At 36.8% G+C, this 72,089-nt stretch overlaps 2 protein-coding genes and 2 pseudogenes across 4 annotated transcripts; 3 read left to right on the top strand and 1 right to left on the bottom strand.

Annotated features, from left to right (window-relative positions):
* The first annotated feature begins 22,792 nt into the window (after positions 1-22,792).
* LOC107935329 (disease resistance protein RPP8) lies at positions 22,793-26,214 on the top strand. The gene is made up of 2 exons (XM_016867901.2): positions 22,793-25,767; positions 26,039-26,214. The coding sequence occupies exons 1-2, from the start codon at positions 23,012-23,014 to the stop codon at positions 26,046-26,048; spliced, it is 2,766 nt and encodes a 921-aa protein (XP_016723390.2). The 5' UTR covers positions 22,793-23,011; the 3' UTR covers positions 26,049-26,214.
* A 324-nt stretch (positions 26,215-26,538) lies between these two features.
* On the bottom strand, positions 26,539-39,562 carry LOC107935297 (protein NEDD1-like; annotated as a pseudogene).
* Positions 39,563-39,851: 289 nt separating this feature from the next.
* LOC107935323 (disease resistance protein RPP8-like) lies at positions 39,852-44,106 on the top strand (annotated as a pseudogene).
* Positions 44,107-50,381: 6,275 nt separating this feature from the next.
* Positions 50,382-68,479, top strand: LOC107935326 (disease resistance protein RPP8). 3 transcript variants are annotated; one of them, XM_041103739.1, is made up of 3 exons: positions 50,382-52,544; positions 67,233-68,047; positions 68,326-68,479. In XM_041103739.1, the coding sequence occupies exons 1-2, from the start codon at positions 50,587-50,589 to the stop codon at positions 68,029-68,031; spliced, it is 2,757 nt and encodes a 918-aa protein (XP_040959673.1). In that variant the 5' UTR covers positions 50,382-50,586; the 3' UTR covers positions 68,032-68,047; positions 68,326-68,479. The 3 variants fall into 3 exon arrangements, with proteins under 3 accessions (XP_040959673.1, XP_016723385.2, XP_040959672.1); XM_016867896.2 differs by lacking the exon at positions 50,382-52,544 and having other exon boundaries at positions 65,060-68,047; XM_041103738.1 differs by lacking the exon at positions 50,382-52,544 and having other exon boundaries at positions 65,060-68,052; positions 68,326-68,451.
* Positions 68,480-72,089: the final 3,610 nt, after the last annotated feature.

Genomic DNA, 72,089 nt, shown 5'->3' with positions numbered 1-72,089 from the left:
GAAACCATACTTTGAAGATTTAAGGGGATATTTGGCTATTTAGTCGAACGAGAAATCGAAACCCAGCACGTTAGGGCACGTTTTCTCGATTTTCCAAACGCGAAATATTGCCTTATTTAGAAAAATTTTCCTTTTGATGCTTGGTATTAATGCTTGACAAAAACAATAACGAATACGACGAGGTGAGCAAGGCAAAGTGAGTAACAATAATACAATAGGCAAAATGAAATGACGAGGCGATTACATAAACAAAGCATACAAATAAATAAATAGAACTAACATTTTAGAAAAAGCACAAGTGTACATGGATAAATAAACAAACACCAAATAACAATGATGACAATAAATACAATTATGTAAATATATATATATGCATATATAATTTAAAGCCATAAAATAAGAAATATATATAAATTACAGAATATGAAAACATAGATAAGTATGTACATATATATAAAATCGGTAAGTATTATAAAAAATGTAAATGTGTATTTATATATTTACAAATCGTGATAATATAAAATATATGTATGTGAATTATAAAATATGTGAAATATACAAAAAGCATTTTTAAGAGTATAAAGAATATATAAGTATGTATATGATGTAAAATATGCATAAATATATGTAAGTATATAAGAATTATGAAATGTGAAAAATATATTTAAGTATGTATAAGTACGTATATATACATATTATAAATATATAAATATATAACAAAGCATAAACTAATAATAATAATAATAATAACATTGGAATATAAAAGAAACGAACATAAAATTAATAAAATATTAAAATAAAGTGAAATGAAAAATATTAAATACGAAAAAAATATATGTATACACGTACGTAATAAAAATATACACTAGTACATAATTATAATAATAGTAATACTAATAATACTAATAATATAAAAATAAACGAAAAAAGGACTAAAATTGAATTAAAAACAAAGTTGTGGGGCCAATTTGAAATGAAAACAAAGAAAAGGGACTTAATTGTACGCGCGTGAAACGTTGGGGGACCGAAACAACAATTATTCCTTTCCATTAAAACGTAGCACATTGGCGGGGACTAAATCGAAAAGCGCGAGAAATTATAGGGCCAAATTAAAAACCATAAGAAACTTAATTGTGAAGCATCAGAAAAGCGGAAGGACTGCGCGCATAAATATCCCATTCAAACGAAAACACGCGGATCCTCTAGTGGGTCGGGTCGGATGGGTCGGGCATGGCCAAAACGACGTCGTTTTGGGGCTTAAGTGTAGCCCCCAAAACGACGTCGTTTTGGAGGGCTATATAAGGCCTAAACAAACCAAAAAAATCATTTGGGGAGAGGGAAAGAAAAAAAAGAAGAGAGAGGGAAGAGAGAAGGAAGAGAGAAGGGAGGGGGGAAGGAAAATCCGGCCAGGGGGGCCGGTCACTGGACGGCCACCGGAGGCTCGCCGGCGCCGGCGCCGGCCACCACGTGGTAAAAAATTTATTTTTTTGTTTTTTTTATTTGTTGTATATTTTTATGTTAAATAGATAGAAAATAAAGAAATATATGTATATGTATGTAAAAATCGAAAGGAACAAAGAAAAAAAATACAGCCTTTTGTTTTTTCTTTTTGTTTTTAACAATCACTGCTATCTGTTTATTGAAGACTGTAAATTTCTCTTTAGTTTTTACAAAGTAGAAAAGAAGAAGAAAGAAAAAAAAAGCCCCCTGTACAATTTTTGATTCGGGTTTTTATAACCCATTTTCATCTAATTTCCTATTGTTTCTGTTTTGTCTCTTTGCATGGGATGGGCACGATGGAGGTGACAGAGGCATGGGGTGCAGACGGTGATGGGCATGCGTGGAGGCTGGCTCGGAGCAGAGGCGTGCGAGGTTGAATGGTTGCACACATGGGGCAACGGCGCAAGTGGGCAAGTGGGGGGGTTTGCTGGTATGGGCCCGGGCAGATTTTGGGCTTTACAGCTGCCCCTCTTTGCTCGTTGTCGTGTAACGAAAACAGAGCAAAGACCAAGGAAGACCAAATTTGCCCGGGCTTGCCGAGCCTTGGTTTCTTTTGGTGCTTTTCTTCTTCAAGTAGCCTCGTTCTGTTCTGCTGTGTCTCGTTGCTTCAATCCACTTCACTGCGCTCCAGAGAAACATGACTTAAATCTATTTTGCTGCAACTCCATGGGGATGAGATTTGTTGTTTTCTTTGTCTGCTCCACTACTGCTTAGGGAGATAAGATTTGTGCTCTTCACTCTATTCCACTGTTGAATGCAGGGAGATAGAGTTATTGGCTTCAATGTACTCCACTGTAGTCAGGGAGGTAAAATCCGCCATCTTCGATCTACTCCACCACCAGTATGGGAAGACAAGATCTGTATCTTGGATCCACTTCCTATCAATATAGGAAGATAGGACCTGCTCTCTTTGATCTACTTCACGCCAATACATGAAGACAAGATCTGCTTTCTGCGATCTACTTCGCCACCAATATGGGAAGATAAGATCTGCATCTTCGATCCACTTCATACCAATATAGGAAGATAGGATCTGCTACCTTCGATCTACTTCACGCCAATACATGAAGACAAGATCTGCTTTCTGCGATCTACTTCGCCACCAATATGGGAAGACAAGATCTGCATCTTCGATCCACTTCCTACCAATATAGGAAGATAGGATCTGCTACCTTCGATCTACTTCACGCCAATACATGAAGACAAGATCTGTTTTCTGTGATCTACTTCGCCACCAATATGGGAAGACAAGATCTGCATCTTCGATCCACTTCCTACCAATATAGGAAGATAGGATCTGCTACCTTCGATCTTCTTCACGCCAATACATGAAGACAAGATCTGCTTTCTGCGATCTACTTCGCCACCAATATGGGAAGACAAGATCTGAATCTTCGATCTTCTTCACGCCAATACATGAAGACAAGATCTACTTTCTTCGATCTACTTCGCCTCCAATATGGGAAGACAAGATCTGAATCTTCGATCTTCTTCACGCCAATACATGAAGACAAGATCTGCTTTCTTCGATCTACTTCGCCACCAATATGGGAAGACAAGATCTGTATCTTCGATCCACTTCCTACCAATATAGGAAGATAGGATCTGCTACCTTCGATCTTCTTCACGCCAATACATGAAGACAAGATCTGCTTTCTGCGATCTACTTCGCCACCAATATGGGAAGACAAGATCTGAATCTTCGATCTTCTTCACACCAATACATGAAGACAATATCTGCTTTCTTCGATCTACTTCACCACCAATATGGGAAGACAAGATCTGTATCTTCGATCCACTTCCTACCAATATAGGAAGATAGGATCTGCTACCTTCGATCTTCTTCACGCCAATACATGAAGACAAGATCTGCTTTCTGCGATCTACTTCGCCACCAATATGGGAAGACAAGATCTGAATCTTCGATCTTCTTCACGCCAATACATGAAGACAAGATCTGCTTTCTTCGATCTACTTCGCCACCAATATGGGAAGACTAGATCTGCATCTTCGATCCACTTCCTACCAATATAGGAAGATAGGATCTATTTACGCCTAGTGTTTAGGATGACATGATCAGAATGAATCAAATGCTCCTAACTAGATGTGTATGTATTATATTTGTAGAATGTCATGAGAATGATCCATTTTTATTGCTTAGGTTGTCATTCCTCATTGTTCATCAAGGTTCTATCACTGATGCCTTTTTGTTCAGCCAGTACCTTTGACAGAAAACCTAAAGAAATAGATGCAATTTAGACTATTCTTCCTCCAATGCTTCTAACCCTTAAGTTTGGTCAGCTCTAAACAATAGTCCTGTTTCAGGTCCTCGTGTTATTTAGAAACTTTCAGAGTAATATGCAGAACTCCTTCTGCATGTGTATTGTCAATCCATTAATCGTTATTTCAAAGAAAAATGCTTGAAAGATTATCAAAATGGACAAAATAAAATTTTGCTGAGAGCAAAGCTCGAAATGAATAAATCAATCAAGATAGCAAATTTTGCTGAGATATGATGAAAAAGATTATCACAATGAATAAGATGGAATTTTGTTGAGAGCAGAGCTCTAAATGAACAAATAGCAAATTTTGCTAAGATGTAAATAAGATAAAAACAGGTGCCCCAGATATCGCAGCATGAGCTTCTCTGCACAAACTCTGTGTTTAGAAATCCTAAAAGACTTTGTTGATGCCCAAAGATGTAGCATCTCTCCTTCTTGTTAATTCGGAGAAGACAAAACTACTCTATGCCTCACCTTTGATCGAAAATTTGAATTGCCCATTCCTGGGTTTTCAATTCAAAGCCCCTTTGGTCTCAAGGTGCCCTTTGCGGGTTTTCGCCTTGGCCTCTCCTTTTTTTTTTTTTTTTAGGCAAATTACCTCTTCACTGAATCCGAATTCACAGGATTGGGCAAGCTTTTGCCATCCATCCCAGTTAAAATTAATGCCCCTCCTGAAAAGGCCTTTTTTACTACATAAGGTCTCTCCCAGTTTGGCATCCACTTTCCTCTGAAGTCCTTTTGTATGGGAAGGATCTTCTTCAGTACCAAGTCCCCTTCATGGAAGTTTCTAGGACGAACTTTCTTATTGTAAGCTCGCATCATTCGTTTCTGGTACATTTGACCATGACAGATAGCTCTTAACCTCCTCTCTTCAATCAAGTTCAGCTGATCATATCGGGATTGGACCCATTCTGCTTCGTCTAACTTTAGTTCTGAAAAAACTCGGAGAGAGGGAATTTCAACCTCAATTGGTAGCACTGCCTCCATTCCATAAACCAAAGAGAATGGTGTTGCCCCGGTAGAAGTCCTGACGGACGTTCGATAAGCATAGAGGGCGAATGGCAACTTCTCGTGCCAATCTCTATAGGTCTCAGTCATTTTCCCCACAATCTTTTTGATATTTTTATTGGCTGCCTCCACCGCACCATTCATCTTCGGACGATATGGCGATGAGTTGTGGTGCTTGATCTTGAATTGATTACAAACTTCTGCTATCGTGCTATTATTCAAATTTAATGCGTTGTCTGATATGATCCTTTCAGGCATTCCATACCGACATATGATTTCCTTCTTTAAAAACTTGCTGACAGCTGTCTTTGTGACGTTGGCGTAAGAAGTAGCCTCTACCCACTTAGTAAAGTAGTCAATCACTATAAAAATGAAACGATGTCCGTTTGAAGCCTTTGGCGATATCGGCCCAATGACGTCCATGCCCCACATGGAGAAAGGCCATGGGGAAGTCATGACGTGAAGAGGTGATGGAGGCACATGAATTTTGTCTCCGTAAATCTGGCATTTATGGCACTTCTTAGCATACTTGATGCAGTCTCCTTCCATGGTAGACCAATAATATCCGAATCTCATGATCTGTCTGGCCATTGTGAAACCGTTAGCGTGTGTTCCACAAATACCATCATGGACTTCTTCCAAGATTTGCTTGGCCTCCACAGCGTCTACACATCTTAACAGCACCTGATCTTTTCCTCTTTTGTACAGGATTTCTCCATCTAAGACGTAACCACTGGCCAGCCTCCTCAACATTCTCTTGTCATTCTCAGTTGCTTGGTTTGGGTATTCACAATTTTTCACGTATCGCAATGTCCTAATACCAAGGGTTGTCGTCCTTTTCTTCTTCCTCGTCAATATTACAACAGTGGGCTGGAGCATCATAAATGCTCATTTGGATAGGCTTCACATCTTCTGGTCTATTTACTTTGATCATGGAAGCCAATGTAGCTAAAGCGTCGGCCATCTGATTCTCGTCTCGTGGGAGATAACAAAAAGTGATGTCGTCAAACTCCTCAATCAATTCTAGGACTATCCTTCGGTAACTAATCAACTTAGGGTCTCTTGTTTCCCATTCGCCTTTGAGCTGATAAATTACCAATGCCGAATCCCCATATACCTCAAGTACCTTAATTTTGCATTCCATAGCCGCGCGGATTCCCATGATACATGCTTCATATTCCGCCATGTTATTTGTGCAATCAAAATCTAGTTTACTGGTGAAAGGATAATGATCACCGTTTGGAGATACCAAGACTGCCCCAATCCCGTTGCCCATGGCATTTGAGGCTCCGTCAAAATTTAATTTCCAAGTATTGCCTTCTTGTGTGCTCGCTTCAGTAGTTGCCACATACATCAGATCCTCATTTGGGAAGTCAAAGTTCAAAGGCTCATAATCGTCCGGGGCTCTACTTGCTAGAAAATCTGCTATCGCGCTCCCTTTTACAGCCTTTTGATTCACATAGGTTATGTCAAATTCAGATAGTAGAATTTGCCATCGGGTCATCCTTCCGTTTAGAGCAGTTGACTCCATCATGTATTTCAGAGGGTCTAACTTTGAGATTAACCAAGTCGTATGGTACAACATGTATTGTCTCAATCTCCGCGTAGTCCAAACCAATGTGCAACATAATTTTTCAATTGGCGAATATCTCGTTTCGCATTCAGTGAACTTCTTACTGAGATAATAGATCGCTCTTTCTTTTCGTCCTGACTCATCATGTTGGCCGAGCACGCACCCCATGGAATTCTCAAATACTGCCAAGTATAGTATCAGTGGTTTGTCAGGGCAAGGTGGCATCAGTACTGGGGCGTTGGACAAGTAATGTTTAACTCTTTCGAAAGTTTTCTGGCACTCCTCATCCCATACACCTGGATTGTGTTTCCTAAGAAGACGAAATATGGGGTCACATTTCTCAGTTAATTGTGAAATGAATCGAGCGATGTAATTTAGTCTTCCTAGAAAACCCCGAACTTCTTTTTGAGTACTTGGCGGAGGTAATTCTTGTATGGCCTTAACTTTGTCTGGGTCAATTTCAATTCTCTTTTCGCTGACTAAGAATCCTAGCAATTTTCTTGATCTAGCCCCGAAAGTACACTTGGCTGGGTTAAGTTTTAGCTGGAACTTCCTTAACCTCAGAAACAGTTTTCTTAGAACTTGCACGTGTTCCCTTTCTGTTCTGGATTTTGCGATCATGTCATCAACATAAACTTCTATCTCTTTATGCATCATATCATGGAATAATGCTACCATGGCTCTCTGATACGTTGCTCCCGCATTTTTCAATCCAAAAGGTATCACTTTATAACAAAACGTCCCCCACATCGTTATGAATGTGGTCTTCTCCCTATCTTCAGAAAGCATCTTAATTTGGTTGTACCCGGAGAAACCATCCATGAAAGAGAACAGTGAGTATCCGGCCGTGTTGTCTACCAAGGTATCGATATGAGGCAGTGGGAAATTATCTTTTGGGCTGGCTTTGTTCAAGTCTCTGTAGTCCACACACATTCGCACCTTCCCATCTTTCTTAGGAACAGGGACTATATTGGCTACCCATTCTGAGTACTTGACCACCTGTAAGAAACCAGCATCAAATTGCTTCCTAACTTCTTCCTTTATTTTTAGCAAGACATCAGGCCTCATCCTTCGGAGCTTTTGTTGGACTGGTTTGCATTCTTCCTTTATAGGCAATCGGTGCACCACGATATCAGTACTTAAACCTGGCATATCTTGGTAGGACCATGCGAAGACATCTTTAAACTCTTGAAGCAACTTAACAAGGTCTCGCCTTGTTTCCTTGGCAATGCAAGCGCCAACTTTTACCTCTCTGCCCTCTTCTAAGATCACAACTTCTACTGATTCCTTATAGGGTAGAATTTGTTTTTCTTCTTCTTCCATCATTCTTAACAAATCCGGAGATAAAACGCTGTCTTGGTCACCCTCAAAATCTTGAGGATCATCTATACTCATGTCTTGCTCAAATAGAGACTCTGAATTAGTAACAGCGTCGCTCATCTCGTTGATATCTGAAGACCTGTTATTGGAACAAATGGAGGCCCAAATAAAAGAATCTAAGAATACTTGTATGCATAGTATGATTATAAAGGGGATGAAAAGAATGAAAGAATATTTGCTCAAGATGAAACTGAATGATAAGTTTTCACTGAAATTAGATTTTGGACATGTGCCTTTTACAAAAGATTCTTATCACCCCCAGGCTTAGGGCAACAAGTGTTCTGAATATTACTCTGAATTAGTTCTAAATGTTACAGGGATCTCTTCTGCAGTCCAGTTATTCAGAACACTTCCAGGTTCGTAAGGACGAATGCCCGATAAATTCCTTTCCACCCTTTCTTCCGCGGATATGGCATTGATGTCCAACATCTCAATCCTTCCTTTTGTAACCTCATCATTCTCTTCAGGGTGGACAATTCCCCCTGAAACAAAAGTCTTAGATATATGGGGAAAGGTTATCGATCCCCATTTGACTTCTATCCCGCCCAAATGTGCTCTTCTCTTTTCTTGCTTTTTCTCCATCTCTTTCCTCCTTTCCCTCGCATTAGGCTTATATCCCAAACCATAACGGTCCTGTTTGTTAACTAGGATCGGTACTCCGACCCTTCCCTGGAGGTATTTTCCCAATCCTCTTCCAGGCAATGCTCCCTTTCCCATCGTTAGCTGTAAGCTCATTGACGTAGCTTTGGATATCTTAGGCTCTGGGATTTTACTCATCTCGATGACAAATGTGGCATTTACGAATTCCAATGACCGGAATGAACATTCTATCGCTTCACTATCAGCCTCTATGTATGGCATATCATCGGTGACTGATGCAATGATGTCTTCTTCTGCACCTATAGTCACCAATCGACCCTCTATCACCAATTTTAACTTTTGGTGAGGTGACGATGGTACAACTCCTGCAGAATGGATCCAAGGCCTCCCCAATAGGCAATTGTAAGATGGTTTAATATCCATTACCAAAAAGTCCACCTCGTATGTATTTGGACCAATCAATAGAGGTATCTCGATTCTTCCCATCACTTTTCTCTCAGTGCCATCAAATGCTCTCACTATATTTTGGCATGATTTCATGTGAGAACTATCCACAGGTAGCCTGTTTAATGTGGACAGGGGTAAAACATTCAGGGCCGATCCATTGTCAACGAGTACCGCCAGTAGTATACACCCCTTGCAACGGGCAGTGATGTGCAAGGCCTTGGTAGATCCCATACCGCCTGGCGGGATCTCATCATCGTTGAAGAAGATGAAGTTATCGGCATTTATATTGTTAACCAGGCGATCCAATTTGTTCATTGAGATATCTTTAGCGACATAAGTCTCATTTAGCACTTTTACCAACGCATTACGATGTATCTCTGAACTTAGAAGTAACTCGAGCACTGAGATGCGAGCGGGTTGCTTATGCAATTGTTCCACCACGCTATACTCGCTATGCTTCAAGAATTTTAGGAATTCTCTAGCCTCATTTTCAGTCACCGGTGTGTTAATATGCGGTTCAATTCCGGTCGTCTTCGTTTTATCTTGTTCAACCGCCAAGGCTTTTCCTTTTATAGGCTCCCTTTTTGTATTTCCCAGGTCGTAACGTTTTCCACTACGCGTATAGAAGCCTGCGTCATTACCTTCTTCTGAAGCATTTATCGGGTTCTCCTCTCCCGTGATCATCACATTGCAGTCGTAATTCCAAGGAACCTTTTTGCTATCCTTGTAAGGAAAAGCTACAGGTTTTTGGATTATGACCCTTGGCGCCAGTTGTATTCCAGATCCTGTACTCGTTGGCCTTGAAATAATCACCACTGGGTGATTTGGGGCCTTTCCCGTAGGCCCCTCCTCCGAGGCATAAACTTCTCCATTTTCAAGTCCTTTGATCTCTTCATAAAATTCTAGCTCTTTGTTGTTCATCAGATTTTACACCATGGCCTTGAATTCAGTGCAGTTTTGAATGTCATGGTCTTCTTCAACATGAAACTCGCAGTACGTCTTCGTTCCTTCGGGCTTTTCTTTTGAATCTTGTTTGATGAGACCTCCTTCTATCATTTGTCTCCAGACCCAACTCAATGGGGTTTTTATCTCTGCAATGTCGGTTTTGATTCTCTTTTTCTCACCTTCGATTATTGCGTTTACCCCTTTATCAGCATGGTTGGGTAACGGATTCGCTGCTACGTTGGGTCCTAATGGGTTGTCAAACTTCACAATCCCCATCTTAATGAACCTTTCCACCGCCTTTTTAAACCCAGTGCAGTTCTTCTTGAGTGTCCTGGTATCCCTGCATGGTATTCACATTGGGCATTCGTGTCATACCATTTGGGATATGGAGGTTGCATGGGCTCGAGATAAAATGGAGATACTATGTGTGCATCAAATAACTTCTGATACAGTTCCCCGTATGTTATTGGAATGGGCGTGAATTGAAGTCTCTCTGTGTTAGTCCTTGTGTTGGGCCTTGTGTTGGGTTCTTGCCTTGAGGGGGCTTGGTGACTAGTGGTTATCATTTTTGGAGGGCCAACAGTAATCGGTTTTGAATGGCTCTTGCTATATGTGCTTACGTTGTTTACTTCGCCCTCTTTTTTCCTTGGGGCTGGTCTTTTGAAGTTTTCCCCCGTGTCAATCTTACCGCTCCTTACCGCGTTCTCAATCATTTCACCGGACATTACCATATCCGAGAAGCTCTTGGTAACACTCCCCAACATGTGGTTGATGAACGGGGCTTTCAAAGTGTTGATAAACAACATGGTGACCTCTTTTTCCAAAAGGGGTGGCTGGACTTGTGTTGCCACTTCTCTCCATCGTTGGGCGTACTGCCTGAAATTCTCGCTAGGCTTTTTCTCCATGTTTTGTAACGTAATTCGATCGGGTGTTATATCCGTTACATGACTGTATTGCTTCATAAAAGCTTGCGCCAAGTCTCTCCATGAACTAACTTTAGCACGACTCAGTTGGTTGTACCATTTGGCTGCAGATCCGATCAAACTATCCTGGAAGCAGTGGATTAACAGCTGATCATTGTTGACGTATCCTGTCATTCTTCGACAGAACATAGTTATATGAGCTTCAGGACAACTAGTCCCATTATATTTTTCGAATTCCGGCATTTTGAACTTAGGTGGGAGTACTAAATCAGGGACCAAACTCAGATCCTTGGCGTCAACCCCGCGATGATAGTCGATGTTCTCCATGACTCTAAATTTTCCTCTAACCATCTACATCGGTCCTCTAGTTGTTTTGGCAGGTTCATTCTTGTTTTTTCTGTTTCTGCCACGTCATCGAGGTCTGGGACCACAGGATTAGTGGGATTATCCCCGGGATTAGAACCCGAGCCCATTTGAAAATGCAATGGTACCGAGGCACCAGCCAGATATTGAGGTCTAATGGTAACCGGTACCCTCTGTGGGTACACCTCTGGTTGTGCTTGGATGTTAGTTGGGGTGAAATCTGGAGGATAAACAGGGTCATCGTGATCTTCCCCAGCATCAACTACGGGGTCTTTTCCTTTGTTATTTCCTCCAGCCAATAACTGCTTTAATTGGTTCATCACAGTGTTCTGGGATTCTAACATGTCCTGCTGGATTTTTTCCAGTCGTTCATGCATCTGATCTTGCATCTCTCGTTGCAACTGTTCCAATCTTTCCAACCTTTGATCCATTGCTTTTGTTTGGCGACGAGTACCGTAGTGATATTTGATTAGATTTTTGTTGGTTTCCAGGGTAACTGTCATAATTTAATTTTATTAGGGTCATTTTATGAGATGTAATGCAAATGTATGAGATAAATGCAAAAAGAGGCATTGATTCGAATTCAATTTCATTAGAAAACTCAACTAGAAAGCAAATTTCTTTACATAAAATAAATTACATATACGGCTTCGCCTTTAAACCCAAAGCCTTAACCTTCCTAAGAAACCAAGCTAAATCTCGACCTCGGCTTGATTCTGACTCATATTTTAAACTCAATACATCGGCCTGAACTGCTAATGTTTGCAGATGATCAGCCACTTCCCGCACTTGAGTCACAGCTTCGCCCATAACGTAATCTCTATCTCTAATCTGCCTTTGAGAATGATGGAATTGCTCTTGCCATTGATCATTACTCCTCTCAAGAAGCTCCATTCGTAGCTCAGAATTGTGTAATGCGTCCTCAAGCTCCTCTACCTTTCCTTTCAGTTCTTCGATCTTATTTAAGCTTGCTCTTAATTCGATCATGGAGTTACGACTACGGTACGAGTGAAGTGACTTTTCTAGCTCTGCCACCTTGGCCTTTAATCCTGCCTTCTCATTTCGGCACTCTAACAAACTCCTTTCCAAAGCGTTTTCTCGAGCTCGAGCATCTTAAAATTTTTTTTCCCACTGATCGGCCCTATTCTTTTCCTCATTGATCTCTTGTCGCCACTGCTCTGACGTTTTACCCAAACCGACAGTTCTAATCGACAATCGCAGCTTCTTGTAATCTGTTTTTAGACTATCCAAATCCTCTTCAGCTTTGTTCTTTCCCTTCCTTAATTTCTCGGCTTCTAGCTTGTGGATATCGATGTCTAATCCCAAATGCACTCTTTCTTCTTCTAACTGTTCTATCCTCTTTCCCAACTCAGAATTTCTTTTCTCAAAGTCTCGTTTGATGATCTCTAATTCTGACGGAACTACTTGTAGATGCTCCTCTATAGACTGAACGCAATCTTCCCTCGGCTTAGGGATGTTGTCATTGACTCTTTTACTCCACCACCCATAATATTCTGAAGTTGTCATCGCTCCTACGGTAAATCTTTTCATTCGGTGAACCTGTTTCCAAGCGTTAGATATTTCTCGAGTTTTTCTCTTGTAGTTTTCATTCTTATAAGAAAACTCACATTGAGCCAGCCCTTGTGTTGCTGGTATGAACTGTCTCGATCTATATTGTCTTAATACGAATAAAGGGGCATAACCGACAGCTCCCTAAATTCCGAGTAAAGGGACCCAGTCGAAATCCCCACATCGATACAGGATCTCGTCGGGTACCATCCAAGGAGCTTTCCATTCAACGTCATCCTCCTGAAGATTTTGGAGAATCGTCATCCACTTTTCTTCCGTGATGTCGTCTCGTCTTGGTGTAGCAACTTGTTCCTTCAATGGAGAATAGTCTTCTGAGAAGACTCGATAGGAGACATTTTCCACCTTCCAAAAGTGACTATGGAACCACACCAATAGTAGCTGCGCGCATCCGATGAACCTTCCCTCCCCTGCTCTTCGACATGCGCTTAGAGATCTGAAGGTTTCTGCTAAGATTGTCGGGATGGGCGTGACTCCTTTACTAAGCCGATCGAACAAATCAGAGACGGCCTCATCTACGTGCCCTAAAGCTCTAGGGAAAATTACCAATCCATAGATACCTAGAGCGAAGACATCCACTCTTTTCTTCACATCAGGGTGTGCTAATACTAAATCTCGCAAGCTTTTCCAAGGAACGCATTTACTGTCTCCTTTCTGTTGGATCCGGGCAGGGACCCACTATTCGCTCATCCCTGTAATACTCATCAATTTTTTTAATAATGTCGGGACACTGGCAGCTCTAGAATAGGCTTTGTCAATTTGAATCTTTGGACACCGAAGCAGGGTCATATATTCTTCCACGGTGGGAACCAAATCCACTTTTCCAAAAGTGAAACAACTGTAAGAAGGATTCCAAAACTGGGCTAGGGCTCGGAATAAATGCTTGTCCACTTTGATACCAAGTAGGTAAGGCAAGTCCCCGTAGTCACAGTAAAACATCTGCTTGGTCCCGTCGTCCCATTGATCCCATATTTCCTTCATTTCTCGAAGATCATTTTGGATTACGCTGATACGGGTGAAGTCTCATAACTCTGATACGTACCCTTCTGCAAGACTATTGCCTTTCTCTCTCCACATCGTCTCAGCCCATAATCGTACAGCTGCATTGTCTTCTACTTTATCAAGAAACCTCTTTTCCATGATAAGCTTTCTATCTATACTGAACGTGAATCGACACCTCTTTTGAAATGAAAATGCCATGCAATCACAAACAAAGCAAATTAGAGCTAGGATTTAAAGTAAACAATAATAAATAAAGCATCTATTCGGTAAGCACTAGGGTCTGGAATAGCTCTATCTCGGTGGGTTCTTATGGCTCGCTATGTGTGGTTTGGTTCTAAAGTAAGGGTACCTGAACCAGCAGATTCCTCGATCCTCACCCATTATAGGCTCATATGGACCGAGTTCAGTTCAGGGGAATACATTTCCCTATGGCCATGCGGAGATGAAAATCTCACGAAGACATAGGTACGGATGTATCCCGGAAGCGATTCACTGTCCCATGCGGAGGTGAAAACCTCACGAAGGCGTAGTTTCTCACTCCCACTTAAAAGGGTATGACCAGCGATCATGCAATGCAATGTGCAGAGGTATAAAATAAAATACAGAACACGATAAAAAAAATATAACTCAAAATAAAAGAGATGCAATGAAAGGGTCGTAAATTTAAATCAAATTTTTCACTTTCAACAAAAAGACTAGAAATAATCAACACGTGGCTTGACTCTCTTATTTTCCCCAGTGGAGTCGCCAAGCTGTTGACACCATTTTTTGATGATGAAAACGGGGTCGACTTAGATTTTGAAAATAAAACGAAAAATGGGAGTCGCCACCAATCTTTTTGATGAGGTGTGATCGGGTCACCTCGTAAAACGGTTGTTTTTAATAAACGATTTAGATTTTATTAAAACAATGATTTTTGTCTATGAAATTCAGAAAAATGGGTTCGGGAGTCAGTTACGCACGAGGAAGGATTAGCACCCTCGATGCGCCCAAAATTGGTACCTAGTTGATTAATTAGTGTCTTAGTGTCGAAAATTGAAAATTTGAAGAGTTTTAAAAAAATACGATCCTTAAAAGAAACTCTGATAACGTGAATTGAAATATAAGATTCTCTTGTTCCGAAGGAATATCACATCCAGCACGTTAGGACACGATACTCTAAACCATCGAAACCAAGATCATCTTATAGTTTAATGAAACCATACTTTGAAGATTTAAGGGATATTTGGCTATTTAGTCGAACGAGAAATCGAAACCCAGCACGTTAGGGCACGTTTTCTCGATTTTCCAAACGCGAAATATTGCCTTATTTAGAAAATTTTCCTTTTGATGCTTGGTATTAATGCTTGACAAAAACAATAACGAATACGACGAGGTGAGCAAGGCAAAGTGAGTAACAATAATACAATAGGAAAAATGAAATGACGAGGCGATTACATAAACAAAGCATACAAATAAATAAATAGAACTAACATTTTAGAAAAAGCACAAGTGTACATGGATAAATAAACAAACACCAAATAACAATGATGACAATAAATACAATTATGTAAATATATATATATATATATATATGCATATATAATTTAAAGCCATAAAATAAGAAATATATATAAATTACAGAATATGAAAACATAGATAAGTATGTACATATATATAAAATCGGTAAGTATTATAAAAAATGTAAATGTGTATTTATATATTTACAAATCGTGATAATATAAAATATATGTATGTGAATTATAAAATATGTGAAATATACAAAAAGCATTTTTAAGAGTATAAAGAATATATAAGTATGTATATGATGTAAAATATGCATAAATATATGTAAGTATATAAGAATTATGAAATGTGAAAAATATATTTAAGTATGTATAAGTACGTATATATACATATTATAAATATATAAATATATAACAAAGCATAAACTAATAATAATAATAATAATAACATTGGAATATAAAAGAAACGAACATAAAATTAATAAAATATTAAAATAAAGTGAAATGAAAAATATTAAATACGAAAAAAATATATGTGTATACACGTACGTAATAAAAATATACACTAGTACATAATTATAATAATAGTAATACTAATAATACTAATAATATAAAAATAAACGAAAAAAGGACTAAAATTGAATTAAAAACAAAGTTGTGGGGCCAATTTGAAATGAAAACAAAGAAAAGGGACTTAATTGTACGCGCGTGAAACGTTGGGGACCGAAACAACAATTATTCCTTTCCATTAAAACGCAGCACATTGGCGGGACTAAATCGAAAAGCGCGAGAAATTATAGGGCCAAATTAAAAACCATAAGAAACTTAATTGTGAAGCATCAGAAAAGCGGAAGGACTGCGCGCATAAATATCCCATTCAAACGAAAACACGCGAATCCTCTAGTGGGTCGGGTCGGATGGGTCGGGCATGGCCAAAACGACGTCGTTTTGGGGCTTAAGTGTAGCCCCCAAAACGACGTCGTTTTGGAGGGCTATATAAGGCCTAAACAAACCAAAAAAATCATTTGGGGAGAGGGAAAGAAAAAAAAGAAGAGAGAGGGAAGAGAGAAGGAAGAGAGAAGGGAGGGGGGAAGGAAAATCCGGCCAGGGGGGCCGGTCACCGGACGGCCACCGGAGGCTCGCCAGCGCCGGCGACGGCCACCGCACGCGGTGGCCTGAAAAGGTAAAAAATTTATTTTTTGTTTTTTTATTTGTTGTATATTTTTATGTTAAATAGATAGAAAATAAAGAAATATATGTATATGTATGTAAAAATCGAAAGGAACAAAGAAAAAAATACAACCTTTTGTTTTTTCTTTTTGTTTTTAACAATCACTGCTATCTGTTTATTGAAGACTGTAAATTTCTCTTTAGTGTTTACAAAGTAGAAAAGAAGAAGAAAGAAAAAAAAAGCCCCCTGTACAATTTTTGATTCGGGTTTTTATAACCCATTTTCATCTAATTTCCTATTGTTTCTGTTTTGTCTCTTTGCATGGGATGGGCACGATGGAGGTGACAGAGGCATGGGGTGCAGACGGTGATGGGCATGCGTGGAGGCTGGCGCGGAGCAGAGGCGTGCGAGGTTGAATGGTTGCGCACATGGGGCAACGGCGCAAGTGGGCAAGTGGGGGGGTTTGCTGGTATGGGCCCGGGCAGATTTTGGGCTTTACACTCCTAATCCTTTAAATTAATGTTTCTATACTTAGGTGAGCATAGGGGACAACGAGCCAAATTCGGGCAAAAAGAGCTGTTTTCAGGATCCACACAGCCTAGGCATTTCCACACGGGCTGGCCACACGCCCATGTGCCAGCCTGTGTCGATTTTGCACCCTGCTTCCCTGTTACGCAGAAAAACCTAATTTTTAGGGTTTCTGAGCATTCTAAAGTTTATAAAAACTTATTAGAAGAAGACCTAAGAGGAGATACAGAGCTAAATGAAGAAAAGACTCGAAGAACGCCAACGGATTAAACTCAAAAGTAGGATCTCTTTCAAGACTGAAGATCTCCATTCAATTTCTCTCAAAGTTTTTGGGTTTTTTTTTATGTTTTGTTGTTTTCTTAGGAGATGTTTTCCTCCCAAAGTATGAACTAAATTCCCTAGATACCTAAGGAAGATGAAACCTAAGACAGATCTTATTATTTGATGTTTCGGAAACATGATAAATATTTGTTCTTGATCTTAATTATGTGTTCTTATTTCATGTTTTAATGTTTTCAGGATATTAGTTCATGATTGATGTGCTTATTCAGTAAAGCAAAAGTCCATTTTTAAGAGTAGATCTGACATAATTGAGTGGGGTTGCATGCAATCCTAGAAATAGGACGACATAAATCTACCGGATTGGAGTCAAATCTAAAAGGGTAATCTATAGATCGAGTTAATGCGGCAATAGAGGTTTTAATTAGAAAGCGATTTCAATTAATCAACCTAGAGTCAGTTGTTTTTATTCTCGAAAGAGATATTAACATAAGTTAGGGATTTCTACGGATCAAGACAAGTGAATAAATTGTTTAATTCATATTTAGAATAATAAGTGAAGTCTAGGCGGATTCTTTCCTGGGTTATTGTCTCTCTCATCGGTTTTCTTCAAATATTTTCCTACTTTATTCTCTGTTTCGTCTTAGTAATTAGGTTAGTTAAGATTAGGTTAAAATAAATCCCTTCAATTTATTCGGCTAGATAATAAAAAGATAGTAACTACTAGTACTTTTAGTCCTCGTAGATACTATATTCCCGACTCACAATAGCTATACTACCATTCGATAGGTGCGCTTGCATTTGTCGTGATTTTAGTTAGTTCGTGACGTCATCATGGCCTTCATTGTTTGCCCGCTTACACTAATAAAAAACTTTTCTACCTCTGCTTTTCTATAGTTTAGATTTTTTATTATGAAACAACTTTAAATGTCATGTATCTACGAATCAAAATCCAAACAGTTTTCTTCTCTGTTCTTTGACATCCACTATCAGATTGACTTGATCTAATATACGTTCTTTTACTCATCGATGAGTTTTGATCCATCGTATTGTTCATCGAATTGCCACTTTAACCTCGCTAGCCGGACTTTAAAAAAAATAATTCAATTACTTAAATAAAAACTTTTGAATAGACCAGTAACTTAAATGAAAGCCTTCAAATAGTTTAATGATCATTTTATATTTTTTAAAGTTAAATGATCAAAACATATATTTATTAATAGTTTAATAACCTTGAGTGTAATTTACCCAAATAACTATCTTTTTCCTTTTGAGTTATTAGTTGGAAGAAATTAGTTGAGAGTTGGCCTACTATTGTTATTAATAATTACTTATAGTTTGGAAGATAGGAGTTGAGGGTTGTGCTAATAATGTCAGTGATAATAACTTCATCTTATTATTTGGAAGATATGAATTTGAGGGTTGGCCTACTAATGTAGTGATAATAACTTCCCCTTACCTTTTCTTCGCATGCCATTTTACTTTTGCATGCCTTACAATGTGGAAATTCAAAACATCTTTTGCTTTCAATTTGGAAATTCAATTTGGTAGAAATGAGTTTGTTTATGAGTGACATAGGTATGGTATAAAAAATAGCATAATAAAATTAATAAACGATTGGAGTAAATTATATCTAATGTCACTAAACTACTAGTAAATTTACGTTTTTCTCAATTAACGTAAAAAAGTTATACATAAAATGGTTACTAAACTATTTGAAAATTTTCATTTAAATTACTAGATTATTAAAATCAATTCTATATAGCCTTTAACGTTCACACTCCTTACACCAATAGAAAACTATTCTGCCATTGCTCTTCTATAGTTTAGGTTTCTTTTTTCATAAAACAACTTTAAATGATACATATCTACGAACCAAAATTCATATAGTTTTCTTCTCCGTTCTTCGACACAAACCTTCATATTGGCTTGATCTAATATATAATCTTCTACTAGTCAATGAATATTGATCCATCGTACCGTTCATCGAATTGTTGCTTGGACCTTGTAAGCCAGACTCTTTTTTTTTTTAACTTAATAGTCCAACGACTTAAATAAAAAACTTTTGAATAGCTAATGATTTAAATGAAAACTTTTGAATAATTAAATGATTATTTTATAAAATTTTAAAGTTAAATAACCAAAACGTAAACTTATTATATTTTAGTGACATTGAATGCAAATTACCCAAATATTTCAATTATGGGCAATGACTGTTGGGTGGAAGAAATGAATTGAGGGTAGGCCTACTAACGTGAGCGATCCTAACTTTTCTTCACATGTCATTTTACGTTATTGATTTTGTATCTCAAAGTTTTAAATTTGAAAACCATAGAATTTAATGTCTGTTTCCTACAAAATTATTGCACGCCAATCCAATGTGGAATTAATTGACATTTAATTTTATTACTAAATAAATGATAATTAAAATTGTTAGAATTTTATTTAATTAATAACTTTATTTTATATAAATAAAATTAACATAAATTTTTTAAATAAAAATAAAAAAAAATATTTTTATAATAATGTCAAATTTAAATTATAATCATCTTTTAACTGATAGTTAATTAAGTGATGATTTGATGAAGCTGGATCCGATGAGTGCATTAAAAAGCTACTTTGTTTGAGGAATCTTAGATTATAGGGTGAAGAATGCGAGGGGATTAAAATTATTTGTTCTGTAAATAGATTTACTCAACTTGATTCTCTTCATAGCGTGATCTAAAGGAATTAGAGGAGTGAGAGATAATAAAAAGACGCAATGCCACATCCAACAACTTTTTATTTTATCAATTTAATCAAATTTTTTAACAACACATTATTTTAATGATAAGGTTGAAGTCTTATAAATTTTGAAATTTTAAATTTAAGTTTTGAATCTTATTTTATGTAAATTATGTATGTATCCTCCTCAAATAAATAAATTTCCCTTCTTAAAGAAATCACCATTAAAACTCAAAATGATATCACTTGTCACGGGGCTAAGTCTTTCATCTCGCAATCCGTGCGACTTTAGGCGATCCGTTCTTCCAAACTCGCCTAAGTCAGCCTTCACTTAAGTGAGGATTCCTTAAGAACTCCTCAAACGCACCAGTTTATATAGCAGAAGCAAATAATGTCAAAAGAAGCCACAAATAACAACAGAAAGCTACAGAAAAGAACACAAACAAAGTGTTTGAGTAAATGCTCTCAAAATTTTATTACTCCTAAGAATTTAAGTTACAATGGATGGAGTCCGTACAAATGAGGGGGAGGTTCTCTATTTATAGTTGAGCTCCCCCAAAATCGACGGTCAAGATACATTTACATCGACGGACGAGATTAACCATATCCCTTGATTTTAGGGATTTACAAGATATGTCATATATCAAATCTAATCTAATCTTTACAAGATATGATTCATATCAATCTTCTAAGATTAGTTACCAAAATAGCTTAAGTTGCCATATCTTCATTATCGAGCCAACCAGGCTTCAATCTAACAGTCTTCTTCAATAGTTCTTTGAATCGGGTCAGTTCTAGTGGGCTAAATGATCCACATCTTATCGACAGACCTCAATGGGGCGCATCTTGTGCCATGGTCACGGGCTTTATTGTTTTTTTTTTCACTCATCAATTTTCACTCAAATTTTTCTTATTTTCGTTCAACATTCTTTGTACTACTGGTTTCTAAGTGGTCCTTTCATTCTTGATAAAATTTTATATTCGCTGAGTAAAAAGAATTGCCTAATATCTTCCACTTTAAGAATTGTGAAGTTTATTTATGGGTAATTTAGGTATTATATAAAAAATAACACAAAAAATAATAAATAATTGGAGTAAACTACTCCAAAGGTCACTAAACTACTAGTAAGTTTGCGTTTTGTTCAATTAACTTCAAAAAGTTACAAAATGATCACTAAGCTATTAAATATTTTTATTTAAGTTATTGAGTTGTTAAAATATTGCTATATGACTTTCATTGTTTACACCGCCTGCTCCAATAAAAAAAATTCTTTTGCCCCTACTCTTCTACAATTTAGTTTTTTTTTTCATAAAGTAACTTTAAATGTCATATATGAACTATAATCCAAATACTTTTTTTCTTCATTCTTCAACACCGATCATCATATTGATTTGATCTAATATATATTCTTTTACTCGTCGATGAGTATTGATCCATATTTATTAAAATTTTAATAAATTTTTAATAAGTTTTCTAAACGGGCCTCTTTTTTTCAAAAACTCATATTTCAGGCCTATATTTTTACCCAAACTCTCCCATTTTACGTGTGAGCTGTCGGGCCGGTTATGAATTTTGAAATTCTAAATTTAAATTATATATGAAACTCCCTCAAAATAAATAAATTTCTCCTCTTATATAAAACCTTTTTTTTTACCATTAAATTTTACAAAAAAAAAATCGTGATTGTTTTATTTTCTCAATATTTTCTCTTATTTTCGTTCAACATTCTTTGTACTGTTGTTTTCCAAGTCGTCCTTTCGTTCTGGATAAAATTTTATATTGGCCGGGCAAAAAAGAATTGGAGGACATGGGTTTAAACATTAATAAACGAGCACTATCCTTCACTTTTTGCAATTGTGAAGTTTACTGATTGGTAATTTAGGTAATGTAAAAAAACAACACATTAAAAATAATAAATAATTGGAGTAAACTACATTCAAGGTCATTAAACTACTAGTAAGTTTACGTTTTAATCGTTTAACATTAAAAAGTTACAAAATTGTTACTAAATTATTCAAAAGTTTTCTTTAAGTCATTAAGCTGTTAAAATCACTACTATATGGTCTTCATTGTTTGCCCGCTAACTCTTCTACCCCTGCTTTTCTATAGTTTAAGTTTTTTTTTTAAGAAACAACTTTAAATGTCACGTATCTACGAATCTAAATCTAAATAGTTTTGTTCTCCGTTCTTCGGCACCAAGCATCAAATTGACTTGATCTAGTAAATGTTATTCTACTCGTCAATGAGTATTGATCCATTGTACCATTCATCGAATTGTTGCTTTAACCTAACTAATCAGACGTTTTAAAAAAAAGCTAATAATCTAATGACTTAAATAAAAATTATTGAATAGATCAGTGACTAAAATAAAAATATTTAAATAGTTCAATTATCATTTTTTAACTTTTAAAATTTAATGAATTTTGTGTCCACTTGCCTTGTCTTTCTTAAAAAGATAAAAAGAAAAAAAATTGCTTTTTAATTGGAAGAAATTATTTTATAATTGTTATGAATTTTTCATTATTAAATCAACATCTATTGATATCAAAATAAATTTGATTTACTCTATATTTTTCTATAAACATTACTATTAATCAATAACAATATGTTGGTTATTATAGAAAAACTGGAATATGTTTGTGCTTTTCCATAGTTATAGCTCTGTTTAGGATGTGGTAAACAGTATCAGTTGGACGAGAAGTTATTTGCCACCCTCAATGACTATGTTCTATTCGAATTTTATGGCTTTTGATTCAAAATGATTAGTTTCAGAAAGTGATTAGGTTAAGCTTAATACAAATGGTGTAATTACGTCTAGCTCTCACTCGATTACAATTAAAGGAGTCATTAAATATGTTAATAGTAATTAATTATGTGATTAGTCGATGACATTATAAGGAAATATGAAGTGTATAAAATTGAAGCAAGATAAGGGCTACAACTAACTTAGGACAAGGGTTATCCACATGTTAAGTTTGAATATATGTTATTTTATTTAAAAAAAGTTACTTTCCATAATAATAATAATAAGTTCAGCTATTTGCTGTCCAAAGAACAGTAATTACCAACCTCACACCCAAAAACAGCTCTTCAAAACTTCTGATAAAGAGAGATACTTATCCACAAATACATAAAATATTCTACTAATACTTGCAGATCAGTTTGTGGAATCTGTTCTGGACCAGCAGGAGAAATGGAACAGGCTATTGTGTCCTTAGCTGTTGAAAGAATTTCAGATTTACTCATCCATGAAGCTGTTTTCCTCAAAGATGTGAAAGATCAAGTTGAGAGCCTAAGGGCTGAACTGAAGCGAATGCAGTGTTTCTTGAAGGACGCGGATCGCAATCTTGAACAAGATGCGCGTTTCCAGAATCGGGTGTCGGAAATCAGAAATCTTGCTTATGATGCTGAAGATGTCATCGACTCTTTTATTCTTAAAGCAGCATATCAACGAGGTTTTCATGGGATTGTCAAGAGATTCACCTCCATTTTCACCAAACCTTATCATCTGCACAAAATCGGGTTGCAGCTCAAAGCAATCATGACCAAGCTCCAAAACATTTCCGAGAATCTTCCAGCTTTTGAAATACCCGATGATGGAGAAGGCTCTAGCTCAATTTTCAAGGTGCAGCAACAGTTTAGAAGGACATACTCACATGTCGAGGAAGAGGACGTTGTTAGCTTGGAGGTTAGCACCAAGGATATCATGACCAAATTGATGACTGAAGAAGATAGACCCCACGCCGTAGTTTCCATAGTCGGCATGGGGGGCCTCGGTAAGACTACTCTTGCCAGAAAAGTATATAATCATGTTGATGTGAGACGCCATTTTGATTTCTTGGCTTGGTTTTCTATCTCTCAACAATGTAAGCCGAGAGAGGTTTTGCTTAGTGTCTTGAAGAAAGTTCTCTCTCCTTCTAACAATGATAGGGAGAAAATTGAGAAAATGGACGAGATTGAGCTGACGAGAACGCTTTTTGATGCTTTGAAAGAAAAGCGGTATTTGGTGGTCCTCGATGATATTTGGAGAAGCGAGGATTGGGATATTCTTAAACCTGCTTTTCCACGAGGAAGAAAGGGAAGCAAAATATTGTTCACAACACGCAACAGGAATGTGGCTTCACGAGCCGATTCTTGCAACACTCCCATCGAGCTCTCATTTCTTACGGATGATGAAAGTTGGAATCTTTTGTGTAAGAAAGCATTCCCACGGAGCAAAATGGGTTCTCAATGCTGCTCAGAAGAATTTGTGAAGCTTGGAAAAGAGATGGTGAAAAAATGTGGAGGCTTGCCTTTAGCAATTGTTGTGTTGGGTTGCTTGCTGGCAACAAAACAGTCCGTGGCTCAATGGGAGATGGTTCATAAAAACATCCATGGACACTTAAATGAGCTCCCACACCAAGATCGTCAATATGGTGCAGTGAACAGAATTTTGGTTTTAAGCTACAATGACTTGCCTTATCCTTTAAAACCATGCTTTTTGTATCTTAGTCATTATCCAGAAGATTGGGAGATACCTAAAAAAGAACTCATTCGATTATGGATCGCTGAAGGTTTCATTCCGAAAACCGAAGAATTCTTGATGGAGGATTTAGGTGAAAATTTCCTAGAAGAGCTTATAGATAGGAGCTTAGTTCAAGTTAGCAGGCGAGACTATACAGGAACAAATGTCGAGACATGTCGAATGCATGATCTCTTGAGAGACTTATGCACGAAGAAAGCAAGAGAGGAGAAGTTCTTGGAAATTATTCAACAACCACTGCATGAATATGATGTGACATTGGCAAAATCTATGCTACGAAGAATTTCTATTCATCCTAGTGAACGGAATTTTGTTTATTTGAAGGGAGAACATCCAAAATTACGTTCTTTGTTGTTTCCTCAAAATGTGGAACCGGTTGAATTCCACATTTCAAAATACAAAAGCTTCGAATTTTTAAGGGTGTTGACTCTTCAAAAAGGAAAATGCAGTTATGAAGAGTGGCATGTGTCAGCTGAAATTGGTAATCTCCAACATTTGAGATACTTGAAGTTATACTACAATAACAAAATGATTTTGCCGCGATCTATTGGCAGGTTGAAGAATCTGTACACTTTATACATCAAGTATTGTTATGACATTGTAATTCCAGATGGTGTGTTTAAGTTAGAACGTTTAAGGCATATTGTAATAAAATTGAATGGGACATTACCCTTATATGGATTTCGGTTGCGGCAAGGGTTCACTTCAAAAAATATTGAAACTTTGAAGTACATGGTGGTGGATGAGAAGGCGGCTGAAAATAATGCGGTGCTTAGGTGGACTAATATTCAGAGTTTAGGAATGGCATTTACCAGAGCACAATATATGAAGCCTACCCTAATCTTGCTAGCCAAATCGCAACGCCTTAGGTCAGTGTCCTTAAGTTTTTTTGATGTCTCACACCTAGACTTAGAACCCCTTTCTCAATATTATCACCTCTCCAAACTGAAATTATGGGGGCGGATAGAAGATGAGCCACATCCGAACGGTCATGTTTTGAAATTTCTTCCATCAAATATTGTCAATTTAACTTTGTGCACCTGTAGGCTGAGACAAGATCCAATGGTCGTATTAGAAAAGCTATGTCATTTGAGGATTCTCCATTTGCAACAAGCATATATTGGGAGTAAAATGGTGTGCTCTGCAAATGGATTTCCTAAACTTGATTATCTTCAAATGTCTTGGTTATTTGAGTTGGAGGAGTGGGAAATAGAAGAAGGTGCAATGCCATGCCTTCGAGAATTGAAGTTGGCCGATGGACAGAGTTTAAGGATGCTTCCAGAAGGATTGAGGTACATTACTACTCTCCAAGAATTGAATTTAATACAAACATCTTCGTCATTGAAAGAAAGGATTAAAGTGATAGATGGAAAAGAAGGAGAGGATTTCTATAAAGTGCGCCACATTCCCTTCATCCACATTGACAGGTATTTATTTCTATGAAATAATAATTTTTACGTTCTTTTTTCTTTTCTTTTTCACCCATACAGTTAGAGATTGATATAATATTGATAAAATAACAGAATAGAAGAATATATATTTAATTCCATGAAAATTATAATTAAAATATAAAAAAAGAATTTTAAATATTTTTTTTAGAAAAACTAAATTTTTAATATCATTTTATTATTTCATATTTTTAATTATTATACATAAGAGATGATGATATATCCATATCATTTTTTTTTCTTGATGTAGGTTAGCCTAATTAGCACTGGAACGCACTTTGCCGATATATCTAATTTCATTAAGTGTGTGTATGTTTTTTTTATAAGAATTAGATTGCTATATAGTATGAATTTTGAATGAAGTGATTGTTTGCTATATATCTAAGGCTCACTTTCGGCCTCCCAATTTGCTTATTTTTTTAAAAATTTATCTTGTTATTGATTGGTCATTTTCATCTATTTGATTGAATTAATGAATTTAAATCAAAGAAAGAAATACTAAGTAACTCATTAGATGTTAAATGGTTAAATTCATTATTTAAATAGTAAAACAACCCCTTTAAATTTACAACTCACTATTTTTATTAAAAAGTAGATGATACAATGTCAATCAAAACATATAACATGTATACTTTTATATGACAGAACAAAAATATGTACGATTTCTTATAACCAAATGTATAAAACGACTTATGTGGAATGATGATTAAACATTTTTATCAAGTACCCGTTTAACCAAATAAGAACAAAGTAGCGACTCAACTTTCTATTAAAGACTTGTTTTATTAAGGTTACACAAATCAAAATGTAGTAAATTCAGGGAACTCTATGTACTAAGATAATCGTGTTAAATGCTTCATTTTCAATCAACCGAGAAGCATTTATATACATGTTTCTGAAAAGTAAAAATCTTAGCCTCACATTTGTAAGCAGTTTTACTCTGATATGAGACAAGCCTACTGATGAAACATAAGTTACGGCAAGGTGATCAGAAGAGGCATTCACTAACCTCACACGATAATGTTGTTTAATCAGCGCTCAAAGCAATTGACGAAGCTGCTGATTTTCTTTCCGGAGAGACTTAACCTCTTCCATCAGTTCAGCTTGGTTCTGTAATATGGAGCTCATCACACGAGACATCTCCATCTGTTCCAATAATTTCCACAAATTAGAGCTGAGAATATGTACATGAAAGCCAAAGCAACATAAAGGAAAGGACGATAGGAAAATACCTCCTGCATGTGGAATTGTCTTAAAATTTCAATATGCAAGTTCCTCATATCTCCATGAATGAATTTCTGAAATGAATCGAGGGTTTCTTCTAGAGTTTGTTGAAATAGCTGAAGAGTAAAGTTGCTTCCTTGTTGGGGATCTTGTTGAGATGCCTTGGGGGGTAGTAATGTTCCTCCCTATTATGGTCACAATCAATGCAGTGTCATGCCCGGAAAAAAAACAATGAAATATATAGAAATTCGTAAAAATCCTTCATCCAGGATGACTTCACTACTCAAATGCATAAAAAGACCAAAGTGATTAGAGAAATTAATGTAGTGAATAGTTATTTAACCAAACCAGATATCATACATTCATTGCTGGAAGAACTCCTGATGTCGCTGCAGTCAATGAATCTGACCTCGATAAAAGGCTATTAAACAGCTCTTCTCTGGTTTCAGCTCCCGTTTTTTTTGTTTTTGGAGAAGCCACCAAATGGGATGTTCCATCACTAAAAGCAGATGTAGTACTAATTCTCTCGGCATATGTTGAAAACCTTCGAGGCGGTGCTAAAGATGCTAGTTTTGGTGAGTCAAGGCTGGCAGCTCTAGTGATGCCTTTTGAACCAAAAGATAAAGCAGACATGGAGCTCAAGGAGAAATGTCCAGGAAATCCTAGTGAAGAAGCCTCCTGATTTGAAGAGACATCTTTCGTGTGCAAATTTTCATAGCTTAGGTTAGAACTGGGCTGACTGAGCATTGAAGACTGATCTTGTCCAGCATAAATAGAGCTCGTTGTCAGACCACCGGAAGCTGGCATCCCAAAACGAGATGGCAGCTGGCGAAGGTGAGCAAATTTGTCAGATATCTTCTCATCACCCCAAGCTTCTGGAGGAGTGATGGAGGTCTCTTCACTCTTGGAAGATGGTGTAGGGGTAGATTCCAAAGCTGTAAAAGACTTCGTCACATCCTGAAAAGATAAGTGGTGTACAAACATCATTATGGGGAAAAATACTGAAAAGCCATATCGATTGCTCTCAAAAAACCAAATTAAGTATCAGAAACAGTTCGATAACTAAAGAACATAGGATATAATAGCCTGTGAATCAAGCTCAGCCAATTCATTTATTAAGAGAAATGAAAGTTGTTGGAAATGATATCCCACTGCAGATGATAGTAAGTTGTCTGCAATTGTAAATCAGAGAAATCCTCAAAACATGCAAAGCCATACTAAAACACAGTTGATCTATTGGACTTTTTAATACAAACACTTATAATGCTCCAAACATACAACATAATGCACAAAAAGACCACAGTCCCATTCTATGCAAAAATGACAACTTAGGATCAACTCATATACTTGCATGAAACTAGCAGAACATTACCATGAAGATTTAAAGTAATATCTTGTACAAAAAAAATCAAAATAAATATGTTATGCATTACTGTTATCAATAACAAAAAAGCAAAAAGCAAAAAACCTGTTGAGACATTGAACTGGACTTCCAATCAAGTATTGGGTGATCACTGGCTCCATCATCAGCAAAAGCAAACCTCCTGCTAGTGTCACGGGGCTAGACCTTTCGTCTCGCGATCCGTACGGCCTTAGGCGATTCGCTCGTCCAAACTCGCCCAAGTCAGCCTTTACTTGAATGAGGATTCCTTAAGAACTCCTCCAAGGCACCAACTCGTACAGCGGAAGCAAACTTATGCCAAAAGAAGCTTATAAAGAACAAAAGAAAGGGACGCACACAAAGTGTTTGAGTAAATGCTCTCTATTCTCTTATTCACAAAGAATAATGAAACAATAAATGGAGTGAGTACAAATGAGGGGGAGGCTCTCTATTTATACTTGAGCTCCCCCAAAACCGACGGTCAAGATACAATTACATCGACGGACGAGATTAAAGTTTACCTACCATCAAATCTCTAAGAATATAATATCATATCTTCTAAGATTCCATATCTTAGATAAGATATGTAATCTTATAAAATAATATCTTATAAGATTCCATATCATATCTAAGATCTCTAAGATTATAATATCATATCTTCTAAGATTAGTTACCATATTAGCCTAAGTTGCCATCTCTTCGCTATCGGGCCAACCAGGCTTCAATCTGACAGGCTTCTTTAGTATCTCATTGAATCGGGCCAGTTCTCGTGAGCCAAATGATCCCCATCTGAGCAATAGACCTCCATTGGATGCATTTGGTGCGATAGTCACGGGCTTTGAACTGCGGCCCGTGACATTCTCCCCCACCCATTCTCGCAACGCCCTCGTTGCGACTTCTGGATGGCACTGGCTTGATTCGTCTCGATCTTGTCTCGACGCCTTAGCCTTTCCCTTTATTTGGGACTTTTACCTCGGCTTTCGTCGCTTCTTAACTCTAGCCGTCTTACTCGTTTGTACATCTCGACGACAAGGAGTTATGTCACTCCCTTGCCCACATTCTAACTTCCCTCGAACAGAATCCTCATGATTCGCGACACTTGGCTTCGCTTTGCCCACAGTCTCTCGGCCTCCTTGCTCAAGAACTTCGAAAGGGCCCCTACGTTCTCGCCAAGTACACAAGTTAGAATGCAAAACACTATTAGAGTGTTTCGAATGTACCTTTGCATTTACTCGGGTCAACTGTCCCACATGCATCACTTCTTTTTCCTTGAAGTCCGATGCACCACCCACCTCTCCCATAGGTGGAAGCCTTGTCGATGACTCGGCCAACTCCGACGCTTCACTCGATTCGAGCCTCATTGTTCCTAGCTTCACTGTTTTCATCGCAACTTCTTCCTCTAAGTTCGATGACAAACTCACCTCTCCCTTGGGTGGAAGCCCCTCCGATGACTCTCTATGCTCGGACGTTGCCTTTCCTTTGACTACGGCTTGCTTTGGACAGTTCCGCAACTCATGCGGACCACGGCATAAGAAGCACTTTACTTGCTTCTTTTTGCTCCTCTTTGCCCTCTTGGCTTCGGCTTTTCCCTTGCTTGAACCAAGCTTCTTGGGCTCCTTGTCGCTCTATCGTTCCCCTCGATGATAGACTTCTTCGGACACTTCCGCAACCTATGCGGACCCTGACACAAGAAGTACTCTACTGGCTTCTTCTTAAGCGCGGATTTCCTTGGACATTTCTTCAACATATGTGGACCGTCGCACAGAAAGCATTTCAGCTTGTCTCTTTTCCTCTTGGGTTTCTTCTTCGCAACTCGTGGTTTCCCATTACCACCATTGTCGCCGTTGCCATTGCCATCCACACTATCTTCCTTGTGATCCATTTCACATACGCCCCTTCCATCGGACTTGGAAGACCCAAGCTTGTCGTTCCCTTGACCAAGCTTCACTATAGATTCAACTACCGTCATGGCTTCCGACAAGTTTTGGACACCTCTTTGTTCCACCTCCTGTCTGACCCACGGCTTCAATCCCTTTTGAAAAGCAAGCAATGCTTCTTCATCGGTCACATTTGCAACTTGGAGCATGAGTTCCTTGAACTCACGAACATACTCCCCCACTGTGCCCCGTTGCATTATTCCGTGCAACTTTGCCCGAGCTTCTTCCTCGGCAAACTCTGGGTAAAACTGTCCCTTCAATTCGCATTGGAACTCCTGCCACGTCCCAATCTCACCTTGCCTTTTATCTGTGGTCCTACGTCGCCACCATAAAAGCGCAATGTTAGTAAGAAACATTGAAGCAGTATTTACTTTAACCGCATCATCCACGATTCCTTTGGCACGGAAGTAGTGTTCCATCCTCCACAAGAAATTGTCCACATCGCATGCAGACCTTATCCCAGCGAACTCTCTCGGTTTCGGGACATCCTCGTTATTGAGTGCTGCACTTGACACTCCTTTCCCCACGGCTGCTTGACACAAGGCTAACTCTCCCTCGAGCTCCTCTATCCTTGTGCTCAAAGCCCTCGTCGTGGCTATTGTTTCCTCCTTTAAAGCCATCATCATGGCTTCGAGAGCATTGTTCCTCTCCGTCAGCTTCTTCCTTTGGGAATCTAGCAACTCTTGCACACTATCCCTGTGGAAAGTGAGACACTCGGTAACAAAGTCCCTTGACTGCTCCCTCAAGTCATCAATGCTTTCCCCAAGCGCATTGCTCGACTCTTTGACGTCCTCCATGGACTCTTCAAGTTTCCCCACGCGTTCCTCAACAGCCGAAAACATCTCCCTCAAAGACTTCCTCGCCCACCTTTGTTCAGACTCTTCTCTTGACATCCCAACGGTGCCTTCGAACCAACAGCTCGGATACTTCTTGGTTCGAACTCTAGCTCTGATACCACTTGTCACGGGGCTAGACCTTTCGTCTCGGGATCCGTGCAGCCTTAGGCGATTCGCTCGTCCAAACTCGCCCAAGTCAGCCTTTGCTCGAATGAGGATTCCTTAAAAACTCCTCCAAGGCACCAACTCGTACAGCGGAAGCAAACTTATGCCAAAAGAAGCTTAGAAAGAACAAAAGAAAGGGACGCACACAAAGTGTTTGAGTAAATGCTCTCTATTCTCTTATTCACAAAGAATAATGAAACAATGAATGGAGTGAGTACAAATGAGGGGGAGGCTCTCTATTTATACTTGAGCTCCCCCAAAACCGACGGTCAAGATACAATTACATCGACGGACGAGATTAAAGTTTACCTACCATCAAATCTCTAAGAATATAATATCATATCTTCTAAGATTTCATATCTTAGATAAGATATGTAATCTTATAAAATAATATCTTATAAGATTCCATATCATATCTAAGATCTCTAAGATTATAATATCATATCTTCTAAGATTAGTTACCATATTAGCCTAAGTTGCCATCTCTTCGCTATCGGGCCAACCAGGCTTCAATCTGACAGGCTTCTTTAGTATCTCATTGAATCGGGCCAGTTCTCGTGAGCCAAATGATCCCCATCTGAGCAATAGACCTCCATTGGATGTATTTGGTGCGATGGTCACGGGCTTTGAACTGCGGCCCGTGACACTAGAAGGAAACAACAGGGAGGATGGCTTCTTATCACTGGGTAGGTGCTCTTTCTTTGCACCATCATGACCATCCCACAGCTTATCCAGCGAGGGTGTAATAGGATGAACATCCACAAGAGGGGAAAATACCTCCATATCATCCTTGAAATTGAATGTAGAACGAGGAGCGTGTAATCTCATTAGTGTTCCACCTGGCCATAGATGGCTTCTAATTGGTGTTTCGAGAGAAGAAGAGAGATTGAGTGTGCTTGATGTTGATCCATGAAGAAAACTAGGTAACCTTCAGAAATTTACTAAACAATCTGTTTATAAAATGAACTTAGACCCCGAAGTAGACCTCCGATCATCAAAATCTAATCCCCAGTTTGCACCAGAAAACCCAACTAAAGACAGAGAATCAGACCGTCGAAAAATAATTCCAAAATCAAGTGTAGCAGATAAATATCGTAATATCCTTTTAAGAGCAGTCATATGAACTGTGGTTGGACTATGCATAAACTGACATACCTTATTAACCGCATAAGCAATATCAGGCCTAGTAATGACCACATACTGTAACGTACCTGCCAGACTCCTGTACTCAGTCGGATCAGATAACAACTCACCATCATTTTTAGAAATATGCAACGAGCTAATCATGGGCGTATGTACGCCTTTAGCATTCGTCAAACCACTACGCTTCAACATATCCCGGATGTACTTCTTTTGACACAGATGAAGGCTCCCACAAGGCGACCTGGTAACCTCAACTCCCAAAAAAGTAATGTAAATCACCCATGTCTTTTAACAAAAATTCATCATTCAACATCTGTACAAACCAGTCAATAGCCAACGCCAAATTACCAGTAATGATAATGTCATCAACATAAACAAGAACATAGAGAGTGGAGTCTGAGCGAACTCGAACAAAAAGAGAAGCATCCGACTTAGAGCCAACAAACCCAACTTGCAAAAGAAATGTCCTCAACTTCTCAAACCAAGCTCGTGGAGCCTGTCACAAACCATATAACGCCTTCTTTAATCGACAAACCAAAGGTCTCCCGTCAGAACCAAGCTTAACATATCCCGGAGGTTGCTGCATAAACACTTCATTATCAACATCACCATTTAAGAAGGTATTGTTAACATCAACTTGTCTAAGTGACCACCCTTTAGTAACCGCGATCGACAAGATTACCCTTATAGTGGCAGGTTTGACAACTGGACTAAATGTTTCTTGAAAGTCGCACCCCGAAACTTGAGAACAGCCTTTTGCAACCAGACGGGCCTTGTACCGTTCAACCGATCCATCTGGGTTTTTCTTTACTTTAAACAACCATTTGCAACCTATAACTTTGTAACCTAATGGCATAGGAACCAGTTCCCAGGTACCATTACGAATTAAGGCATCATATTCCGTTTGAGCAGCGATTTGCCACTCAGGGCTAGCGACAGCTTCTTCAATCGTTGACGGTTCTACAACCTCAACAGCAAGAACCTTGGGTTTAAAAATGCCAGCTTTTGAATGAGTAGTCATAGGATGAATATTCACATTAGGCACAGACACCTCTGGTCCTGTAGGGTCAGACGGAATTGGAACAGTGGGCGTGGGAGATTGATTTTCAGAATGCAAGACACCATGATGAGAAATATCTTCTTCAGTCAAAAACTCATTCAATAAGGGAGTATTACGATAGTTAGTATTTGTTGGACTAACATCCACTCTACTCTGAGGACTCCGAGCCCCAGGTACACTAGGCGGACAAACAGGACCAATAACAGAGTTCCGTTGTAACAACGGATTAGTCTCAAGAACAGGAAAATAAGTAGGTATAGTACTCACCTCGCGTGACCGAGATATATTTGGCGGAGAGAGGAACCTAGATTCATCAAACTCCACATGTCGAGAAACAATAACGCGACCATCCGGCAACAGACATTGGTACCCTTTGTGACAAGGGCTGTAGCCCAAGAATGTACATGGTTGAGACCAAAATTCTAATTTGTGACGCTGAAACGGGCGTAAAAACGGATAGCAACAACATCCAAAGATACGCAGGTGATCATAAGTAGGGTCTCGTCCATAAAGCACACCATATGGAGTCTTACCATCCAACACTGGTGTGGGAAGACGATTTATTAAATGAACTGCACATGTAATCGCATATGCCCAGAACTCCATCGAAAGACCCGCTTGAGCTAAAAGAGTAAGCCCCATTTCGACAATGTGTCTATGTTTACGCTCGGCGACACCATTTTGCTCAGAAGTATGCGGACACGAAACACGATGAACGATGCCTTGAGACGCCAAAATCGAAGCCAACGCTCGATACTCACCACCCCAGTCGCTCTGGAATTGCTTGATGGTCTTACCAAACTGAGTGTGAACAAGTTTCTGAAACTGAATGAAGCAATTCATAACCTGAGACTTCTGTCGAATTAGACATACCCAAGTAAACCGAGAACTCATGTCAATGAACGATACATAATACCAATTGTTACTAGAAGCAACCGAGGCAGGTCCCCATACATCAGATACAACCAACGTAAAGGGATCAGTATATTCAGTCTTGGAAGCCATAACTGGCAACTTATGAAACTTACCCTTTTTACAAGCAGTACAAACATCACTAAAAACAATTTTATTCAAAGGAACATCACATTTATGTAAAACATTTTTAACAACAGTTGACGACGGATGTCTAAGTCGCTTGTGCCATAACGAAAACAACTCACTGTCAGCAGTCGAGGTCAAACATTCTACCTGAGTAGCAGACAGATAAGAACCACCATCCGGCATAGTAAACCGGTATAGCCCATTATGAATATGCCCCGTCAGTAAAACCTCATGTGTCACGCTGTCCTTTATCACACAATAAGTAGAGTGAAACTCAAAAAATACCCCATTATCAGTAGCAAATTGTGATACTGACAACAAATTTTTTCGAATAGTTGGGACACATAACACATTAGACAACCGAAGCAACATAGACCATGTCGGCAGAACACTTTGACCAACAGACGATATTAATGCGGGCGTACCATTACCCATTAAAATAGAAGACGTACCTGAATAAGGAGTAGCATTATGCATATCTGACGTATCCTGACAAACATGATTGCTGGCTCCTGAATCAGGATACCAAGACGACGTCCCAACTGGTCCAGGAATCGGCGAGTCAGACGCATCCCCACTCACTCTATGTCGATCGGAGTTAGCATGAGAACTAGAGATCGACAGATCAGAATAGTCCGACGCATGTTTATCTCCCAACCTAGGAAGTCCAAAACAAGGGTTTGAGGCGGAAAATACTCGCGCACGCAGCTTGGTTCGCCATGGAACTGTCGTGGTACCGATCGGATTAGCTGGATTGAGCTGAACATTATTCACAAACGGATTTGTAGGCATCGAAGGAGGAACATTTGGCCCAACATTCTGCCCAATATTTGGCCCAACATAAGACGACATGCCAAACCCTCCATGTACACCATCATTTGGCCCACCAGCTTGCGACCCAGGAGTTGGAGGCCTAAAATCTCGCCGTTCATCACTCGGCTTAGGCCACCCATTTGGCCCAACCTGCTAGCCTCCACGCTGCGCATTGAAGCCCCCTTCAGCACACCAATTTTGACCAAAATCATATGAATTTTGACCAGGCCCAAAATAATGTTGACCTATAGCACAATTAACTTGATTAGTCCCATAATGCTGTTGACCAAAATTAGAAACCTTAGGTCTAGTGTTTGGATAAGACGGCCAGCCACCATCACCGGAGTAAAGATTCAGCATCTGGTTTTGCTGTGGAGGTGGCACCGGAGACGACTCATCACGATGGTACCTATAATAGAATTTTTGAGCCACGTGTCCAAACCGAGAGTAGATCTGGCATTGAAGTCGCGGCCGAAACGTCCTTCCATGACCACGCACCCCCGATCGCCCTCCTCGCGAAGCACTATCTGTAGACACATCCTCCACCAGATTTGCAGCATACACCACCTCTTGACTGGTCTGAGCATGCCGAGTTTCACACTCTAGTAACGCCTTAACCAGTCGTGGAAACGGCAACGGAGTCGGAGACAACGAAGTCGACAAGACGATGCCTTCAAACTCAAACGGAAGCCCCACAAGAAGCACCGCCGTCCTTTCTGCCATTGAAATGGAAGATCCAGAGGATTCCAACAGAGCACACACACGTTTTAACTTCGCAACATAATCACGGAACGACATGCTTCCTTTCTTGAGAGAGTGAAGCTCATGACGCAATCGTGACTGCCTTTGATCGGAATCGGCCGCAAACATCTCCAACGCCATGGTCCATACGTCGTTCGCCGATTGGACATCCATAAAGGATGAAAAAATTGATGAACTTATGGTGGAGAGAAGCCAAGACGTGAGTAGATTATCCTGTTGGTGATACACTGATGCCACTGGATTGACCACAAGCGCACCATCCGGTGCTTGTACAAACCTCGACGGCACTGCAATAGATCCATCAAGAAAACCGAAGAGATCATAGCCATTAACAATGAATCTTACCTGTTGCTTCCATTGAAGAAACATTCCTTCATCAAGTTTCACAACGTCATGTCTAGGAAGCGAATTCACCACACACTCAGCAGCAAACACTGAGCCATGCACTTCAGCAGAATCCGACGCAACAGAGTTTGTAGTTGCCATGATCAAGAACCCCTAGCGACTGATACCATGAAGAAAACTAGGTAACCTTCAGAAATTTACTAAACAAACTGTTTATAAAATGAACTTAGACTGTTACTTGGCTCAATACAAAGCCAGACGATAGTATTTATAACTTGCTATCTCTAACAAACTAGCTAACTTACCAGCCCTCACTAACTACCTCTCTAACCGTTTTATTATCTTTAACAATCCACTACTACTAGTAAGAGAAGATACTTCTGCAGGACCTGAACGGCCAGTGATACGAGAACTAGAAACTGCTGTGGATGACGAAAGGCTTGTTGATGTCGCAGATGGAAGTGGGTCTGGCATAAGAACAGAATCCTCCATTGCACCTCCCAAAAGAGCAGTCTCAGCAGTGCAAGTACTCTCATTAACAATGGCAGGTTTTGATCTTTGCCAACATAAACTTGAAACAGCCTAATAGATGCTATAAACACTTAGGATTTAAAATGTTAAAGGAATAAGGTTTATTACTTTCTATTTACACAAAACACGTTGAAGTTGGAGCACAAACAAGCAAGCAGTGACATCCAATTAATATCATTAGTTCCATTATAGAACATGATCTTTTATACAAATACCATTCAAAATTCCATATCAAGTTAGAGTTCTTGAAGGAAAATAGAAAGCAAGTGCAAACTAAAAGAACTTATCAGGGCCTGGGTCTCTTTTTATATTAAAAAGTGATAATAGAGCAAAAGATAACCAACCTCCGAACTACTATAAGCACGAAGAACAGTAAAAGGCTGTAGTTTTCCCCGAATATCATAGAACACCACTCTACCATTACCAGTACCAGCTGACAGTGTCCAACCATCATCTTTAAATGCCAATGAAGAAAAAGGTGCCTCATATGAAATGAAAGCTGAGGGTCTTCTAGACCCTGAGTCCTAAGTGTATAGCTACTTATCCAACCCAACACTAGCAATAATCTGTTGAAAAGGAAAAAGAATAATGAAATGTCAGAATATTTAACAATTTTTGAAAGATATCTTAACCATTAAAAAAAAAATTCCTTCATCTCAACCTTCCAGAAAAAGTCAGCCTATTCCTTTAATTAAGCCTTAATAAGGAAAAGAAGAAACAATGAGACCTTATCATTGGAGGGTGAGAAACTAATGCCAGCTGTCGGAGCAGAGTGCTGTTTCAACCAAGAGACCTGTAAAAGCCAGTGGATTACATATATGCTTAGAACATCAAGAATATTAAGACAGACAGAGAGAAGAGAACCTTTGGGCTACGACCAGTGGTATCCCATAAATGGACAGATCCATCATCACCTGCAGTCACCAAAATGTGTCGACTAATCCGCGAATAATCAAGTACCTTTAGTTCCTGGTCTTAAATCCATCAGAGGAAAATTAGCTTGCAAACATGACTAAGAACTTAACATAAGCACCCAAATGCAACAAACTCAACAACCTGTGCATCGGGATCTTTTAATTCAGCAGCCTTTGCCCCAGAAGCAAGGTTGTGAAGTATCAGATCCCCACTTAGGCTGATGGAGGCCAAGTGCTCATCTTTGCAGTTATACATAACACCTGTTATTGAGCTGGTATGACCTCTTAACCATTTGATGCAACGCTTCCGCTGCAAATCCCATATTCTTACAACTTGACCACTTCCTCCTGAACATATGTATCTGGATCCCTTGTTGCTAAAGCTAATAGCTAAAATGGACTCCTGTAAATAAAAGGGATATTCTGCTTGTTAAATTTGACAAAGAATGCCATGGAAATAATTATATATAACTTCAGTAACCATTTAAACTAATCAAAGCCTGACATTAATGAATAAGCAATTTCAGGTGTCATCAACGAATAATCAATTTTGGGTGTCGAGTCAAAAACTTGAGGATTTTAGTTACGCAAATGAGGCCACAAACTCGTTTTCTTTTTTCCCTTTTTTTTTTCCTAAAGCATTGTGACATCAAATTTGAGGAAAAGGACATCATTCAAATGCAATGCAAAGTGCTAAATGTTTGAAGCAAGCTTATCTGTCCATGCTACTTAAGCGCATCCTCCTCTCTTGCTAAGTACCTCCACTAATGTCAGCTAGAAACATATGGTAATTGTATAGACAGAAATTTCTAGTCACGATGATATTTTGCACATTATAGTCCTACACTACAGACAATAATGCATAGCACAACTCGTCCACATTAATAAAGAAGAAAGTTCAGAAAGCATGAAACTTCTCTCTTTTGTTCATAAGTAACTCAATTTACTACGTGATTTAATAATCTACAATGAGTTTTATTCAAAATATCTTTTAAGTCAGCTGCCAATCCACAACACACATCCTATTGGTAACTTCTATTTCGTGATGTATGCATTCACAACTAAAAACCTTATGCGTGACAATATGGTTAGAAACATAAAGTATAACAATTTCGGAATTTAACATGCATAATCTACCTGGAAATGAACATTATATCCCACTCCAAAAAAATTTTGGCTTCGATTCAAAACAATAAAACTAAAGTATTTCAACAATATTCAACTGTTAACTAAGTCTAGAGAAGGATTACCTCAATGTTATCTCCACTATCAGTCCCATCAACCGGAATTGTTCCAATCCTCTGCCCATTTTTCTTCACATGCCATTTGACTTTATCGATTTTGTGTGGAATCCAACGTGGAAATTGAAAACAGCTTTTGTTTTCATTGTGGAAAATCTCTTGCGCTTTTGGAATTTTATGTCCACTAGTCTTTTCTTTCTTAAAAAGAAAAAAAGAAAAAAAATTGCTTTTTAATTGGAAGAAATTATTTTATAACTGTTATGAATTTTTCATTATTAAATCAACATCTATTGATATCAAAATAAATTTGATTTACTCTATATTTTTCTATAAACATTACTATTAATCAATAAAAACAGGAATATGTTTGTGCTTTTCCATAGTTATAGCTCTGTTTAGGATGTGGTAGATGGTATCAGTTGGACGAGAAGTTATTCGCCACCCTCAATGGCTATGTACCATTCGAATTTTATGGCTTTTGATTCAAAATAGTTAGCTCCAGAAAGTGGTTATGTTAAGCTTAATACAAATGGTGTAATTTCGTCTAGCTCTCACTCAATTACAATTAAAGGAGTCATTAAATATGTTAATAGTAATTAGTTATGTGGTTAGTCGATGACATTATAAGGAAATATGAAGTGTATAAAATTGAAGCAAGATCGAGAAGGGCTACAACTAATTTAGGACAAGGGTTATCCACATGTTAAGTTTGAATATATGTTATTTTCTTTAAAAAAAAGTTACGTTCCATAATAATAATAATAATAATAATAAGTTCAGCTATTTGCTGTCCAAAGAACAGTAATTACCAACCTCACACCCAAAAACAGCTCTTCAAAACTTCTGATAAAGAGAGATACTTATCCACAAATACATAAAATATTCTACTAATACTTGCAGATCAGTTTGTGGAATCTGTTCTGGACCAGCAGGAGAAATGGAACAGGCTATTGTGTCCTTAGCTGTTGAAAGAATTTCAGATTTACTCATCCATGAAGCTGTTTTCCTCAAAGATGTGAAAGATCAAGTTGAGAGCCTAAGGGCTGAACTGAAGCGAATGCAGTGTTTCTTGAAGGACGCGGATCGCAATCTTGAACAAGATGCGCGTTTCCAGAATCGGGTGTCGGAAATCAGAAATCTTGCTTATGATGCTGAAGATGTCATCGACTCTTTTATTCTTAAAGCAGCATATCAACGAGGTTTTCATGGGATTGTCAAGAGATTCACCTCCATTTTCACCAAACCTTATCATCTGCACAAAATCGGGTTGCAGCTCAAAGCAATCATGACCAAGCTCCAAAACATTTCCGAGAATCTTCCAGCTTTTGAAATACCCGATGATGGAGAAGGCTCTAGCTCAATTTTCAAGGTGCAGCAACAGTTTAGAAGGACATACTCACATGTCGAGGAAGAGGACGTTGTTAGCTTGGAGGTTAGCACCAAGGATATCATGACCAAATTGATGACTGAAGAAGATAGACCCCACGCCGTAGTTTCCATAGTCGGCATGGGGGGCCTCGGTAAGACTACTCTTGCCAGAAAAGTATATAATCATGTTGATGTGAGACGCCATTTTGATTTCTTGGCTTGGTTTTCTATCTCTCAACAATGTAAGCCGAGAGAGGTTTTGCTTAGTGTCTTGAAGAAAGTTCTCTCTCCTTCTAACAATGATAGGGAGAAAATTGAGAAAATGGACGAGATTGAGCTGACGAGAACGCTTTTGATGCTTTGAAAGAAAAGCGGTATTTGGTGGTCCTCGATGATATTTGGAGAAGCGAGGATTGGGATATTCTTAAACCTGCTTTTCCACGAGGAAGAAAGGGAAGCAAAATATTGTTCACAACACGCAACAGGAATGTGGCTTCACGAGCCGATTCTTGCAACACTCCCATCGAGCTCTCATTTCTTACGGATGATGAAAGTTGGAATCTTTTGTGTAAGAAAGCATTCCCACGGAGCAAAATGGGTTCTCAATGCTGCTCAGAAGAATTTGTGAAGCTTGGAAAAGAGATGGTGAAAAAATGTGGAGGCTTGCCTTTAGCAATTGTTGTGTTGGGTTGCTTGCTGGCAACAAAACAGTCCGTGGCTCAATGGGAGATGGTTCATAAAAACATCCATGGACACTTAAATGAGCTCCCACACCAAGATCGTCAATATGGTGCAGTGAACAGAATTTTGGTTTTAAGCTACAATGACTTGCCTTATCCTTTAAAACCATGCTTTTTGTATCTTAGTCATTATCCAGAAGATTGGGAGATACCTAAAAAAGAACTCATTCGATTATGGATCGCTGAAGGTTTCATTCCGAAAACCGAAGAATTCTTGATGGAGGATTTAGGTGAAAATTTCCTAGAAGAGCTTATAGATAGGAGCTTAGTTCAAGTTAGCAGGCGAGACTATACAGGAACAAATGTCGAGACATGTCGAATGCATGATCTCTTGAGAGACTTATGCACGAAGAAAGCAAGAGAGGAGAAGTTCTTGGAAATTATTCAACAACCACTGCATGAATATGATGTGACATTGGCAAAATCTATGCTACGAAGAATTTCTATTCATCCTAGTGAACGGAATTTTGTTTATTTGAAGGGAGAACATCCAAAATTACGTTCTTTGTTGTTTCCTCAAAATGTGGAACCGGTTGAATTCCACATTTCAAAATACAAAAGCTTCGAATTTTTAAGGGTGTTGACTCTTCAAAAAGGAAAATGCAGTTATGAAGAGTGGCATGTGTCAGCTGAAATTGGTAATCTCCAACATTTGAGATACTTGAAGTTATACTACAATAACAAAATGATTTTGCCGCGATCTATTGGCAGGTTGAAGAATCTGTACACTTTATACATCAAGTATTGTTATGACATTGTAATTCCAGATGGTGTGTTTAAGTTAGAACGTTTAAGGCATATTGTAATAAAATTGAATGGGACATTACCCTTATATGGATTTCGGTTGCGGCAAGGGTTCACTTCAAAAAATATTGAAACTTTGAAGTACATGGTGGTGGATGAGAAGGCGGCTGAAAATAATGCGGTGCTTAGGTGGACTAATATTCAGAGTTTAGGAATGGCATTTACCAGAGCACAATATATGAAGCCTACCCTAATCTTGCTAGCCAAATCGCAACGCCTTAGGTCAGTGTCCTTAAGTTTTTTGATGTCTCACACCTAGACTTAGAACCCCTTTCTCAATATTATCACCTCTCCAAACTGAAATTATGGGGGCGGATAGAAGATGAGCCACATCCGAACGGTCATGTTTTGAAATTTCTTCCATCAAATATTGTCAATTTAACTTTGTGCACCTGTAGGCTGAGACAAGATCCAATGGTCGTATTAGAAAAGCTATGTCATTTGAGGATTCTCCATTTGCAACAAGCATATATTGGGAGTAAAATGGTGTGCTCTGCAAATGGATTTCCTAAACTTGATTATCTTCAAATGTCTTGGTTATTTGAGTTGGAGGAGTGGGAAATAGAAGAAGGTGCAATGCCATGCCTTCGAGAATTGAAGTTGGCCGATGGACAGAGTTTAAGGATGCTTCCAGAAGGATTGAGGTACATTACTACTCTCCAAGAATTGAATGTGTCGACTGAAATTGGTAATCTCCAACATTTGAGATACTTGAAGTTATACTACAATAACAAAATGATTTTGCCGCGATCTTTTGGCAGGTTGAAGAATCTATACACTTTATACATCAAGTTTTGTGATGACATTGTAATTCCAGATGGTGTGTTTAAGTTAGAACGTTTAAGGCATATTGTAATAAAATCGTATGTCTATGGATTTCGTTGGCGGCAAGGGTTCACTTCAAAAAATATTGAAACTTTGAAGGTCATAGTGGTGGATGAGAAGGCGGTTGAAAATAATGCGGTGCATAGGTGGACTAATATTCAGAGTTTAGGAATAGCATTTACCAGAGCAAAATATGTGAAGCCTACCCTAATCTTGCTAGCCAAATTGCAACGCCTTAGGTCAGTGTCCTTACGTTTTTTTTATGGCTCAGGCTCACACCTAGACTTAGAACTCCTTTCTCAATATTATCACCTCTCCAAACTGAAATTACTGGGTCGGATAGAAGATGAGACACATCCGAACGGTCATGTTTTGAAATTTCTTCCATCAAATATTGTCAAATTAACTTTGATAATGAGCTGAGACAAGATCCAATGGCGGTATTAGAAAAGCTATGTCATTTGAGGATTCTCTATTTGGAGGGAGCATATATTGGGAGTAAAATGGTGTGCTCTGCAAATGGATTTCCTAAACTTGATTTTCTTGGAATGATTTTAAGAAAGCTGGAGGAGTGGGAAATAGAAGAAGGTGCAATGCCATGCCTTCGAGAATTGGAGTTGATCCATGTTAAGAGTTTAAGAATGCTTCCAGAAGGATTGAGGTACATTACTACTCTCCAAGAATTGAATTTAATGTTAGGAATATCTTCGTCATTGAAAGAAAGGATTGAAGTGATAGATGGAAAAGAAGGAGAGGATTTCTATAAAGTGCGCCACATTCCCTCCATCCACATTATTAATCCGATCCCAAGGGCCAACATCACGTGAGGTATTTATTTCTATAAAATAATAATTTTTACATTCTTTTTTCTTTTCTTTTTCACCCATAGAGTTAGAGATTGATATAATATTGATAAAATAACATAATAGAAGAATATATCTTCAATTACCATAAAAATTATAATTAAAATATAAAAAAATAAGAATTTTGAATATTTTTCTAGAAAAACTAAATTTTTAATATCATTTTATTATTTCATATTTTTAATTATTATACATGAGAGATGATGATATATACATACCATTTTTTTTCTTGATGTAGGTTTACCTAATCAGCGCTGGAATGCACTTTGCCGAGACATCTAATTTCATTGTGTGTTTGCTATATATCTAATGCTGGCTTCCGGCCTCCCAATTTGCTTATTTTTTCAAAAATTTATCTTCTTATTAATTGGTCATTTACATCTATTTGATTGAAATTAATCAATATAAAACAAAGAAAGAAATTCTAAGTAACTCATTAGATGTTAAATGGTTAAATTCATTATTTAAGTAGTAAAATAACCCCTTTAAATTTACAACTCACTATTTCTATTAAAAATTAGATGATTCAATGTCAATCAAAACATATAACATGTATACTTTTATATGACATAACAAAAATATGTACGATTTCTTATAACAAAATGTATAAAACAGATTTATACTAATCTTGGCTTATGTGGAATGATGATTAAACTTTTTTATCAAGTACCCATTTAACACAAGTTCAAACTATATGACTCCCATCCCCACCCGAATATTATATAAAAAGAGTCAACATTAATCATTTTGAAACTTTTAACCGTTTAATCAATGATATTAATCATTCCATAAAGTTTTTTTAATCAAAATCATTATAAAGTATTAAATACCATATATTTTATAAAAAGACATATAACATGTATACTTTTATATGACATGACAAAAATATGTACGATTTCTTGTAACAAAATGTATAAAACAGAGTTATACTAATATTGACTTATATGGAGTGATGATTAAATTTTTTATCAGGTACTCATTTGACACAAGTTCAAACTATAAGACGCCCATCCCACCCGAATATTTTATTATTCTAAATCTGAATTAAACGATTTATTCACTTGTCTTGATCTGTAGAAATCCCTAACTTTTGTTAATATCTGTTTCGAGAATAAAAACAACTAACTCTATGTTGATTAATTGAAATCTCTTTCTAATTAAAACCCCTATTATCGTATTAACTCGATCTATGGATTCTCCTATTAGGTTTGACTCTAATCCGATCTATGGATTCTCCTATTAGATTTGACTCTAATTCGATAGGTTTATGTCGTCCTATTTCTAGGATTGCATGCAACTCTATTCAATTATGCTAGATCTACTCTTAAATAGGGACTTTTGCTCCACTGAATAAGCACACCAATCATGAACTAATATCTTGAAAACATTAAAACATGAAATAAGAACACATAATTGAGATCAAGGACAAATATTTATCATGTAATTCAGAAAAATCAAATAATAAGTTCAGCCTTAGGTTTCATCCTCCCTAGATGTCTAGGGAATTTAGTTCATACTTGGGGAGGAAAACATCTCAAAATTAGGAAAACAAGAAAACATAAAGAAACCCAAAAACTTCGAGAGAAATTGAATGGAGATCTTCAGTCTTGAAGGAGATCCTACTTCTGAGTTGAACCCACTAGCATTCTTCAAGTCTTTTCTTCGTTCAGCTTTGCGTGCCCCTTAGGTCCTCTTCTAGTGTGTATTTATAGACTTTAGAATGCTTAGAAACCCTAAAAATTGGCATTTTCTGCGTGTTTGGGAAATAAGGAGCAAATTCGACACGGGCTGGCACATGGGCGTGTGGCAAGCCCGTGTGGCACACACGGGCGTGTGGTCAGCCCGTGCAGAAATGGTCTTAGCCATGTGGATCCTTAAATCGGTCTGTTTTGTTCGTTTTTGGCCCGTTTTCCGCTCCTTTTGTTCCCCTATGCTCACATAAGTATAGAAACATGAAATTAAATGATTAGGAGCATCAAATTCACTAAATTAAATAATAAATCATCCAACACATTAAGAATGGGATTAAAATATGTTACTTTTATAGTTTATCAACTGGAATGCACTTTGCCGAGATATCTAATTTCATTAAGTGTGTGTATGTATTTTTTATAAGAATTGGATTGCTATATACTATGAGCTTTGACTGAAGTGATTGTTTGTTATATATCTAATGCTCGCTTCTGGCCTCCCAATTTGCTTATTTTTCTAAAAATTTATCTTCTTATTAATTGGTTTTTTCATTTGCATCTATTTGATTGAAATTAATCTAATTTAAATCAAAGAAAGAAATTCTAAATAACTCATTAGATGTTAAATGGTTAAATTCATTATTTAAATTGTAAAACAACCCCTTTAAATTTACAACTCACTATTTCAATTAAAAGTAAGATGATACAAAAACATATAACATGTATACTTTTATATGACATGACAAAAATATGTACGATTTCTTGTAACAAAATTTATAAAAAAGAGTTATATTAATCTTGACTTATATGGAGTGATGATTAAATTTTTTATCAGGTACCCATTTGACACAAGTTCAAACTATAAGACGCCCATCCCACTCGAATATTTTATAAAAAGAGTCGACATTAATTATTTTGAAACTTTTAACCGTTTAATCAATGATATTAATCATTCCATAAAGTTTTTTTTAGTCAAAATCATCATGAAGTATTAAATACTTTTTACTCATTTACTATTTACTAAGAACAAACCAATAATTAAATATCTTTGAGTCTAGAATTATTTCAACTTTATCTTGAACCAAACACGGTACTGTAACATATCTAGTAATGCGCTAATTGTCGGGTTAATCAAACATTTTGTGAACTAAACTCCCTTTTAATCTAAATTCACAAAAGTTTGTGTGCTTAAGAAATTTATTCCTCCTATAAACAATAAGAACAAAGTAGCGACTCAACTTTCTATTGAAGACTTGTTTTAATAAGGTTACACAAATCAAAATGTAGTAAATTCAGGAAACTCTATGTACTAAGATAACCGTGTTAAAATCCAAACAGCTCTCCTCTGTTCTTGGATACCGACCATTAGATTGACATGATCTAATATATGTTCTTTTATTCGTTGATGAGTATTGATCCATAGTACTGTTCATCAAATTGTCGCTTGAACCTCGCTAGCCAAATTGTCTCTTTTTTTTTAAAAAAAAGAACTTAATAGTTCAATGACTTAAACAAAAACTTCTAAATAGTTTAATGACTTAAATGAAAACTATTGAATAGTTTAATAACTGTAATTTTTCTAAATTAAATATTTAAAATATAAATTTATTAATAGTTTAATGAACTTGAGTATAATTTATCCAAACAATTATTTTTTTTTCTTTTGGTCTTATCCTATCAATTATGAGCAACGACTGCTGGGTGTTCAAGTAGTTGTCATTTGGACGAAATGAAATTGCAAACAACTTTTACTTCCAATGTGTGGAAAATCAGTTGACGCTTTTGGAATTTTGACACCCATTGCTTTTTGTGTCCACCTAAAGCATTTTTTTAAAGCAATTTTGCTTTTTTATTTTAAAAATTGCCTTTGAATGATTAAATATTTTGTAATTTTATACTAATTTGGAAGAATTGAATTGAATCTTATTTTATGTAAATTTTAAAATAATTTTATAAATTTTGAAATTTTAAGTTTAAGTTTGAATCTTATTTTATGTAAATTATGTATCTATCCTCCTCAAATAAATAAATTTCTCTTCTTAAGAAAATCACCATTAAAACTCAAACATCCCTGCTTGTTTTATTTTCTTTCACTCATCAATTTTCTCTCAAATTTTTCTAAGTGGTCCTTTCATTCTTGATAAAATTTTATATTGGCTGAGTAAAAAGAATAGCCTAATATCTTCCACTTTAAAAATTGTGAAGTTTATTTATGGGTAATTCAGGTATTGTATAAAAATAACACAGAAAATAATAAATAATTGGAGTAAACTATTCCAAAGGTCACTGAACTACTAGTAAGTTTACGTTTTGGTCAATTAACTTCAAAAAATTACAAAATGACCACTAAACTATTGAATATTTTTATTTAAGTTATTGAGTTGTTAAAATCAATGTTACATGGCATTCATTGCTCACACCGCCTGCACTAATAAAAAAAAAACTCTTTTGCCCCTTCGCCGGCGACAGACGACGATCCTTTCACCGGACCTGAGGCCGGTGCCTGGAGAGGGGGAGGGGAGTTGAGAGTGTTTGAGATTTTTTTTTTTTGCCAAGAAGAGAGAAGAATGAATTTTTTTGAAAAAAATTAGTTTAAATAGGGGAGCAAAACGACGTCGTTTTGCTCAGCCCTTTAAAACGCCAAAACGGCATCGTTTTGTACCATCCGACTCGAGACCCGACCCGCTCTGCCAAGGATCCACGTTTTTTTCAAATGGGATATTTCCGCGCGCAGTCCTTCCAACTTTGCAGCGCGTTGCAATTTGACCCTTTTTCATTATTTTTTTTTATTTTAATTTAGCCACAAAGTTTTATTTTGGTCTCATTTTAGTCCACTGCAGTGCCGCATTTTTGGAGGTTTGGTTTATTTACCATTTTGGTCCCCCTCTTTCCGCGCGTGTCACAATTTAGTCTTTTTAGTCTTTTTATTTCGAATTCGCCCTGTTTTTTTGTTTCATTTCAATTTAGTCCCTTTTGTAGCAATTTTATTATTTTGTTCATTATTTTAATGTTATTATCATTTATTATTATTATTATCATCATCAATTTTTATTAGTTTTATTTCCCTTTCATTTAGTCGTTACAATTTTATTAATACATTAACTAGTTTCTATTACTGTTCTGTTAGCTTTATTTTCATACGCATATATATACATATTTACATACTCTTATATTTTATAAACCTGGAGTATATATATACATGTCTTATTCTTATTTTTGTAACCATATGTATATATATATTTATTATATATATGTACGTACCTATATATATATATACTTTCTTATAGTTGATAATTGTTATATACGTATGTATGTATGCACATACATATTTACATAATTTTTCATGTATAATAATTTTAAAATATGTATACATGCATATGTTTTTCATATTTTCATAATTTTATATGTATATATATATCTTTTATATTTTTATAATGTTGTTAACTTTGCTCAATTATTTACATGTCCGTTACTATTATTTTTTCTTGCTTTAGTTTTTATCTGTTTATTATTTGCTATTATGCCTGCACAATTGTTTTTACATTTATTATTTAATTATCTTTTGTTTCGCTCGTGTTATTTATTTACATTATCATCATTATCATGGTTTTACATCCATTTTCACTCGGGTTTGACAAAAAAATGAAAAACTTCAAAACATAAGTAATACTCGATATTTGGGATCTTCGAGAGAATCGAGCCCCAACGTATTGGGTTCTGATTTTCTTCGTTGAATCTAAATAATCGAGGTTACTCTTTTAAAAACATAAATAAAAAGCTCATTATCGGGAATTCAATACGTTGTGTCCTAACGCATTGGATATGACACGTTGTTTTCTCGGGATGAGGATTTTTCTAAAAAATAATAAAGGCAATGTTTTGCATTTGGAAATTCGAGACAACGTGCCCTAATGTGCTGGGTTTCGATTTTTTTCGTTCGACCAAATAGCTAAATATCCTTTTAAATTTTCAAAGTAAGGTAATATTTTGAGTTTGGAGATTTGAGAAAACGTGCCCTAATGTGCTGGGTTTCGATTTTTTTCGTTCGACCAAATAGCTAAATATCCTTTTAAATTTTCAAAGTAAGGTAATATTTTGCGTTTGGAGATTTGAGAAACGTGCCCTAATGTGCTGGGTTTCGACTTTTTTCGTTCGACCAAATAGCTAAATATCCTTTTAAATTTTCAAAGTAAGGTAATGTTTTGCGCTTGGAGATTTGAGAAAATGTGCCCTAATGTGTTGGGTTTCGATTTTCTCGTTTGACCAAATATCCAAATATCCTTTTAATAATTTCAAAATAAGGCAATGTTTTGCGTTTGGAACTTCGAGAAAATGTGCCCTAATGTGCTGGGTTTCGATTTCTCGTTGGACCAAATAGCCAAATATACTCTTAAATCTTAATCCATGTCATTCAAGTTTTTTAGGATCGTATTTTAAATCTCTTTAAAGTTTTCAATTTTTCGACACTAAGACATAAGTAATCAACTAGGTACCAATTTTGGGCGTATCGAGGGTGCTAATATTTCCTCGTGCATAACCGACTCTCAAACCTGTTTTTCTAAATTTTGTGGACCAAAATCGTTGTTTTAATAAAGTCAAATCGTTTATTAAATACAACCACTTTTCAAGGTGACCGGATCACACCTTATCAAAAAGGATTTGTGGCGATTCCCGTTTTCATTTTCACTTTTTAAAACCCAAGTTGACCCCGTTTTCATCAAAAAAATGGTGTCAACAGACTTAATAGTTCAATTATTTAAATAAAATTTTTTAAATAATTTAGTAACTTAAATAAAAACTTTTGAATATTTGAATAATATTTTTTTGGAAGAATTGAATTGAGGTTGGCCTATTAATTTTATAATAATTTTATAATGTCAGTGATGATAACTTTACCTTACGTTTTCTTCACATTAATAATAATAATAATAATAATCATAATAATAATATGTTCAGCTATTTACTGTCCAAAGAAAAATAACTATCAACCTCACCCCCAAAAATAAATCTCCAAAACTTCTGATGAAGAGAAATACTTCCACCACTAATACATAAAATAATCTACTAATACTTGCAGATCAGTTTGTGGAATCTGTTCTGGACGAGCAGGAGAAATGGAAGAGGCTATTGTGTCCTTAGCTGTTGAAAGAATTTCAGATTTACTCATCCATGAAGCTGTTTTCCTCAAAGATGTGAAAGATCAAGTTGAGAGCCTAAGGGCTGAACTGAAGCGAACGCAGTGTTTCTTGAAGGACGCGGATCGCAATCTTGAACAAGATGCGCGTTTACAGAATCGGGTGTCGGAAATCAGAGATCTTGCTTATGATGCTGAAGATGTCATCGACTCTTTTATTCTTAAAGCAGCATATCAACGAGATTCTCATGGGATTGTCAAGAGGTTCACCTCCATTTTCACCAAACCTTATCATCTGCACAAAATCGGGGTGCAGGTCAAAGCAATCAAGACCGAGCTCCAAAACATTTCCGAGAATCTTCCAGCTTTTGAGATACCCGGTGATGGAGAAGGCTCTAGCTCAATTTTCAAGGTGCAGCAACGGTTAAGAAGGGCATACTCACATGTCGAGGAAGAGGACGTTGTTAGCTTGGAGGTTAGCACCAAGGATGTCATGACCAAATTGATGACTGAAGAAGATAGACCCCACGCCGTAGTTTCCATAGTCGGCATGGGGGGCCTCCGTAAGACTACTCTTGCCAGAAAAGTATATAATCATGTTGATGTGAGACGCCATTTTGATTTCTTGGCTTGGTTTTCTATCTCTCAACAATGTAAGCCGAGAGAGGTTTTGCTTAGTGTCTTGAAGAAAGTTCTCTCTCCTTCTAACAATGATAGGGAGAAAATTGAGAAAATGGACGAGATTGAGCTGACGAGAACGCTTTTTGATGCTTTGAAAGAAAAGCGGTATTTGGTGGTCCTCGATGATATTTGGAGAAGCGAGGATTGGGATATTCTTAAACCTGCTTTTCCACGAGGAAGAAAGGGAAGCAAAATATTGTTCACAACACGCAACAGGAATGTGGCTTCACGAGCCGATTCTTGCAACACTCCCATCGAGCTCTCATTTCTTACGGATGATGAAAGTTGGAATCTTCTGTGTAAGAAAGCATTCCCACGGAGCAAAATGGGTTCTCAATGCTGCTCAGAAGAATTTGTGAAGCTTGGAAAAGAGATGGTGAAAAAATGTGGAGGCTTGCCTTTAGCAATTGTTGTGTTGGGTTGCTTGCTGGCAACAAAACAGTCAGTGGCTCAGTGGGAGATGGTTCATAAAAACATCCATGGACACTTAAATGAGCTCCCACACCAAGATCGTCAATATGGTGCAGTGAACCGAATTTTGGTTTCAAGCTACAATGACTTGCCTTATCCTTTAAAACCCTGCTTTTTGTATCTTAGTCATTATCCAGAAGATTGGGAGATACCGAAAAAAGAACTCATTCGTTTATGGATCGCTGAAGGTTTCATTCCGGAAAACGAAGAATTCTTGATGGAGGATTTAGGGGAAAAATTCCTAGAAGAGCTTATAGATAGGAGCTTGGTTCAAGTTAGCAGGCGAGACTATACAGGAACAAATGTGAAGACATGTCGAGTGCATGATCTCTTGAGGGACTTGTGCATGAAGAAAGCAAGAGAAGAGAAGTTCTTGGAAATTATTCAACAACCACTGCATGAACTTGAAGTGACATTGGCAGAATCTATGCTACGAAGGATTTCTATTCATCCTAGTAAATCGAAAGTTTATTTGAAGGGAAAGCATCCAAAATTACGCTCTTTGTTGTTTTCTCATTCCGAGAAATTGGTAGAATTGTGCATTTCAAAATACAAAAGCTTCAAAATTTTAAGGGTGTTGACTCTTGCAAAAAGGAGCAACTACGGGTGGCATGTGTCGACTGAAATTGGTAATCTCCAACATTTGAGATACTTGAAGTTTTACTACAACAACAAAGTGATTTTGCCTGGATCTATTGGCAGGTTGAAGAATCTGTACACTTTATACATCAAGTTTTGTGATGACATTGTAATTCCAGATGGTGTGTTTAAGTTAGAACGTTTAAGGCATATTGTAATAAAAATGGATAATGAGCTATTGTCCGAAAATGGATTTCGTTGGCGGCAAGGGTTCAGTTCAAAAAATATTGAAACTTTGAAGTTCATAGAGGTGGATGAGAAGGCGGCTGAAAATAATGCGGTGCTTAGGTGGACTAATATTCAGAGTTTAGGAATAGCATTTACCGGAGCAGAATATGTGAAGCCTACCCTAATCTTGCTAGCCAAATTGCAACGCCTTAGGTCAGTATCCTTATGTTTTTTTGATGTCTCACACCTAGACTTAGAACCCCTTTCTCAATATTATCACCTCTCCAAACTGAAACTAGTGGGTGGGATAGAAGATGAGCCACATCCGAACGGTCATGTTTTGAACTTTCTTCCATCAAATATTGTCAAATTAACTTTGTTTTACTGTAAGCTCATACAAGATCCAATTGCGGTATTAGAAAAGCTATGTCATTTGAGGATTCTCTATTTGAAGGACGCATATATTGGGAGTAAAATGGTGTGCTCTGCAAATGGATTTCCTAAACTTGATTATCTTCATATGTGGTGCTTACCTCAGTTGAAGGAGTGGGTAATAGAAGAAGGTGCAATGCCATGCCTTCGAGAATTGGAGTTGGTCTATATTAAGAGTTTAAGGATGCTTCCAGAAGGATTGAGGTACATTACTACTCTCCAAGAATTGAATTTAAGAGGAATGTCTTCGTCGTTGGAAGAAAGGATTAAAGGGATAGATGGAAGAGAAGGAGAGGAATTCTATAAAGTGCGCCACATTCCCTCTATCCACATTATTTATTCCAAAATAATAGGAGCCAACATCACGTGAGGTATTTATTTCTATAAAATAATAATTTTTACATTCTTTTTTCTTTTCTTTTTCACCCATAGAGTAAGAGATTGATATAATATTGATAAAATAACGGAATAGAAGAATATATCTTTAATTACCATAAAAATTATAATTAAAATATAAAAAAATAAGAATTTTGAATATATTTCTAGAAAAACTAAATTTTTAATATCATTTTATGATTTCATATTTTTAATTATTATACATAAGAGATGATGATATATACATACCATTTTTTTTCTTGATGTAGGTTTACCAAATCAGCTATGGAATGCACTTTGCCCAGATATCTAATTTCATTAAGTGTGTGTATGTATTTTTTATAAGAATTGGATTGCCATATAGTATGAGCTTTGAATGAAGTGATTGTTTGCTATATATCTAATGCTGGCTTCCGGCCTCCCAATTTGCTTATTTTTTCAAAATTTTATCTTCTTATTAATTGGTTCTTCATTTGCATCTATTTAATTGAAATTAATCAATTTAAACCGAAGAAAGAAATTCTAAATAACTCAATAGATGTTAAATGGTTAAATTCATTATTTAAATAGTAAAATAACCCCTTTAAATTTTAAACTCACTATTTCTATTAAAAATTAGATGATACAATGTCAATCAAAACATATAACATGTATACTTTTATATGACATAACAAAAATATGTACGATTTCTTATAACAAAATGTATAAAACAGATTTATACTAATCTTGGCTTATGTGGAATGATGATTAAAATTTTTTAACAGATTTATACTAATCCCCATCCGAATATTTTATAAAAAGAGTCGACATTAATCATTTTAAAATTTTTAACTGTTTAATTAATGATATTAATAATTCCATAAAGTTTTTTTAATCAAAACTTTTTACTCATTTACTATATACTAAGAACAAACCGATAATCAAATATCTTTGAGTCTAGAATTATTTCAACTTTTACCTTGAACCAAACGCGGTACTGTAACATATCTAGTAATGCACTAATTGTCAGGTTAATCAAACATTTTGTGAACTAAACTCCCTTTTAATCTAAATTCACAAAAGTTAGGGTGCTTAAGAAAGTTGAGTTTCACATAATTTATTCTTCCTATAAACAATAACAACAAAGTAGGGACTCATATTGAAGACTTGTTTTTGTAATAAGGTTACACAAATCGAAATGTAGTAAATTCAGGGAACTCTATGTACTAAGATAACCGTGTTATATGCTTCATTTTCGACCAACCGAGAAGCATTTATTGTTGCGGAAAGGATCGATTCGAGAACTCCGATATGACTACAAGTAAATTGACCGGAACGAAAAATAAAGTGAACACAAGGATTTACGTGGTTCGGCTTTAATGCCTACGTCCACGGGCAGAGGCGAAAAGAAATTTCACTATAACAAGATGAAGATTACAAGTGTTTTACACTCAAGACACAACCCGAGAACCTCACAACTCTCAACCCCTATAGAAAACCCGAAAGCTAAAATCCTAGCTTTCAAAGAACAAGCTTTGCTCTCTCTTGGTTTGGGATGATTAATATGGCTAATGAACCTCTCTATTTATAAGAGAGTTCAAGGACATAATTGTCCAAAACTTTGGCAAAGATTTGTGGTTGAAAATGGACACCAACAACCATCCACTAATCCACTACCACCAACAACCCACTACCAACAACAACAATCCACTACCAATTTTAAGCCATTTCTTAACAAATCTCCACCTTGGCTTGAAATTTACCAAGCTGAACATCATAGTGAATTCCTCGAACTGGATCACCTCTTCCAAACGCCTCTCTGGCGCTAATCAATCCCGAATACCTATCAAGTCCAAGCAATGCTTGAACTTATATGCAGGGATCACCTTAGTTAACATATCTGCAGGATTCTTCTCGGTAGCAACCTTGCTGATAACAATGTCACCTTGCGTAACATGTTCCCGAACAAAATGATATCTGACATCAATGTGTTTGGTCCGTTCATGAAACATCTGATTTTTAGTCAGATGTATGGCACTCTGGCTATCGCAAAATACAACAGTGAAATCCTGTTGTAAACCCAAACTGCTTACTAGACCTTTCATCCACAATGCTTCTTTCACTGCTTCTGCTAACGCCATATATTCCGCCTCAGTCGTAGATAAGGCTACGGTAGACTGTAACACAGCTTTCCAACTAATGGCTCCTCCAGAATAAGTGAAAACATAACCCGTCAGAGATCTTCTTTTGTCCAGATCTCCAGCATAATCAGAGTCCACATAGCCCGTGACACTGCTAGTGCAGTCACTCTGATCATATACCAAGCATAAATCTGCAGAACCTCTCAAGTACCTGAGAATCCATTTCACGGCCTGCCAGTGTTCCTTGCCAGGACAACTCATGTATCTGCTGACCACACTAACTGCATGTGAAATGTCTGGACGAGTGCAAACCATTGCATACATCACGCTTCCAACTGCACTCGAGTATGGAATGTGAGACATTTGCTGCTTTTCTTCATCAGATTGTGGTGACAACTCTGCAGAGAGTTTGAAATGTGGTGCCAACGGAGTACTCACAGTTTTCGCTTTATCCATGCCGAAGCGTTGAAGAACCTTTTCAATGTAGTTCTTCTGCGACACACGAAGCTTGCCCGCCTTGCGATCTCTGTGAATATCCATGCCCAAAATTTTCTTGGCAGCACCCAGATCCTTCATCTCGAACTCACCACTCAACTGCGACTTTAACTTGTTGATTTCCGACATGTTTTTGGAAGCAATTAACATGTCATCAACATACAGCAACAAATAAATGTGCGAACCATCTGAGAGCTTCCGATGATAGACACAAGCATCATAGTCACATCTTGTGTAACCATGCTGAATCATGAAGCTATCAAACCGCTTGTACCACTGCCTTGGGGATTGTTTCAATCCATATAAAGACTTCTTTAATAGACAGACATGGTCTTCTTTACCAGGAACTGTAAAACCCTCTGGTTGACGCATGTAGATTGTTTCCTCGAGCTCACCATGCAAGAACGCCGTTTTTACGTCAAGCTGCTCAAGTTCTAGATCAGACTTGGCCACCATGGCAAGTAATACACGAATGGAAGAATGCTTTACGACTGGGGAGAAAACTTCATTGTAGTCAATCCCCTCTTTCTGAGTGAAGCCTTTAGCAACCAATCGTGCCTTGAATCTAGTTGCTTCAACCCCTAGGATGCCTTCCTTTTTCTTGAAGACCCATTTGCAACCAACTATCTTCTGGTTACTTGGCGGCTTAACCAACTCCCAAGTATGGTTCTTGTGAAGAGATTCTATCTCCTCACTCATAGCAATTGCCCACTGTGCCGACTCATCACACGTGACAGCCTCATTATAACTGGAAGGTTCTATACCAATGGACTCCGCCACACTGAGCGCGAAAGACACCAGATTAGCGTAACGCGGATTTGGTTTGATTTGTCTCTTCGTTCTTCCAGTGGCAATGCTATATGGTTTTTCTTGAGGTGACTCATCTTCATCGGAATCTTGCACCTCAACTTGATCATCCTGGACTGAAGTACCTTCCGTAGGAATTGGAGCGTCCACCTGACACTCCACCTGCTTCTTAACACCGTGATCTCCCATTCTATCTGACTCCTCCTTTTCCCGGGAATTTATGGTGGATCGAAGCATGGATGACTCATCAAAAGTCACATCTCTGCTGATGATGAACTTGGACGAAACCGGATCAGGACACCACAACCTGTATCCTTTCACCCCTTGGCCGTATCCAAGAAATATGCATTTCTTCGCCCTCGGTTTGAGTTTTCCCTCATTTACATGAGCATACGCAGGGCAGCCAAACACTCTTAAACCAGAGTAATCAGCAGGAGAACCAGACCATACTTCCTCAGGAGTCTTCAGCTCAATAGCTGTTGACGGAGATCTGTTAACCAAATAACAAGCAGTATTAACAGCTTCAGCCCAAAATTCTTCACCGAGCCCAGCATTTGATCGCATGCAACGAGCTCGCTCCAAGAGAGTTCTATTCATGCGTTCTGCAACTCCATTTTGTTGTGGTGTTCGACGAACAGTGCGGTGTCTCACTATTCCTTCATTTTTGCAGAACTCATTGAATTCACCTGAGCAAAACTCCAAGCCATTATCCGTCCGGAATCGCTTGATCTTCTTTCCTGTTTGATTTTCGATCAAAGCTTTAAATTGCTTGAAGTTGATGATAACCTCATACTTGCTCTTCAGAAAATACACCCAAACCTTTCTCGAGTAATCATCGATAAAGGTAAGCAGATATCTGTAACCACCTTTAGAAATTGTCGGAGAAGGCCCCCAAAGGTCAGAATGGAAGTAATCCACTGTGCCTTTTGTCTTGTGAATCCCAGTGCTGAACTTTACCCGAGTCTGCTTACCGAAGACGCAGTGCTCACAGAAATTCAACTTTCCTGTACACTGCCCAGACAATAATCCTCGTTTGCTTAGCACCGATAAGCCTCTCTCGCTCATATGCCCGAGCCGCATATGCCATAACTTCGTGGTGTCAGAATCTAGATCATCTGATGATGACACTCCCGCAACACCTGTAACCGAGGAACCATCGAGGAAGTAAAGGCCCCGCTCCAAATTACCACGTATCACAGTCAAAGCACCCGAGAATACCTTGAGAACTCCACCTTCAGCAGAGTACCGAAAGCCTTTCTTGTCCAACGTACTCAAAGAGATCAAATTTTTCTTCATTTCTGGAATGTGCCGAACATCAGTTAGAGTTCTAACAATACCGTCAAACATCTTTATACGAACTGTGCCAATCCCCATGACTTGACATGCGTGGTCATTTCCCATTAGTACTGAACCAGAATGCTTCTCGTATGTTGAGAATGCATCTTTCGAAGTACTTATATGAAATGTAGCTCCCGTATCAAGAATCCATCTCCCACCAGCGTAAGAGTCGGATACTGCAAGAACGATCTCGGCATCACTTGAAGAATCTGCATCAGCTACATTCGCACGATCATTTTGTTGCTCCTGTGATTCTGATTTCTCCTTCCTTTTCGGACAATCTACCTTCATGTGCCCGTACTTCTTACAGTAGTAGCACTGTATTCTCTTCTTGGACTGCGATCTAGGATGGCTTTTACTTGAACTTCCACCCTTTGCCTTGGATCTTCCTCGAGCAACCAAGCCTTCGCCTTCATTGTTTTCGACCACCTTACCAGTGATTTTCTTCCTCAACTCACTGGAACTTAAGGCATTTTTCACCTCCTCTAGAGTCAGGTCATCACGACCGTACATCATTGTATCAACAAAATTCTCATACGAGGGAGGCAAAGAACACAAAACAATTATTGCTTGGTCCTCATCATCGATTTTGTTATCGATATTATTCAAATCCATGATAATGGAATTGAATTTATCCAGGTGCTGGGAAACAGGTGTACCTTCCTCCATCTTCAGGGCATAGAGTCTTTGCTTGAGGTAGAGCCGGTTCGTCAATGACTTCGTCATGTACTTGCTCTCTAACCGGAGCCACAAACCGGACGCGGTTTTCTCATCCGCTACTTCTCGTAGCACTTCATCTCCTAGACATAGCAGAATAGCACTATGTGCTCTTTCTAGCATGTCATCCTTTTGCTCTTCCGAAAGCGTGCTTGGTAATTTATCTTTACCAGACAATGCTTTTAGCAATCCTTGTTGAACCAGCACTGCCCGCATCTTGATGCGCCATAAACTGAAACTATTTTTCCCGGTAAATTTCTCGACATCATACTTAGTCGATGAAACACTTGTAGCCATAATTTGGAACCTTTGAATGAATGATAATATTTTCTTCCTGATGTGAAAGATCAGACAAAGCTGCAGTCACAGGGCAATTCAGAAAATATTATCACTCCTTCAACTACACTCTGGTACCAATTTGTTGCGGAAAGGATCGATTCGAGAACTCCGATATGACTACAAGTAAATTGACCGGAACGAAAAATAAAGTGAACACAAGGATTTACGTGGTTCGGCTTTAATGCCTACGTCCACGGGCAGAGGCGAAAAGAAATTTCACTATAACAAGATGAAGATTACAAGTGTTTTACACTCAAGACACAACCCGAGAACCTCACAACTCTCAACCCCTATAGAAAACCCGAAAGCTAAAATCCTAGCTTTCAAAGAACAAGCTTTGCTCTCTCTTGGTTTGGGATGATTAATATGGCTAATGAACCTCTCTATTTATAAGAGAGTTCAAGGACATAATTGTCCAAAACTTTGGCAAAGATTTGTGGTTGAAAATGGACACCAACAACCATCCACTAATCCACTACCACCAACAACCCACTACCAACAACAACAATCCACTACCAATTTTAAGCCATTTCTTAACATTTATATACATGTTTCTGAAACGTAAAAATCTTAGCCTCACATTTGTAAGCAGTTTTCCTCTGATATGAGACAAGCCTACTGATGAAACAAAAGTTAAGGCAAATCTTTTTTTTTTTAATTTTTTATTTTTGTTCCATCCCCTATCCTTGAATATTTAGATTATATATATTTTTTGCTTAATTATTAATAAGAATGAATTTACTAGTTTAATAATAAAGTTTCAGCTTGCTTAGAGATCTCGTGTTTGAATCCCTGTAAAGCAAAAATTAATTTTGGAACTCCCTAAGTGTGCTGCCCATGTGTTAGCGGTTTAGTTAAATTCGAATTATGAATAAATTGATAGGTTATCAAAAAAATTATGTTGGTTAGGATAATATTTTTTTAAGAAAAAATTAATTAAAAATATTTCTCCAAAATTCTCCCACGTCTCTCCATCCCATATGTCCAACTTCCCCACTTTCCCATCTTTTCCACTCTTCTTTTGTTTTCACATTAGTTTTGTTGCTGCTAGTTTTTTTCTACCTCTGTTGATTCTTTTTGTTTCAAACGTTCCCTTTCAAAATGCACGTGTTTCCCATATTTTACGATTCAAAATACACATTTTTTATAAATATATATTATCCTATACATATCCCATTATTTATATACTTATTATACATATATATATATATGTGTTTTAATATACATATACGTATTTTCATGATTTTCCAACACATATATACTTATACATTTTTATTTTGTAAATATATATACATATACATATACATACTTTTTGTTTATTTTCGATTTTTAAATACATACATGCATTTTTTTATTAGTCTTTGATTGATATATTCCATTCCATTTTTTATAGGTATCCTTGTATATGTGTGTTAAATATATGTGTACACACATTTGCAAATTTACTTGTATATTGTACTTGTATGTATATATTTTGCAGATATTTATTCACATATGTTTTTAAACTAAAGTTTTGTTTCATATTGTACATCAACTTTTTAACATATCCTTTAGAAAATATATTTTGGATTTGACAATACATCAAAGTTTTACCCGTGATTCAAAGTTTTTTTTCCTAAATAAAGGAATATTCAAAGTTTGGGATTTTCTAGGAAATTGAGTCCTAACGTATTGGGTTCCGATTTTCTTTGTTTATCTTAAATAGCTGAGAATATTCTTTATTCAAAATGCATGAGTATAAAAAATTATTTTCGGGAACTTAATTTGTTGTGTCCTAACGTATTGGGTGTGACATATTACTTTCTCAAAATGAAGATTTTCACATAAAATAAAAGTGATATTCAAAGTTCGGGGATTATGAGGAATTGTACCCTAACGTATTGGGACTCGATTTCTTTACATGACTTGAACAATTGATTATCCTTTTTCAAATTTCATCATTTGAGTTGATTTTAAAATCTTTTTAAATTTTCGACACCAAGATATTAAATAATCAATTTGGTACCGATTTTGGGCGTTACAAGGGTGCTAACTCTTCCTCGTGCGTAACTGACTCCCGACCTTGTTTTCTCAAATTTCGCAGACCGAAATTGTTTTTAAGGTGAACCGATCGCACCTCAATCAAGGATCGGTGGCAACTTCAGTTTTTATTTTTAAAGTCGACAACTAAATTTTTATTTTCGAAAAGGCGGTTTCGACATACTCGTTAATGAGTATTGATCTATTGTACTGTTCATTGAATTGTTGCTTGAACCTAGCTAGTCAAACTACTTTTTAAAAAAAAACCTTAATAGTTCAATGACTTAAATAAAAACTATTGAATAGTTTAATAATTATCTTATAATTTTTTAAAGTTAAATAATTAAAATATAAATTTGTTAATAGTTTAGTGAGGTTGAGTATAATTTATCCAAATAATTATCTTTATTTTCTTTTGGTCGTATCCTATCAATTATGAATTGCAAACAAGTTTTATTCCCAATGTGTGGAAAATGTGTTGGCGCTTTTGGAATTTTGTGTCCACCTAAAGCTTTTTCTAAAAGCAATTTTGTTTTTATTTTAAAAAATTGCTTCTTGATTTGGAATTTTGTTTTAGTCGAACGGCACACGGCTTTTGAATAATTAAATATGTTTTGGCTGCTCTACGGAAGTGGACTGTGGCTTTTCCGAGTGAAGCTAAAACCTGTCTTGTTTGATTAATAGTTTGATTGATTGGGTAATTGATGAATTATCTATTAAGGCTTTTTTTATAAAAATAATCAAAAAATTCGATTACTTATTTTTATTAAATACATAAATGACATAAAATATATAACTACATTTTAAAAATGGATGACGCAGGTAATTTTAGAAATTGGTAGCGTAAAATTATTTAGCTTCACCAGAAAAAAAGTTTTTTCTTTTAAGGTACCCCAATTTTTCAAACATAGCGGTATTTTTTTAGTATTTATACAAGTGATGTTACTCTACATGGTTCTACTAAAAAAATAAATTTTTTTATCCCGATTGCTGACGTGGTATGTTGGTGACGCCAAACTCTTTGACTCCACCAACTTTTACTGTAGGTTTTATATCATTTACATATTTAATAAAAAAATGAATTATTTCATAAATAATCAAAATCTTTGAATTATTTTTATAAAAAAAAGCCTCTCAATTATTTATTTAAGCTCAAAGGTCCATCTTATATATAAAAAAACGAATAAAACGATTTCTTTTTTCTACAAGAATTTCCATCAAGGATACTAAAAGTATAGATCATTTCAAGGTGGCACAATTGTGGTAGATGAAAGAGTGGATTGCTAAAGGAGAAATTGATAGGTTTTTTTTTTTTTCTAAAAATTAGCATGTAGTTGATTTTTAGGGTTTGATTCTTTTATATTGTCTCTTTGTTTCTTTTAGGCAACTTTTGCATTAATTAAGAACTACTCCATCGATTAACGGATGTAGGAGAGTAGGATGAGTGGTACCCATGCAGAGGTTGTATTTAAATTTCAAGTTTAATGGCATCTATTTTTTATTTCTTAAAAGAAAAAAAAATAAGATCTGAAAAATGGACTAAAGTAAAAAAAAAAAAAGATTCTGGTTAAGCTTCAACTTTCTCAAACCTAACCTTACTAGAGGTGATCATGGACCGGGCCTGACCCAACCCATATTAAATTTTACAACACCAAAATAGATCAAAAACCTGCAAAATATAATCAACCAACCAGAATTAGAGGTATTTTTGATTAAAAATAAAAATATATATATTTAATATATGATTCGGGCCCCGGCCAAAATAGTTTTACCTGAGGCCTGACCCGTTTTCTAAACGGGCCTCTTTTTTTGCCCAAACTCATATTTCGGGCCTATATTTTTACTCGAACCCTCCTATTTTTCGAGCAGACCTTCGGGCCGGGCCGGGTAGCCCAACCCATGATCACCTCTAAACCCAACCCACTTTAGACTTTTATATAAATTTTATTTAAACATAAAAATATTGTATAAATTTCAATTTTAATAAAAAATATTATTAGAAATATTAAATATTAAATTAAGAATAATATATATTTAAAAATTACAGGTTTAAAATAGACTAACATATGCAAATAAGTTTTTAAACTGGATCAATTTTAAATAAATATAAACTCAATTCGAACCAATAACACCTCGTACTATCTATAAAAGGGAAAGGAAAGGGACGAGCATATGTGATAAACTAAGGGTGAGTTTGGATGGGCGGTGCATTTACCTGCGGTTAGTGTAATAATAGCAATGGCAGTGAGATTAGATACTGCAGCGAGACTATAACGTGAGACAAAAAAAATAAACTAAACGTATTGCACCGCTACACCGCACTTTACTGTCCATCTAAACTCACCCTAAAAGAAGAACAAACACAGATCCATACGTGATAAACTCTAATATAACTATTGTAGGAACAAACCAAGTAAAAATTATTGCACAACTTTTTTTTCACGGATAAGATTGAGTTGTTATGAATTTTAAAATTCTAAATTTAAATTATATATGGAACTCCCTCAAATAAATAAATTTCTCTTCTTAAAACCCTCTTTTTCACCATTAAAATTAAAAAAAATTCGTGATTGTGTTATTTTCTCTCAACATTCTTTGTACTGTTGTTTTCCAAGTCGTCCTTTCGTTCTGGATAAAATTTTATATTGGCCGGGCAAAAAAGAATTGGAGGACATGGGTTTAAACATTAATAAACGAGCACTATCCTTCACTTTTTGCAATTGTGAAGTTTACTGATTGGTAATTTAGGTAATGTAAAAAACAACACATTAAAAATAATAAATAATTGGAGTAAACTACATTCAAGGTCATTAAACTACTAGTAAGTTTACGTTTTAATCGTTTAACATTAAAAAGTTACAAAATTGTTACTAAATTATTCAAAAGTTTTCTTTAAGTCATTAAGCTGTTAAAATCACTACTATATGGTCTTCATTGTTTGCCCGCTAACTCTTCTACCCCTGCTTTTCTATAGTTTAAGTTTTTTTTTTAAGAAACAACTTTAAATGTCACGTATCTACGAATCTAAATCTAAATAGTTTTGTTCTCCGTTCTTCGGCACCAAGCATCAAATTGACTTGATCTAGTAAATGTTATTCTACTCGTCAATGAGTATTGATCCATTGTACCATTCATCGAATTGTTGCTTTAACCTAACTAATCAGACGTTTTAAAAAAAAGCTAATAATCTAATGACTTAAATAAAAATTATTGAATAGATCAGTGACTAAAATAAAAATATTTAAATAGTTCAATTATCATTTTTTAACTTTTAAAATTTAATGAATTTTGTGTCCACTTGCCTTGTCTTTCTTAAAAAGATAAAAAGAAAAAAAATTGCTTTTTAATTGGAAGAAATTATTTTATAATTGTTATGAATTTTTCATTATTAAATCAACATCTATTGATATCAAAATAAATTTGATTTACTCTATATTTTTCTATAAACATTACTATTAATCAATAACAATATGTTGGTTATTATAGAAAAACTGGAATATGTTTGTGCTTTTCCATAGTTATAGCTCTGTTTAGGATGTGGTAAACAGTATCAGTTGGACGAGAAGTTATTTGCCACCCTCAATGACTATGTTCTATTCGAATTTTATGGCTTTTGATTCAAAATGATTAGTTTCAGAAAGTGATTAGGTTAAGCTTAATACAAATGGTGTAATTACGTCTAGCTCTCACTCGATTACAATTAAAGGAGTCATTAAATATGTTAATAGTAATTAATTATGTGATTAGTCGATGACATTATAAGGAAATATGAAGTGTATAAAATTGAAGCAAGATAAGGGCTACAACTAACTTAGGACAAGGGTTATCCACATGTTAAGTTTGAATATATGTTATTTTATTTAAAAAAAGTTACTTTCCATAATAATAATAATAAGTTCAGCTATTTGCTGTCCAAAGAACAGTAATTACCAACCTCACACCCAAAAACAGCTCTTCAAAACTTCTGATAAAGAGAGATACTTATCCACAAATACATAAAATATTCTACTAATACTTGCAGATCAGTTTGTGGAATCTGTTCTGGACCAGCAGGAGAAATGGAACAGGCTATTGTGTCCTTAGCTGTTGAAAGAATTTCAGATTTACTCATCCATGAAGCTGTTTTCCTCAAAGATGTGAAAGATCAAGTTGAGAGCCTAAGGGCTGAACTGAAGCGAATGCAGTGTTTCTTGAAGGACGCGGATCGCAATCTTGAACAAGATGCGCGTTTCCAGAATCGGGTGTCGGAAATCAGAAATCTTGCTTATGATGCTGAAGATGTCATCGACTCTTTTATTCTTAAAGCAGCATATCAACGAGGTTTTCATGGGATTGTCAAGAGATTCACCTCCATTTTCACCAAACCTTATCATCTGCACAAAATCGGGTTGCAGCTCAAAGCAATCATGACCAAGCTCCAAAACATTTCCGAGAATCTTCCAGCTTTTGAAATACCCGATGATGGAGAAGGCTCTAGCTCAATTTTCAAGGTGCAGCAACAGTTTAGAAGGACATACTCACATGTCGAGGAAGAGGACGTTGTTAGCTTGGAGGTTAGCACCAAGGATGTCATGACCAAATTGATGACTGAAGAAGATAGACCCCACGCCGTAGTTTCCATAGTCGGCATGGGGGGCCTCGGTAAGACTACTCTTGCCAGAAAAGTATATAATCATGTTGATGTGAGACGCCATTTTGATTTCTTGGCTTGGTTTTCTATCTCTCAACAATGTAAGCCGAGAGAGGTTTTGCTTAGTGTCTTGAAGAAAGTTCTCTCTCCTTCTAACAATGATAGGGAGAAAATTGAGAAAATGGACGAGATTGAGCTGACGAGAACGCTTTTTGATGCTTTGAAAGAAAAGCGGTATTTGGTGGTCCTCGATGATATTTGGAGAAGCGAGGATTGGGATATTCTTAAACCTGCTTTTCCACGAGGAAGAAAGGGAAGCAAAATATTGTTCACAACACGCAACAGGAATGTGGCTTCACGAGCCGATTCTTGCAACACTCCCATCGAGCTCTCATTTCTTACGGATGATGAAAGTTGGAATCTTTTGTGTAAGAAAGCATTCCCACGGAGCAAAATGGGTTCTCAATGCTGCTCAGAAGAATTTGTGAAGCTTGGAAAAGAGATGGTGAAAAAATGTGGAGGCTTGCCTTTAGCAATTGTTGTGTTGGGTTGCTTGCTGGCAACAAAACAGTCCGTGGCTCAATGGGAGATGGTTCATAAAAACATCCATGGACACTTAAATGAGCTCCCACACCAAGATCGTCAATATGGTGCAGTGAACAGAATTTTGGTTTTAAGCTACAATGACTTGCCTTATCCTTTAAAACCATGCTTTTTGTATCTTAGTCATTATCCAGAAGATTGGGAGATACCTAAAAAAGAACTCATTCGATTATGGATCGCTGAAGGTTTCATTCCGAAAACCGAAGAATTCTTGATGGAGGATTTAGGTGAAAATTTCCTAGAAGAGCTTATAGATAGGAGCTTAGTTCAAGTTAGCAGGCGAGACTATACAGGAACAAATGTCGAGACATGTCGAATGCATGATCTCTTGAGAGACTTATGCACGAAGAAAGCAAGAGAGGAGAAGTTCTTGGAAATTATTCAACAACCACTGCATGAATATGATGTGACATTGGCAAAATCTATGCTACGAAGAATTTCTATTCATCCTAGTGAACGGAATTTTGTTTATTTGAAGGGAGAACATCCAAAATTACGCTCTTTGTTGTTTTCTCATTCTGAGATATTGGTAGAATTGTGCATTTCAAAATACAAAAGCTTCAAATTTTTAAGGGTGTTGACTCTTGCAAAAAGGAGCGACTGCAATCAGCCGTGGCATGTGTCGACTGAAATTGGTAATCTCCAACATTTGAGATACTTGAAGTTTTACTACAATAACAAAGTGATTTTGCCGCGATCTATTGGCAGGTTGAAGAATCTGTACACTTTATACATCAAGTTTTGTGATGACATTGTAATTCCAGATGGTGTGTTTAAGTTAGAACGTTTAAGGCATATTGTAATAAAATCGGTTGGGAAATTCCACGTAGATGGATTTCGTTGGCGGCAAGGGTTCACTTCAAAAAATATTGAAACTTTGAAGTTCATAGTGGTGGATGAGAAGGCGGCTGAAAATAATGCGGTGCTTAGGTGGACTAATATTCAGAGTTTAGGAATAGAATTTACCAGAGCAGAATATGTGAAGCCTACCCTAATCTTGCTAGCCAAATTGCAACGCCTTAGGTCAGTGTCCTTATGTTTTTTTTATTGCTCACACCTAGACTTAGAACCCCTTTCTCAATATTATCACCTCTCCAAACTGAAATTACTGGGTCCGATAAAAGAAGAGCCACATCCGAACGGTCATGTTTTGAAATTTCTTCCATTAAATATTGTCAAATTAACTTTGTTTGACTGTGGGCTGAGACAAGATCCAATGGCGGTATTAGAAAAGCTATGTCATTTGAGGATTCTCTTTTTGAAGGGAGCATATATTGGGAGTAAAATGGTGTGCTCTGCAAATGGATTTCCTAAACTTGATTATCTTTTAATTATGTTAATTATGTTGGAGGAGTGGGAAATAGAAGAAGGTGCAATGCCATGCCTTCGAGAATTGACGTTGGCCAATGTTGAGAGTTTAAGGATGCTTCCAGAAGGATTGAGATACATGACTACTCTCCAAAAATTGAATTTAATAGGAATATCTTCGTCATTGAAAGAAAGGATTAAAGTGATAGATGGAAGAGAAGGAGAGGAATTCTATAAAGTGCGCCACATTCCCTTCATCCGACATTTTTTGATGCCAAAATAATAGGAGCCAACATCAGGTGAGGTATTTATTTCTATAAAATAATAATTTTTACATTCTTTTTTCTTTTCTTTTTCACCCATAGAGTTAGAGATTAATATAATATTGATAAAATAATACAATAGATGAATATATCTTTAATTACCATAAAAATTGTAATTAAAATATAAAAAAATAAGAATTTCGAATCATTTTCTAGAAAAACTAAAATTTTAGTATCATTTTATTATTTCATATTTTTAATTATTATACATAAGAGATGATGATATGTACATACCATTTTTCTTCTTGATGCAGGTTATCTAATCAGCACTAGAATGCACTTTCCCGAGATATCTAATTTCATTACGTGTGTATATGTATTTTTATAAGAATTGGATTGCTATATACCATGAGCTTTGAATGAAGTGATTGTTTGCTATATATCTAAGGCTCGTTTCCGGCCTCCCAATTTGCTTATTTTTTAAAAAAATTATCTTCTTATTAATTGGTTCTTATTTGCATCTATTTAATTGAAATTAATCAATTTAAACCGAAGAAAGAAATTCTAAATAACTCATTAGATGTTAAATGGTTAAATTCATTATTTAAATAGTAAAATAACCCATTTAAATTTACAACTCACTATTTCAATTAAAAATTAGATGATACAATGTTAATCAAAACATATAACATGTATATTTATATGACATAACAAAAATATGTGCGTTTTCTTATAACAAAATATATAAAACAGATTTATATTAACCTTGACTTATGTGGAATGATGATTAAATTTTTTTAACAGATTTATACCAATCCCCACCCGAATATTTTATAAAAAGAGTCGACATTAATCATTTTAAAATTTTTAACTGTTTAATCAATTATATTAATAATTCCATAAAGTTTTTTTTAATCAAAACTTTTTACTCATTTACTATATACTAAGAACAAACCGATAATTAAATATCTTTGAGTCTAGAATTATTTCAACTTTTACCTTGAACCAAACGCGGTACTTTAACATATCTAGTAATGCACTAATTGTCAGGTTAATCAAATATTTTGTGAACTAAACTCCCTTTTAATCTAAATTCACAAAAGTTAGTGTGCTTAAGAAAGTTGAGTTTCACATAATTTATTCTTCCTATAAACAATAACAACAAAGTAGCAACTGATATTGAAGACTTGTTTTAATAAGGTTACACAAATCAAAATGTAGTAAATTCAGGGAACTCTATGTACTAAGATAACCGTGTTATATGCTTCATTTTCGACCAACCAAGAAGCATTATATATACATGTTTCTGAAACGTAAAAATCTTAGCCTCACATTTGTAAGCAGTTTTACTCTGATATATATGAGACAAGCCTACTGATGAAACAGAAGTTACGGCAAATCTTTTTTTTAAAAATTTTTTGTTATTTTTTGTTCCGTCCCCAATCCTTGAATATTTCGATTATATGTTATGAAAGAACTAGCCAAACAGAAATAAAAGAGAGGATAAAATGAATTTCTTTCTCTTGTATTCAAAATTGCTTACTTCTGAATTCTCAACTTACAGTATTTATAGACTTTGTTGACTAGTCTAAACTTCACAACAACCTTACCAGACTCATAACTAATTAACAACTTCCTATATTCTAATATTCATCCATCTTCTCCACAGGTAACACCTGTAGAAAACTCCGAAATCGAGTAAAATTCGAAAGTGAAAGCGGTTTAGTAAGAACATCAACAACTTGATCACAAGCTAGAACCTCGCCAACAGCAATAATACCATTAGCTACTTTTTCACGAACGAAAAATAAATCTAACTCAACGTGCTTAAACTTGGAATGAAGAACAGGATTAGCAGCAACTGCAACCGCCCCAGAACTATCACACCAAATATCAGGAATGCTAGTAGACTGAACATGCAACTCTTGAAGTAACGATAAAAGCCACGTAACCTCACTAGTAACTGCAGCAAGACTTCGGTACTCTGCCTCAGCAGTAGACCAAGCAACAACCTGCTATTTTTTCGTACACCACGAGACAGGAGAATGTCCAAAATACACACAGTATCCAGTAGTAGATCTCCGGTCATCAAAATCTAAACCCCAGTTTGCATCAGCATACCCAACTAATGACAAAAAGGTAGACGGACGAAATACAATCCCAAAATCAATCGTTCCACCTAGATACCTCAAAATCCGCTTCAGAGCGGTCATATGTATGGAAGTGGGACAATGCATAAACTGACATATTCGATTTACAGCATACGCAACGTCAGGCCGCGTAAGAGTAACATACTGTAATGCTCCTGCAAGACTCCTATATTCAGTTGGATCCTCCAAACGTTCCCCACCATCTCTAGTTAAGATAGAGGAACTAATCATCGGAGTGTGAACACTCTTCGCATTTTCCATCGAGCACCTTATGAGAATATCACGAATATACTTCTTCTGACATAGATGAAGACAACCGGAGGAAGAACGAGTAACCTCTATCCCAAGAAAATAATGGAGATCACCCATGTCCTTAAGTGAGAACTTATTATTCAGCAACTTAGCAAACCACTCTATAACAGAAGGCACATCACCAGTAATAATGATATCATCAACGTATACCAGAACATACAATGTTGAAGCTGATACCACTCGAACAAACAAAGAAGCATCAGATTTTGATACCACAAACCCCACAGAGAGTAGAAATCCTTTTAACTTCTCAAACCAGGCACGAGGAGCCTGACGAAGACCATACAACGCTTTCTTCAGACGGCACACCAAAGGTCTACCATGTGAGTCATATTGAACATAACCAGGAGGTTGATGCAAAAAAACTTCAGTGTCCAGATCGCCATTTAGAAACGCATTATTCACATCAACTTGCCGAAGCAACCACCACTTAGACACAGCAATAGAGAAAATAACTCTGATAGTAGCCGGTTTGACCACTGGACTAAACGTTTCCTTAAAGTCACAACCTAGAACTTAGGAGCATCCTTTTGCGACTAAACGAGCCTTATGTCGAGCAATAGTACCATCAGAATTCTTCTTGATTCTGAACAACCATTTGCACCCAATGATCTTACGATTAGACGGAGTGGGAACAAGCTCCCATGTGGAATTACACATAAGAGCATCATACTCAGCTTGCGCAGCATCGCGCCACTCAACAGTAGCCAGAGCTTCTTCAATCGTAGTCGGTTCAACAGCTTCAACATTTAAAACCTTAGGTTTGTAAACCCCCGCTTTAGCTCGAGTGACCATTGGGTAAGTATTACCCATAGGTGGCCTACTAATCTGACTATCAGATGCCGATCAAACACCTGCAGACATTCTCATAGTAGAATGAGAATTATCACTTGATGATCCCGAGCCATGCACTGCTGGAGGATCACTCAATTCAGTCCCATCATTAGCTGACGAACCATGAACTGGGAGATTACCCGACCCAGTCCCGATATCAGCTGAAGAATCACGAGACTGAGACTGCTCTAAATTAACACCTAATGCAGGATCAGCAGACGGAGATTGCAACCCTTGTAAAGACTGTGTCATCATGCAAGGCTCAAGAGTTGAGGAATAAGACGGCCACACGAAAGGAACAGTAGTCGAACTAGTCTGAGTGGTCGTCAACATAGACTTGTCTGGAATAGTCTCAGCAAACAGAAATCTCTGTTCATCAAATACCACATGCCTTGATATTATAACCTTACCATCTGGTAAAAGACATTGATACCCCTTGTGACGAGGACTGTATCCCAACAATGTAGACGGCTGAGACCGAAAGTCCAATTTATTCCTTACAAACGGACGTAAGTATGGATAACAACAGCAGCCAAACACTCGAAGATGATCATAGGTCAGATCATGTCCATATAGTGCCTTAAACGGAGAACTGTCTTGAAGTACAACAGTAGGAAGTCGATTTATAAGATGAACTGCACAGCAAAACGCATACCCCCAGTATTCCAGAGGCAAACTTGCGTGAGCCAACAATGTAATACCTACTTCAACAATGTGGCGATGCTTACGCTCAGCCACTCCATTTTGTTCTGAAGTATACGGACACGTTAGTCGATGTATGA

This window comes from Gossypium hirsutum, chromosome D10 (assembly GCF_007990345.1).
Source record: "Gossypium hirsutum isolate 1008001.06 chromosome D10, Gossypium_hirsutum_v2.1, whole genome shotgun sequence".
Lineage (NCBI taxonomy): Eukaryota > Viridiplantae > Streptophyta > Magnoliopsida > Malvales > Malvaceae > Gossypium > Gossypium hirsutum.
The sequence above is the reverse complement of the archived record's forward strand: the minus strand, read 5'-3'. Positions and strand labels throughout refer to the sequence as shown.

What these genes read in the sequence shown, in the direction of transcription:
- LOC107935326 (XM_016867896.2), top strand. Translation starts at nt 65,266, where the DNA reads ATGGAACAGGCTATTGTGTCCTTAGCTGTTGAAAGAATTTCAGATTTA.
- LOC107935329 (XM_016867901.2), top strand. Translation starts at nt 23,012, where the DNA reads ATGGAACAGGCTATTGTGTCCTTAGCTGTTGAAAGAATTTCAGATTTA.